General features: G+C 32.3%; 1 protein-coding gene and 1 pseudogene across 3 annotated transcripts; one reads left to right on the top strand and one right to left on the bottom strand.

Annotated features, from left to right (window-relative positions):
- The first annotated feature begins 6,194 nt into the window (after nt 1–6,194).
- LOC143049968 (furin-like protease kpc-1) lies at nt 6,195–53,840 on the top strand. 3 transcript variants are annotated; one of them, XM_076223749.1, is made up of 15 exons: nt 6,195–6,283; nt 7,076–7,301; nt 12,328–12,459; nt 14,533–14,625; nt 14,809–14,934; nt 16,190–16,257; nt 18,682–18,770; nt 42,660–42,841; nt 43,782–43,985; nt 45,660–45,760; nt 48,455–48,573; nt 50,217–50,334; nt 51,408–51,721; nt 52,394–52,471; nt 53,714–53,840. In XM_076223749.1, exons 2-14 carry the CDS (start codon nt 7,077–7,079, stop codon nt 52,453–52,455), a joined length of 1,833 nt encoding a protein of 610 aa, XP_076079864.1. In that variant the 5' UTR covers nt 6,195–6,283; nt 7,076; the 3' UTR covers nt 52,456–52,471; nt 53,714–53,840. The 3 variants fall into 3 exon arrangements, with proteins under 3 accessions (XP_076079864.1, XP_076079865.1, XP_076079863.1); XM_076223750.1 differs by lacking the exons at nt 16,190–16,257; nt 18,682–18,770 and adding exons at nt 36,502–36,569; nt 37,350–37,438; XM_076223748.1 differs by lacking the exons at nt 42,660–42,841; nt 43,782–43,985; nt 45,660–45,760; ... (3 more) ...; nt 52,394–52,471; nt 53,714–53,840 and adding exons at nt 20,169–20,350; nt 21,336–21,539; nt 23,558–23,658; ... (3 more) ...; nt 29,231–29,308; nt 30,551–30,677.
- A 14,498-nt stretch (nt 53,841–68,338) lies between these two features.
- LOC143048886 (uncharacterized) lies at nt 68,339–71,091 on the bottom strand (annotated as a pseudogene).
- Nucleotides 71,092–72,089: the final 998 nt, after the last annotated feature.

The raw sequence follows: 72,089 nt of genomic DNA on the forward strand, positions 1-72,089 counted from the left end.
ATCAACTTGGATTTTCATCAAACTATGCAGCTATCTTACATATATATCAAGCATACTGAATCCCATTTCATTTAGTTTTTTGTTGTATTGCTGTAAAATTTAAGAATTAAAGTAATCTTGGTAAAAAAGCTAGGATTTGCAATTCGGACAAAATAGAGATAGTACACTTTAATTTTTTTTATAACTTTTTGAAATCAACTTGGATTTTATTAAAACTATATAGCTACCTTGGTGATCTTACTAAATCCCAGGTTGTTATGAAGTTTTAAAATATTATTTTGTCAAATTTAATGACATGGCACTATACATGATTTAATTACATCAATACACGTGAGTTTTACAGGTAAAAAGAAAGCCCTACTTTTCTTAAACTCGTGTATTACTTATCTAGTGAATTAAAAGCCCTGCGATTTAGATTTAACAGGATGTTGCAACTTTGAATAAATGTTATTTAGAATTTAAAACTCTCTGGTAGATGTGATCTTTTTTAATAAGTTTGCCCCAAGCAGAAGGTATTGCTTTATAAATCACCACAAATCAGAAGAACTATTTTAATAATTTCTAATGTTTCATCACTTTTTGATATATTTATATAGTGTATATCAAAAGGAATAAAACATTAAAGGAATTATAAAACTATTTTATATATAATTTTTACCAAATTATGAGAAAAGATATATTTCTAATATCGTAGCTTTTTGACCTAGGTTAATTAAATTCTTAAATTTGACAGAAATACACCAAACAAAATAACAACCTATGATTCAGTAAGATCAATATATTGCAAAGATATTTGTAGAGTTTGATGAAAAAAGTTGATTTGAAAAAGTTATGAAAAAATTAAAGTGTACCATCTTTATTTTGTCAAAACTGCAAATCTTAGCTTTTTTTTACCTAGATTAAATTAATTCTTAAATTTGACAGCAATACAACAAACTTTATAACAACCTGGGATTCAGTAAGATGAATACATCACCAAGGTAGCTATATAGTTTCAATAAAATCCAAGTTAAATTTAAAAAATTATAAAAAAAATTAAAGTGTACTATATCTATTTTGTTCGAACTGCAAATTCTAGCTTTTTTGACCAAAATTACTTTAATTCTTAAATTTTACAGCAATACAACAAAAAACTAAATGAAATGGGATTCAGTAAGCTTGATATATATGTAAGATAGCTGCATAGTTTGATGAAAATCCAAGTTGATTTGAAAAAGTTATTAAACAAATTAAAGTGTACTATCTCTATTTTGTCCGAATTGCAAATCCCAGCCTTTTTTACCAAGATTACTTTATTTTTAAATTTTACAGCAATATAACGAAAAACTAAATGAAATGGGAATCTAGTAAGCTTGATATATATGTAAGATAGCTGCATAGTTTTATGCAAATCCAAGTTGATTTGAAAAAGTTATTAAAAAAATTAAAGTGTACTATCTCTATTTTGTCCGAATTGCAAATCCCAGCTTTTTTTACCAAGATTACTTAAATTCTTAAATTTTACAGCAATACAACAAAAAAACTAAATGAAATGGGATTCAGTAAGCTTGATATATATGTAAGATAGCTGCATAGTTTGATGAAAATCCAAGTTGATTTGAAAAAGTTATTAAACAAATTAAAGTGTACTATCTCTATTTTGTCCGAATTGCAAATCCCAGCTGTTTATACCAAGATTACTTTATTTTTAAATTTTACAGCAATATAACGAAAAACTAAATGAAATGGGAATCTAGTAAGCTTGATATATATGTAAGATAGCTGCATAGTTTTATGCAAATCCAAGTTGATTTGAAAAAGTTATTAAAAAAATTAAAGTGTACTATCTCTATTTTGTCCGAATTGCAAATCCCAGCTTTTTTTACCAAGATTACTTAAATTCTTAAATTTTACAGCAATACAACAAAAAACTAAATGAAATGGGATTCAGTAAGCTTGATATATATGTAAGATAGCTGCATAGTTTGATGAAAATCCAAGTTGATTTGAAAAAGTTATTAAACAAATTAAAGTGTACTATCTCTATTTTGTCCGAATTGCAATTCGCAGCTGTTTATACCAAGATACCTTTATTTTTAAATTTTACAGCAATATAACAAAAAACTAAATGAAATGGGAATCTAGTAAGCTTGATATATATGTAAGATAGCTGCATAGTTTTATGCAAATCCAAGTTGATTTGAAAAAGTTATTAAAAAAATTAAAGTGTACTATCTCTATTTTGTCCGAATTGCAAATCCTAGCTTTTTTTTACCAAGATTACTTTAATTCTTAAACATTGTTAAATTTTACAGCAATACAACAAAAAACTAAATGAAATTGGATTCAGTAAGCTTGATATATATGTAAGATAGCTGCATAGTTTGATGAAAATCCAAGTTGATTTGAAAAAGTTATTAAACAAATTAAAGTGTACTATCTCTATTTTGTCCGAATTGCAAATCCCAGCTGTTTATACCAAGATTACTTTATTTTTAAATTTTACAGCAATATAACAAAAAACTAAATGAAATGGGAATCTAGTAAGCTTGATATATATGTAAGATAGCTGCATAGTTTTATGCAAATCCAAGTTGATTTGAAAAAGTTATTAAAAAAATTAAAGTGTACTATCTCTATTTTGTCCGAATTGCAAATCCTAGCTTTTTTTTACCAAGATTACTTTAATTCTTAAACATTGTTAAATTTTACAGCAATACAACAAAAAACTAAATGAAATGGGATTCAGTAAGCTTGATATATATGTAAGATAGCTGCATAGTTTGATGAAAATCCAAGTTGATTTGAAAAAGTTATTAAAAAAATTAAAGATGCCTATCTGAATTTTTATATAATAATTTTTATTTTACATATTGTAAAATTAAATTCTTTCATTTCACAGCAATAAATCAAACTACCTAATAAGCTTGAATTTTGTAAGATCAATATTTAATTTAGTTAGACGGGCTGATTTACACCAGTCAAAACTAAATTTGAAGGTCAAGACTAGTCGAGACAGGTCGAGACTGGTTGAGACTGAGTCGAGACTAGTCGAGACAGGTCGAGACAGGTCGAGCCTTGGTCAAGACCATTTCAGACTACACAAAGATCATCAAGTACTGAATCAAACTAATTAAGTAAAGTCGAGACCTAGTCGAGTACATTTAAGTACAGTTAAGTACAGTCGAGACAATGTCGAGACTAGTCGAGTAAAATGTGTGCTCGATTTTACTGGTCGAGCACAAAAACTGGTCAATTCAGACTCTGAGGAGTTTGTAGTGTTAGGGATCCTGACCCAGATAAGACAGGTAAATACAATTCCGAAAAATACTACAAATTGTTTGACCATATTTAACATTAGTCTAAAATAAGGACAACAACATATTGACAAAACGTCAAAAATGTGCGTGTCAGACGTAACAGACTATACGAATTTTAACTTTAGCAAGAGTGTTTGTGTTCTTAAAAACAGTGTTATATCCGCGAAAATTCGAATGAATGATATGCTTTATATATAAAGTATTAAAATATTACTGAATATGCATTCCTGTAACTATTAACGCTATTGTTTGGCCAAAACAAATAGTGTTCATTATGGTCAGATTGAAGAAAAAGTTGAGTTATAAAAATTTATAGGTTTAAAAATATAAGATTATATGAAATTTCGCGTTCGTATAAATTATGTTCATAAAAGTACAACGATAGACCATATCAAAATCGAATTTTTGCAGCACTCACAACACATATAAAAATGTAACGGCTTCTGGCAAATGTCTTGCAAAATGTCCAATGTCGGATTTCGCCACTTTTTACATATAAACTGTCATTTGCGATATTATTTATTAAAAATTTAGATTTGTTGAATGCTAAATAGTGCTTTCCGTAAATGTACTTTAACTCTACAAAACAGCCACATACTTTTTGATAATTTGCGTAGTCAAAACGACTTCGTTTTCAAAGAAATGAAATGTCTTGCAAGTTTGTCCACTGGACGATTTTCATACGTTTTCAACGTTGTCGATTCGGGACGCTATTAATGGTGGATCATTTGTATATATTTCCTCAGATAGAATTTTCTTAATAGTCAGATACTATCAACAAGACCACAAAGAATAATGAGAATTCCGATCACTGGGGTTGTTCGTTGAGATGAGATTCTTAAGATGTGAAAAAGTTTTGTATTACGCGAGGATTAAAAAATCATCTTTTTCAAATTTTCAAATTTTTGAAGCGTAAAACTGCGATTTTTTTTTATTTCTCTGCAATAATATTCATATGTATAGAACTTTAAAGTGAAAATGAAATTGGGCCGGAAACGTGGCTATATAACTCTCTATATCATACAAAGCTTGTAAACATATGAGATGAATATAATTATCCTTTTTTCTGACAATCGTTTGATTTCTTAATCTATAATCGTTTCGTCATTAAAGAAAGATTTAGTAAAGTGAAATTTATAAGCAAGACCGGTTTAACTTGTAAGTCCCGACAAACTTTTTTAATTAAAGAAAAATATATATCTTCTTCCTTTTCGAAACTAAATGGGGAAACGTTGCATTTTATTTCGTTTTATGTCAATTGGTCTCTGGTAGACAGTTGTCGCATATACCGTATATATCTTCGCATTTCATATTGACATATGCATTACCCAAATACGATAAAAAAAACTTTGTTTGTTGCTTACGTTACTTTCAGTGGGGAATATTTCATGCATATTCAGTACAACCAAACATTAAGAAGTATCCATATTGATGTGCAAAACAAAAACTGCAAGCGAAATAAATAAAATATCCCCACTAATCATTAATAGCCGTAAAACGTAAAAATTTGACGTTACCATTTAAGACGCAATATTGTGCGTAACGTCTAAGCCGATCAAATTAAAACAGATTATTGTATCACTTTTTCGTATCACAATCCGTACAGTGTGATATGTGAAATTTTTATTCTTGCAAGAAATAGAAAACAGGTCACAATCATGAGAGAATTATAGATTATCTTTGATCATCTCAACGAGATTGATCTTCTTGCTTGAGTCGGAACGGCGAAAGCGAGAAAGGCAATCGAGTTGAGATGACCAATGATAATCTGTTTACCTGTATTTTACCTATGACGACGTTGTCAATTTCATGTCAATTTCGTTAGCAACGTCACGTGTCTGCTTAGTTTCTAGCGATAATTTTTCCATCTCAAGCGATATATGAAAATTATCACAAAAAAAGATCAAACAAACAATGCACAAAATAGCGATAATAATTACTATCATGTTCTCGTTCGCTATCTCATCCGAACATAAATCTTTTCTGATTACTTCAAAGACAACTAAAGACTGTTGTGAATTGATAGATGCACCAAAGCAGTTTTAAGAAAAGTTTTCAACAATATGTTTTATTCATATTCATTATATTAAAGTCCAAATTATATTAAAGTCCAAATTATCGGCACAATCCTAAATTCACACAATCTACAAATACAAATGATATGAATTAGAACAACCAGAAACTTCCATACAAAAGCATTATTATAAATAATATCTAAATATAACTGTAGAACCCGCTTTGGTGTTTTCTTGATAATTAGAAAAAGGCACCGAAAGAATTAGAAAAAGGTCTTGAACCGAACTACAAATGTACTTCTTATTACACAAAAAAAGTAAATACAAATATTTCACAACGATAATCATCCTTATCACACACATCTTCTATTTGGCTGTCCGTGTGTAGTGAAATTATTGATAGATTAATGTTGTCCGTATTAACTATGTAAAGGATGTATTTAAGTGAGGTTTTGGAATTTGTGTCAAATTTTCGGACTCCTTGGTCTTTTCAATACAATACAATGTAAAATATTTTGCCCAATAACACCCATATATTTTTTCATATAAGACTGAATAGCTCATGAAAGGTTATTTACCAAAATTTTAGAAGATTCTTGATTTTCTTTCTTTTGTTTTGAGATCCATTAATACCAATGCAAAAAAAAGTAAAAGCCCGAGTCAGCCTTTTCCCGCCATATTTTAGATCTCAAATATCTCGAAAAGGAGGTCGATGACCCATCAATATTTGTAGCTTATTTTTATCAATAGTTGATGCTCTACCAGCTTAAAGTATCAATTCTAACTTCTTAATTTATTAATTTTCACCTAACCTGACCTTAATACATCCTTAAGGATATATGTATCCGTATACTACTTAAATATGCTATTATATAATCAAACAGATTATACATGTTTTCCTGGTGTTTAAATAAGAAATTTATTGTATAGTTAGAAAAGTTCATTGTGACCTGATGCTTGAAACAAAATGTAAGTACATTCGAAAACTCATGTTATTCTAGTATAGAATTAATAAAAACAGTACGATCTACCTTTGGAATTTAAGTGCAGTTTTGAAAACAATTAAGATATCCTATACGTTTCCCTTTTATTCATATATACATTGGAAGATATGGTATGATTGACAATGAGGCAACTATTCACAAGATGTCAAATGATTTAAATGGACTATCTATATTATATATAGCTTAAAATTTTATGCAATAAAAACTTAGATCAACGCACAGCCTTTAACAATGATCAAAACCCATACCATTGATATAGAATAACTGTCAGGTGAAACAGTTCAATACAGAGAACCAACAAAATGTACAGGCACCTGTTTATTTTTTAAGACTTCTACAAGTATATGGATTTGTCATTTTTGTCGTTGGGTTGCTGTTTCAGTGATTTCATATCCAGGACTCCCGTTATACATAATTGACTTATTACTTTGACAGTATGGCACCATCACTGCTTATTGTCCTGATAATTCTTGTCGTTGGGTTGCTGTTTCAGTATTATATACCCCGTTATACACAATTGACTTATTATTTTGACAGCATGGCATCATCACTGCTGGCACCATCACTGATTATTGTCCTGGTATTCTAGTTTTTGGGTTGCTGCTTCAGTGATATATATCCTGTTATACATAATTGACTTATTACTTGACATCATGGCATCATTACTGCTTATTGTCCTGATAATTCTAGTCGTTGGGTTGCTGTTTCAGTGATATATATATCCCGTTATACATAATTGACTTTTTTACTTTGACAGCATGACATCATTACTGCTTATTGTCCTGATAATTCTTGTCAACGGATTACAAAGCAACCAATTTGAGCTCAATAACGAAGACGATGTAACAAAACCAGAAAGTAGCTTGAATCTCGATCAGAACTCTGAATCAACAGACATAATAATCAAACTTCAACCAGACGGCACTGAAGAAGATATCAAAGATATTTTATCTAGATATCCTAAGTTCAAACTGTCAAAACAGGTAAGGCAAAATGAGTATGTGTTAATTAGAAGAATTGATTTATAAATTCATAAAGTAGTTTTTTTTTCACGGGTTGAATCTATTTAACTTCTTCTACCGCATTCAAATGTTGGTCGAATTTGCTAATTAATTATTATTTACATCATTATTAACATCAATAGTAACAAAAGATATTTTCATTTGACTGTATTAATTGAAAAAATAAGTTTTAGATTTCCTACAATTACTTTACCTCGGTCAGACTAACAGTTTCGTTGAAAAGTAGCACTTTATAACTCTTAGCTAAACATGAGACACATTTAAAAAAAATAATGTCTCAAGTGTCCGTTTTATCTTTTTGTTACTTCTCTGTTTTAGACGGAACGAATTATGATATACCGTTGTCTGACTATCTGTCTGTCGTTTTAAATCTCTGATTTCGTTACGATACATTATACCAGATTCAAGCTAGTGAACAATAAGCCAGCGAACAATAAGCAAGCGAACAATAATAAATACGTGCCAAACTGATCATGCCTAAAAACTGAAGACTTGTATTAACCTTAAACTTTCTTTGAAATCTATCAATCGACACTCATTTTCAGGAGGAAGACGAAATGCTATTTATTCTCTTAAATACAAAGTTGATTAGTTATTCATATATCTAAAACATTTTTTTGACAGCCGGTTATCTCTTATATGATTTTAAAAGTTCTCTTTAGCTAATCCCTTTTCTTTTAAGTGTTATTTTATTAAAGATGGGTTTGCAGTTTTTATAATAATGAAACAATTAATATACATAGTTCATACTGTATACAATTAAATTATCAAGCTTAATATATTTGTTTAAAAATAAAATAAAATAAAACAGATTGGTTAAGGAACGTCACATACAGCACTTTGTTGTCATATGATTTATCAAGTTGAATCAAAAGTTATAACTACACGCAGCTGTCTTACTATTAACTGTTTTTTAATTTTTTGTATTTAGAATTATGTCAAGAAAACCGGTAAATCTTTTAATTTGTTTCGATAGGAATAGGTTTTTTTGTAAGAGTGACACACACATAGAACGAGATATGCTTTTTGTTAATCGTAAGCCTATGGTTGCCTGGATCCACAGGCCCAGGTGGGTAAGGTTACGGAAATTGAAGTCCAAAGTTGGGACAGGGTGACCCAAACACCTCCCAACTTTAATTCATAAAAAAAGTCCCCACAGCAAAGTCTATGTCTACACTAGGTACAATTGATAGGCAGTTATCTAAGTTTGTCTGGACCCAAAGACCCAGATGGGTAAAGTTACGAAATTGTTTTAATTGAAGCATACAGTTGGGGTAAAGTGAAACAACAACCTCCAAAATTTGATTCATTATAAAAGTCCCTACGGCAAAGTTTATGTTCACACAAGAAACACATGATAGGCAATAGCTTTATGTTGCCTGGACCCAGGTGGTTAGAATTACGGATTTTTTTTTTTGAAATCCAAAGTTGGGTAGGGTGACCTCCATTACCTCCAAACTTCAATTCATACAATGTAAAAATAATCCCTACGGCAAAACTGTTGTCCACACTAGGTACAAATGATAGGCAATTGCCTAAGGTTGTTTGGACCCAAAGAACTAGGTGGGTAATTTTTTTTTAGGTCCAAAGTTTGGGTAGGGTGACCCAAACATCCCCCTTCTTTAACTTATTAAAAATTCCCAACGGCACAGCTTTTAATCAAATCAGGTACAAATGATAGACAAATTGTTATGATGGCTTGGCCCACAGACCCATGTGTGAAAGGTTAAGGATTTTTTTTTATTGAGGTCCATGAATTAGTGGTGTACTTCCTTAAGGTAGATTCATGGTATACCGCCTTCTTGGATTGTATTATCGGAGTACACAATCAGTCTAGTTATTTTGCCAAATCTGCAAATTTGTAGACAGATGTGCAATTTTATTGGTTAAACTGTTTATGTATATGAAGAAATCATTTAACATGTTTAATTATGCCTTTATCATATACTTTCTAATTCAAATACACCTACTCTGCTATGATGATAAATTACAAACTGAAGGTATATCATTTGGCACATATTTAAGTCCTTTAAGTAGAGTTCATGTTTAATGTTAAAAGTTAAAGAAAAAGCCTCAAAGTAAACAAATAATATGTTATTTTGTTTTGTTGTATACGTTTAAAGCACACAACTGTTTAATAAGACATGTATGAAAGCAAAAGGGTGTACCCGATTTATTTTATTTAAGATTATTAATTTTTTTTAAATAAAGTTGCACAGGAAAGAAATTCTGGGAACCGATTATACTTAACATAACCATAGGAATGATTTATGACATTTCAATATGCGCACTGTAATATTTTTCTGTCCGTTTGTTTGTTTTAATCGCACATTGTTAGCAATATAATGTGATCTATTATACTTTTAAACAGGGGAGTGGTAAAGCAAGGTTTAAATCACCATTTCTACATAAGAAAATGCCTGTACCAAGTCAGGAATATAATAGTTGTTTACAATTTGTTTTATATGTTTGGGCTTTTGATTTTGCTATTTGAATCTGGACTTTCCGTTTTGAATTTTCCTCGGAGTTTTGTAATTTTACGTTCTATTCATTACTACGCTGGCTTTTTAAAGATTTGATTGACTGCAAACATAGTTAGACATATTCAAATTATCAAGGATTCTCTACCCGAGATAAAGATTGCCTCAGTCGTATTTGGTGTATCCTTTTTGAATATTGTTTATTAATGCTTTAATCTTCATTTTTGCATTGATAGCTCTTTTAAAAAATGTAAATTTAGTTTCAAACTTATAATCATCCCTTAAGCCTCGGTCACACCTTACCGGATAGCTCGAACGGACGCCTAACGGATAACTTTTTTTCAATCCGTTAATGTCCGTTAGACGTCCGTTCTTATCCGTTAGACGTCCGTCCATATCCGTTGCATTCCGTTAAGCGTACGTTTTATCCGTCGACGTCCGTTCTATCCGGTGGAAAATTTTGAGCATGTTCAAAACTTTGAACGGACGCCCAACGGATAAAATGTCCGTTGAACGTCCGTTAGGCGTCCGTTTTGTACGGTACTCGTCCGTTTCGTTTCCGTTTGTATCCGTTACGTGTCCGTTATACATCCGTTGGAGGTCTGGAAGATAAATTCACCAACGGACTTCTACCGGACGTTTAACGGATAAAAAAGATGTTGAACGGATGAGAAACGGACTTCTACCGGACGTATAACGGATAAAACGGATGATGAACGGATCAGAAACGGATAAATGCCAATCGAAAATTTCGCGTCAGAAATACCAATTATTGGTATGTCAGATTTCTTAAGGTTCATGAATTCTTATTATTCATAATCGATCTTAGAGTATAGGCACGTCAACACAATCAAGCAGTTCTTATTCAGGCCAGACACTGCCCTTTGGCGGAATTTTGAAGAACAAACCAAAACCAGTTACACAGAAACATTTTGAATATTTATGAGATTTACATGTATTATTATTGTCACCTTAGATTTTTCCGTATATCTTGTTCATCCGTTTTATCCGGTACGCTTCCGTTATGTGTCCGTTTTATAAATGCGGTACTCGTCCGTTGGATGTACGTTCGACATCCGTTCTGTCCGGTACGTGTCCGTTTCTCGTACGTTACATATCCGGTGTGTGTCCGTTATGCATCCGTTACACGTCCGTTTTATTCGGTCAGTACATCGACTGACTCCCAACGGATAACAATTTTGTCAACGGACAACTTTATTTTCATCCGTTAGGCGTCCGTTCGTGCTATCCGGTAAGGTATGACCGAGGCTTTAATAAACTTCTGATTGTAGAAAAAGTGATCCATGATGAAATTGGCATTGCACATTACCGGAAACAGTAGTATATCGCGGTTCGAAAGTCAAAATTCGATTAAGAAAAAAACTAATCCGGGAAACAAACTAAAACTGAGGGAAACACATCAAATTAAAGAGGAAAACAACAAAACAATAGAAACATCAACGTGCAACAAAAAACCAAACGACAATGCTTCACATATAAAAACGAACCATAAGATAACAATTCTCATTTTCCTGACTTGTTATGGTATGAACAGAAAGTCAAAAACATAAGGGTTTAGTGTAATACGACCAATGACGATCGTTATGTACATGTATAACATAGGCGCAATTGACATCGGTATGTGTATTTAAGAATTGAATGCTTCTTTTAGTAACTTCATCGGGGCGTAAAAGCATCGACCGAAATACATTTTGTATCAAGCCGAAGCGCCTCAATCTAAAAATGTGCACACGGTCAACGCTTTTACAACCCTATGAAGTTAAAAATGGAAGCATTTTTTAAAATACTTGTAATTACATTTTTTGTTTTGAAAACACGATTTTTAAAGTCAAAATTTAATTTGCCTTTGGACTTTATTGTGGGGCCTCGTTTCATCATGAATGATAAATTTTATTGTCCAATGAAGTTGATTAAGGAATAACGCGATATTGCAGTTAGCCAATTAGATAACTTATAATGAAACATACATTCAATGTAATTATAATTATTACGACTAATGGCCACTGTTCAGTATGAGCCATGTGCGTTGACATCGGGTTTGTAAAATACAGATGTATATAAGATTCATCAGATTATTTTTAAAGGGTATGCATTTGTTGTCCACCGATTTGTCTCAAATTCATGTCACCGATTTGACTCAAATTCTCATAATTGATTTATAACATACTAAAACGTATATTCAAATTACAATAAGTCTGCATGAAATAAAGTCGATAGTATGAAAAATGTCTTTTGGCAATTGACATCTTATTGGAGTTCTTTTCCTTTAAAAGTTAATTTCTGCAATTTATTGGTAGTTTTTGTAAATCTTTTTAAAATTTTAGTTTAATTACTGTGTCAAATTAAACCAAACTTGGCCTTAATCCTTATTAAGGTACATGTATCTTTATGATTTTACATGATTTCTAAAACCCGAGTATATACAGTTGAGCAAAACAGACTCTTGAGAGCCTCTAGTGATACAATGTACATGTTGAATATTACAGTTTAAATTTCTCGGAGATACGTACTATAAGTTGTCATTGGACGAGTCCAAGATTCCAAAGCAGTTAGTAGATGGTACAGTAGGACTGAATGAGGATGACAATGATATACTGCGCATGACAAATGAAACAAAGGTATTAACACACATTATACTTTATTTTTTATAGGTACTTTTAATTTAATGAACATCAGCTCATTCAACTGGTCAGTATTTTAGAACCGGGACTGCTTAAAATCATGAAAAGGGGAGTTTAAGTAGATACATGTAGAGTCTATTTGCCTTAAGTTGTAATAACGACGTCTTTTTTTTCCCTTCAAGACTATTATCACTAGTGTTCGTTAAAATGATGCTTATAACCAAGTCTGCATGTAACAACGAAAGGGTAGAACTTAATTTACAGAATTAGACATAGTACATATATAATGTTATCAATTGCAGTCGCATGAACAGAACACGATTTGGAACATGATACGTAGACAATCGCATACACGTGACCTGAAACAACGAGACATCATGGTTTACAGACAATATCGCATTAAGTTGATAGAACGAGACATGGTGCATAGGCAATCAGATTCATTTAAAATTATAGACATGTATATGCGCAAACAATTGGAGTGTCATAATCTGACAGAATGAAACATAGTGCTAGAATATGTCAGTTTTTGAAATGACGAAACGAAACATTAAACGTAGTTTCATGGACTGACAGACAGGGACATGGTGCATAAACAATCGCAGTCTCATGAACTGACAAAACGTGACACTATACGTCGTTTCATGGACTGACAGGCAGAGACATTGTGCATAAACAATTGCAGTCTCATGAACTGACAAAACATGACACTATACGTCGTTTCATGGACTGATAGACAGGGACATTGTGCATAAACAATCGCAGTCTCATGAACTGACAAAACGTGACACTATACGTCGTTTTATGGACTGACAGGCAGGGACATTGTGCATAAACAATCACAGTCTCATGAACTGACAAAACGTGACACTATACGTCGTTTCATGGACTGACAGGCAGGGACATTGTGCATAAACAATCGCAGTCTCATGAACCGACAAAACGTGACACTATACGTCGTTTCAAGGACTGACAGGCAGGGACATTGTGCATAAATAATCGCAGTCTCATGAACTGACAAAACGTGACATTATACGTAGTTCCATGCACTGACATTCAAGGACATTGTGCATAAATAATTGCAGTGTCATAAACTAACAAAACGTTACACTATACGTAATTCAATGCTCTGACATTCAAGGACATGGTGCATAAATAATTGCAGTCTCGTTAACTGACAAAACGTGACACTGTACGAAGTTTCATGCACTGACATTCAAAGACATTGGGCATAAATAATCGCAGTTTCATTAACTGACAAAACGGGACACTATACTAGTTTCGTCGACTGACAGACAATGACATGGTACATAAACAATTGCAGTCTCATGAACTGACAAAACATGACACTATACGTAGTTCAATGCACTGACATTCAAGGACATGGTGCATAAATAATCGCAGTCTCATTAACTGACAAAACGTGACACTATACATAGTTCCATGCACTGACATTCAAGGACATGGTGCATAAAAAATCGCAGTCTCATTAACTGACAAAACGTGACATTATTCGTCTCATTGACTGACAGAGAAGGACATGTTGCATATAAAATCGCAGACTCATTAACTGACAAAACGTGACATTATACGTAGGCCGATATATAACAACAGGTCAGTATATTCCAACAATTCAGTATAGTCCAACAGACCGATATATTCCAACAGGTCAGTATATTCCAATAGTTCAGTATATTCCAACAGCTCAGTATAGTCAAACAGGCCGATATATTCCAACAGTTCAGTATATTCCAACAGTTCAGTATATTCCAACAGTTCAGTATATTCCAACAGACCGATGTATCCCAACAGGTCAGTTTATTCCAAGAGGTTGATATATTCCAGCAGGTTGATTTATCACAACAGGTCAATATATTCCAACATGTTTATTTATCACAACAGGTAGATATATTCCAACAGGTCGGTATATTCCAACAGGCCGATTTAACACAACAGGTCAGCTTATTCCAACTGGCCGATATTTAACAAGTCGATTTACCACAACCTATATGTAGTCAGTTCGTGTGATAAAGATGATTCTATTAAACTTATTTTTGTGTTGCATTTTAGATCGAGTTTCTGGAGATAGACAAGAAGGAATTGAATATGCCTTATGCTGACACCGCAAGTACAGACCCTGAGTTGACTGATTTGTGGCATTTAGTACGTAGTTAATGTTAAAATAGGTTGTCATAATTCTTATGAAGTCTTTTTGTACTTGAAAGACTTGTATATTAATAAACTGCTTTGTGTATAGAATTATTTAATGATAAAAGAATAATAATAATATCTCCTTACGATGTTCATGGATGACTGTACTAGACAGATAATTTTGTTATTTTATAGAACGGTGTAATGAAATACCCCCACAACATTGAAGAGGCTTGGGCCTTAGGTTATACAGGAAAAGGTATTACTGTTGGGGTTATAGATACATTGATGCAAACGGACCATACCGATCTTACTAATATGGTAAGTTAATTCGTTACAAAGCAACAGTAAAATTTGTCTGAATATACATAACGATCTGTCAAATATGGTGAATTAGTTTGTTACCAAGAAACAGTTAGATTTGTCTTAAGATACATATCGATCTGACATATGTGGTGAGTTAGTTCGTTACCAAGGAACATTTATATCTCTCTTAGGGTACTTATCTTTTTGTTTTTTTAATTTCAATTTTTTTGTGTATGTAAATTACGTCAAACTTTATAAAATAGATGTTTTTTTTCTGGTTTTAATTGAAAATTTACGAAAATGGTGTTAATAGAAAAATTAAAACGTTTGTAGTTTTGGGGATAGGCAACAATTTTCAATTTCACTTCTTCTCAACTTAGAAATAAGAAAGTATCAAAAGAAGCAACATAGGTAGAAGTTAGGATAGTTTGTTAAACAAAATAGTAGAGCCCTTATCACGTTACAACCATTAACCTGTATTTAATTTTTTTTTAAAGTATTGCTATTGTAACAACTGTACTGATTATGACCATCAGGTGTCCTCTGATTGGATCTTATCTTATCTTATCTTATCTTATCTTATCCTATCTTAATTTATCTTTATTTATTTGATCTTATCTTATCGTTACTTATTGTATCTATTATTATCTTATCTTATCTAATCTTGTTTTGTCTAATCTTGTCTTGTTTTGTCTTGTCTTGTCTTGTCTTGTCTTGTCTTATCTTATCGTACCTTACTGTATCGTATCCTATATTATGTCATCTTACCTCGTCTTATCTTGTCTTATCTTATCTTATCGTATCTTGTCGTATCATATCTTATGTCATCTTACCTCGTCTTATCTTGTCTCATCTTATCTTATTGTATCTTATCGTATCTTATCTTATCTTATCTTATATTTTCATATCTTGTCTTGTCTTGTCTTGTCCTTTCTTATAGTTACTGTACTTATGGTATCTTATCTGATCTTATATTATCTTATGTCATTTTACCTCGTCTTATCTTGTCTTGTCTTATCTTATCGTAACTTACTGTATCGTATCCTATCTTATGTCATCTTACCTCGTCTTATCTTGTCTTACCTTATCTTACCGTATCTTAGCGTATCATATCTTATCTTATCTTATCTTATCTTATCTTATCTCATCTTATCTTATCTTATCTTATCTTATCTTATATTTTCATATCTTGTCTTGTCTTGTCTTGTCTTGTCTTGTCATATTTGTTTCTAATCTTTTTTTTTTAACATTTTGAAAATTTTTTTTGTAGAATGAATCAGGTTCATATGATTATTACAACGATGACGACGACCCTAACCCTTCGGATCCAACTATGTAGTAAGATGATAAATACATATACATAAGTCATGTCGAAGAAAGAAATCAGCTAAACAAAAACAAAAACAAGCCTTGTTTTAAAAAAAACTTTACAGTACCTCTTATGGTTAGGATCAAAGGGAGTTACTGCTTAAAGGATATAAAGGGCAACAAATAATTAATTTACAGAAAGACATAAGAATAAAATAAGATAATAATGATGACTCTTATCTGGACCCTCTTTAAGGGAAAAGTAAAAAAAGGGGGGACGATACTAATGTGAATTTAAGAAAAAAGAAACAAAAGTAACACAAGACTGACTAGTCCATAGGTAACACGACAAGGACAGACAACTCCAGGGGTAATATAACAGGGCCAGACAACTCTATGGTTAAAACGACAGCTAATAGATAGTAAAACAAAATATTCAGTATTATAAATTAAATCATACAGAGCTGAGAGTGTGATAGTCCAGATTATTAACCTTCAAAAAACATTGTCAATCTTGGCTACGACTCCAGTTGACAAGTTTTCCCGGGGTAACAATCTGTTTCTCCCCCTTTCAGTTATGTGCTATGTAAGAGCGATCTACAGATTAGCATCAAGAAAAAAATAAAAATAAGGAGACGATGTATGAATGCCAATGGCACAACTATTCGTCAAAGTTCAAATGAAACGGGTGTAGGCAAATATTGGCAACCATACGTTCTTCAACAATGAGAAAACCCGTACCGTATAGTGGCTATAAAAGGCCTCGACATGAAAAAAATGAAGCAAAAAAATTGAGAAAACTAACAGCTAAATTTATAACAAAACAATTCACGAGAAACAAATATGACAGCCAGGAACCAACGACAACCTCTGAACTGCAGGCTCCTGAATTGGGACAGACATATAAATAATGTGACTTTAGTAATCTTTTTAAAGCCAAATTTGAACCAATATAGTCATAAAGAATAAGCTAGGAGTTTCATGCTTACAAACATGTTATGTGGAGTTGCTTATGAAGTACAAATTCTTGTTGTAATAAAAAGTAAATAAACAAATACACTTTAATGGTAATTTCTAATTAGATTAGATAAGGTAAAAGTTTAAAGTTCGACAATTACAGTTCAACTGAATAAATAAAATAAATAAATAATCTTTATTTCAAGAGGATGATCCCATTAGTTAAAACTAATCTTCCTGAGAGTCCTCAAAATTATAATAACATATTTATAAGTACATTTAAGGAATGACTGTAATTTTTTTTCTGTCTATGAAGAAACAACACAAAAAACCTGGTGCACAATAAATAACGCGCGTAGCGGATTATTTAACAGTGTGCACCACATTTTCTATGTTAGTTCGAATAGACAGAAAAAATATTACAGTCATTTTTTATAATTTAATTCTAAATTTTATTTTAAACCGTAGAAAACCATGAAAAAACGTTGATGACGTCACGGTCACATGACTAAATTATGTCTATGGGCTCATAACAAAATAGCGTCAGCCAATCAGAAGACTGACAACCCCATAATAAAAAGAAATACTGTGAAAGTACTTTAATTCGTGGGTATCAATTTTCGTGGTTTGAGCAATATTTACATGTTCGTGGGTTTTTAAATTCGTGGATTTTAGTTTTCTGAAAAATAATTAAAAATCAAAGCCTTTAGAAACGAAGGTTACAAATAGTTTGGATTGAAGAAAATTGCAAAGTAAACATTGACTGTGTAAATCGTAGTGATAACACTAATTAACCCATAAAGTGATTAACAGATTAAAGACCATCAAAGGTGTTAATTAATAAACATGTCACCCAAAGAAAACAGTAACATAAACAAATGCTATAAACGTATCTTGAATTGTCAAATACTTCTTATCAAAATCAAGCCCAGCATGAAATTATTGTTTCCCTTATGTACGAGAACTATAAGAATATATAATGAACACTTTATCATACTGGCATATCAATACCGGAAATCTGACTTTATCGATCAAAAATATTTTTTATGAGAATTAAAAGATCAAAAGTTGTACAGTTTAGGTTATTAAAGATTAAATAGGTATAATCCTGCATGCGGTTGTAGTTCTGTGACTTCTATTAAAGTATTATCAGATTTGGCGTTATTCAATATATTCTCTAGATCATATCAGTAGTGAAACCTACCGATGGGGATCGTTCCATGTCTTTATTTGGTTGTTTTATTTCGTTGGGCACTTAAATTCGTGGATAAAGTCATCCACGAAAACCACGAAAATTGGTACCCCACGAATAAAAGTACTTTCACAGTACATAGAAAACTAAAGATTGAACAGGATCTCTGTAGATTCTGAACTGCGATGCTGCACCTCATTTAATACAAGTTGTTCATGTTATTACATAATACAACTTCGATGCTTCATTCAATTCTAACTCTAGATTGGTGACGCATGACTAAATGATGTTGTGTATTTTTTCAGTCACGGAACATCGGTTGCGGGTGTAATAGGTGCAACGAAGGGGAATGACTTTTGTGCTGTTGGTGTTGCATATAATGCCACACTAATAGGTAAGCATACTTGAGATTTATTTTGACTATCATCTATCTAAATTACTTTTCGTAATAGTTACTTAGTAACATTAAAATATATTCTCAATGAAAGTCATGTATAATTTGTCATTGAGCGTTGATCGTATATCTATCCATCATTGCGGTGTAAATTTTAAATCTATTAAATTTTAGTAGTTCGTTTGTAATTGTAAATGATAAAAAAAAACATTTTGTGGTAGAGCGTCACATGTTGACCGGCCATGCATTAAATACACAGTTTATACAAGGGTAATCGTTCTTGACATCACAATAGTAGTTTGAGATTTTGCAAGTACCTTAACTCTTATGTGCAGGCTCTTTAATCAGTTTTTTTTTTATTTGCTAAAGTTTTTGTCCAAAATATAAAAAATATAAAATATATAAAGGGAAAACATTGTTTATTTTTTATGCACGCTTAAGTTGTTTTTGTTGTCAATTTCGAAAAAAAAACAAGTCACCAACCTTGTTCCTCCAGAACTGTACTGACTCACAATTTGTTATTAAATAGGTTTTTACTTATCATGATTTATATTATATTATAACAAGTTTGGACACATATCAGTGTGGATAATATGTTTGAATGTTTGACATTGTTTTCTGACAAAAAGAGTTCTCTGGTAGTATATGTCAGTATGATATTGTTCTATTTTATGTCATTATGATATATTTCTATTATGAATTACAAAATACGTTGAACCATAAACGTCAAAATCATTTAATCGCGTATTGGAATTAACTATTTGTGGATTCTTATAAATTCTATATATAACTTTTGGACTGTTTTCAATCTCGGTCTATTTCTGACAGATATTCTTACATATTTTTGATTTTTTAACCCTATATGCTAACATTGCCTATGTAAAATTTAAAATTGTTTGTATGCACATTGAACGACAAAATAAAATTGTCTGACGTCAGACACACAAATCAATGAATGTGTTTGTAAATAGATGTTTTAGTGTTGTGTTAAATTGTTCCTTTTAAAATTGTTATACGATGATGACTGATGTACCCATATTTTGACTATTTTATTTATTGTGTCTGTTTAGTTAACGCATCAATGTAAATGTAACGGAATTTGATGAGACTGTCATCAAAGTGAGAGGGTTAGCGCTATAAAACCAGATTTGATCCACCATTTTCTACATTTCAAAATGCCTCTACCACGTCAGGAATATGACAGTTCTTGTCCTTTCGTTTTTGATGCGTTTTGTTATTTGATTTTGCCATGTGATTATGGACTTTCCGAATTGATTTTCCTCTTAGTTCAGTATTTTTGTGATTTTACTTCTTATAACTAAGAAATAAGGGCTATGGTGATGTCTTTTTTATTGATTTTATTTAGTTTCAAATTTACATTCTTTAAATATTTTTCAGCTATTGGATTACTAGGCTTGAATAGCGGTAATCGTTTAACAGAGTCGCAACAAGCCCAGGCAATATCTCATATGTCCGATACAATTGATATTTACTGCAATAGCTACGGCCCAACTGGAAAATATAGTTACTCAACATTAGGTTCATTGCGCCGAACAGCCTATGAAAACAATGCAAAATATGTAAGTTAATTCATATCTTTTATGTTTGATACAGGGGCGGATCCAGAAACTTTCATAAATGGAGGTCCACTGACTGGCTAAGAGGGGACCCCCATTTATGAAAGTTTCTCCAACAAAAGGGGGCAGGCCTCCTAAAAAACCCTCTAAATCCGCCTGTCTGATACAATTGACATTTACTGTATTAATTTCAGGGACTAATTTTCGGTTCTCCCGTTATATTATTTTCGAGAATGGTCTTGAGAAACTATGATACTCCGACGGAAGGGGACGGTAAATGGCTGGTCCGTGTTAAGATAGAGCAATTACTTTTGCACGTAAAAGACACCCTTGTTGATTATGAAAAAGAGCAGGCTAATGCCGCTACAATGCATCTCTCGCACCCGCAAAGTGGAAAGGAATTGTTATAAATTGTAATAACTTGTTTCCAAATTCATTATAAATAGATATGTTTGAATTAAACTAAGGTAAATTAAATGCATAATACTGATTACACGCGTTTAGAATAACACCTAACATCAGAATAAAGAAGCGACTGCTTAAAAGGACCAAAGCATACTAAAATTTGTTATTTTCGTTATTATCGTATTCTAGAATGGTCATGTTGGAAGTGTAAAATTTTAAAACGGAAAATAAAAAAATTGTTTTGCTTTCATGATCGATGGTCTTGATTTTACATCGATACAGATAAGACATAATTAGTACAAACAAAACACAACACATACCGGAGTAAACTCAATTCCTACTGAACTAGTGATACAGTAAGGACAATTGAAGAACTAACTTAGAAATTCAATTTCAAAGGCAAAAACTAAAAGTTAGTTACTAGTAATTGAATTGAGTGTTGAAGATCGTCAACGATATCGTACCTGGTGATCCGTGTGATAACATCATACACCTTTATCGTTCTATGATAAACACAGTATTTTCTTTTCTTATTCCAGGGGAGCAAGCAATATTTGATATATAAGTATTTTTCTTATTCCAGGGCAGACAAGGCAAAGGTAACATATATGTTTTTTCAGCAGGAAATGGTGGCTCCATTGCAACACCCAATACCAAGTCCCATCATAACACGATTTATACTATCGGTATACAAAGCGTTGGATACGACTCCGTTGCTAGGTATGGAGAAATAGGATCCTCGATAATGGCCAGTGCTTATGGAGGAAGCGTTTTTGACAGATTAATGGTAAATATAAAATACAAAGGCAGTACTAGTTTTCTGTGTAAAACATTGTTTAATTTGATATTTTTCAATAGAAATAATATAAACTTTGAAACATGCTACGCGTACGATAGTCGATGTTGTATTTCTCACTGTCAGGAATACGATTACTTTTGTCTTATCACACGCTCAATCTTTTTTTTCCAATAGAAATAATATAAACTTTGGAACATGCTACGCGTACGATAGTCGATGTTGTATTTCTCACTGTCAGGAATACGATTATTTTTGTCTTATCACACGCTCAATTTAAAAAAAAAATCAAAAGTGACGATATCAAAAAAAGAAACAGACAGGTAATGAGCTATTTGAACGAAATGAAAATATAAAAAAAAATACCAAATTCATCATAGGTAACTTTGCATGAGGGAGTAAAAATTTTAGTTTCTGAATAGCTCTTTATTTGTCAAAAGTTAACTTAAGAAGTATAACTATAAAACATGTCATTGCCTAAGAAGTATAATTATAAAACATGTCATTGCCTAAGAAGTATAATTATAAAACATGTCATTGCCTAAGAAGTATAATTATAAAACAAGTCATTGCCTAAGAAGTATAATTATAAAACATGTCATTGCCTAAGAAGTATAATTATAAAACATGTCATTGCCTAAGAAGTATAATTATAAAACATGTCATTGCCTAAGAAGTATAATTATAAAACATGTCATTGCCTAAGAAGTATAATTATAAAACAAGTCATTGCCTAAGAAGTATAATTATAAAACATGTCATTGCCTAAGAAGTATAATTATAAAACATGTCATTGCCTAAGAAGTATAATTATAAAACATGTCATTGCCTAAGAAGTATAATTATAAAACATGTCATTGCCTAAGAAGTATAATTATAAAACATGTCATTGCCTAAGAAGTATAATTATAAAACATGTCATTGCCTACAAAAGAGAGGCGAAAGATAACAATGGGACATTTAAGGAGGTAGACCTAGGTTAAGGGAAATAACTCTTAAAATCATCAGTACGTTTATGTCAACCATTTTCAAAAACATATTCTAAGCTTCTAGGTTACATAGACTATTTTCAATCTGTTTCAGGTAAATGCTTAAAATACATTGATGAAACTTGACTTTTACAAACGCATAACTGATTTAAAGAGTTATCTCCCTGAACCAAGGTCTACCCCCTTAAACTCAATAGTCTAAAACAAGGTCAAAATGTCATGACAAAAAAAACCGGGAAACGATCATAAGACAAACTACAGTATACAAAACACAACCCAGAAAACTGAAGACTGAGCAACATGAACCCTACCAGAAATCGAGGTTTATATCAAATGTATGAATCTACTTATCTAATATAGTTTGGAAAGGTAGCACACACTACAGAACAGATTTTTTTAAACGGGAAAAACCGTTAACTGCAAAATTTTAACCTCTGTGCAAAACTCATAAAGCATCTCTGATACTCAAAATAAAATATGATGTTTAGTTTAAATACATTTATCTATAGTGGATTGGGAAACAAGTTATTGCAACTTATATTAATTCCTTTCCACTTTGCGGGTGCGGGTGCTGGATTGTAGCGGCATTAGCTTGCTCTTTTTCGAAATCTGCAAGGGTGTCTTTTACGTGCAAGAGATATGGCTCACTCATAACACGGATCAGCCATTTTTTGTCCTCTTCCGATGGACTATCATCGTTTCACAAAGACCATACTCGCAAATGGTGTCAAGGGAGAGCCGAAAATTCTGTCCCTGCAATTTTCATCCCGGAACAGGAATTAAAGCGTAACATGATGTAATGTATGAAAACCAGAATGAGACTGATGCAGTGACAGGCCATCTTCTCCTGCGTTCAGTCCATCAGAATTTAAACTCAGTCAGATATTTCAAGAGAAGGAATATGTTAAAATTAATAGGAATATCTTAAAATTGATGAATTTACCGATCAGATAATCATACACGCCGTACCATTCAAAAGTTAAACCTTATTTTTAACGAGATGTATTTTAACTTTTACAGACTTCAACTACTACAAACTCGGGATGTAGAGGTGGTTTATCAGGCACTTCTTTTTCTGCTCCAATTGCAGTAGGAATCATCGCACTGGCTTTAGAGGCAAAGTAAGTTAAAAGACAATTTTAAGAACTTTTAAGAGAAAAAAATCAAAATATGATATGGATCCGGAATATGGCAGTTGTTATCTTCAGTCCGTTCTATGTATGTTAGCGTTTCCTTTTGTTGAACTTTAGGTTTCTGCTGTCCTGTTTTTATTTATTATAGCTGATGTGTTTTCTTCGATTTTAGTTTATTACCGGATTTGTTTTTGTTAATCGAATTATGACTATTAGACAGTGGTGCACTACCGTTTCCCTTTTTTGTTGTGATAATTTTGACTGCACTACCACCGGTCAAATCAATGGGTTTAATGCAGCGAGAAACTCCCGCTTTCGGAGGCGTTCTTCAGCTGGCCCCTACAAAAATATGTTATTCTAGTTCAATAAAATTGGACGTCAAACTAAACTCCGAATTATACACAAGAAATTAAAATTAGAAATCATACAAAACTAACAGAAGCCACAGGCTCCTGACTTTGGACAGGCGCAAAAATGCGGTGGAGTTAAAAAATGTTTTTATACCTCCTGTCAATGTAGAAAAAACACACGACAAAACGCACAGTAAAAACTTAGTTTAAGAGAAGTCCGAGTCCGATCTCAGAAGAGGTAACAAGAGAAAATAAACAAAATGACAATAACGCATAAATAACAACAGACTACTAGCAGTTACTGACAAGCAAGCTCAACTTAACTGATTGAAAATTATGACTTCAATCATAATCATATCATGACTATGAATATCAGCCTCAATCCCTCCCGTTGGGGGTTAAGTATTATACCATCATAAAATATATGAGAAGAACATAACCCATGCCAACAACTGGTTTTAAAATAAATGTGTTTAATTCTGATGCAAAGACCCTATAAATGAGTCATGTTAAATCCTGATTCATTAAATCTTCCACTTTCTAGCAATGCACTGACCTGGAGAGATGTTCAGCATTTAATAGTTAGAACTTCTAAACCATACGGATTCAAGGATACCTTTGATATTGAGAACAAATGGCAACGTAATGGAGCAGGCTTGAGGGGTTTGTAGCTCTTATAAATAGTTATCAAAGGTACCAGGTTTTTATAGCCAATAGATATAGGAAGATGTGGTGTGAGTGCCAATGAGACAACTCTCCATCCAAATAACAATTTAAAAAAGTAAACCATTATAGGTCACTGTACGGCCTTCAACACGGAGCCTTGGCTCACATTGAACAACAAGCTATAAGGGGCCATAAAATTACTAGTGTAAAACAATTCAAACGGGAAAACCAACGGTTTAATCTATATAAAAAAATAGAGAAACGAGAAACGAGAAACACGTATAAATTACATAAACAAACGACAACTACTGTACATCAGATTCCTGGATTAGGATAGGTGCAAACATTTGCAGCGGGATTAAACGTTTTAATGGATCCAAACGTTCTCCCTTTTTCTGAAACAATAGCATAACATCACAACATAGAAAAAAATAACTGTTTAGTGTCTATAGATATCAGCTGTATTTCGAAGAGGCTAAGAGACAGGTGTAATGCGAGCTTTAAAGCGATATCTGTATAGTATACAGGTACATCATAGAGATATCCGTATAGTATACAGGTACATCATAGAGATATCTGTATAGTATACAGGTACATCATTGAGATATCTGTATAGTATACAGGTACATCATTGAGATATCTGTATAGTATACAGGTACATCATAGAGATATCTGTATAGTATACAGGTACATCATAGAGATATCCGTATAGTATACAGGTACATCATTGAGATATCTGTATAGTATGCAGGTACATCATTGAGATATCTGTATAGTATACAGGTACATCATAGAGATATCTGTATAGTAAACAGGTACATCGTACAGATATTCGTATAGTATACAGGTACATCGTAGAGATATCCGTATAGTATACAGGTACATCGTACAGATATCCGTATAGTATACAGGTACATCATAGAGATATCTGTATAGTAAACAGGTACATCGTACAGATATTCGTATAGTATACAGGTACATCATAGAGATATCCGTATAGTATACAGGTACATCGTACAGATATTCGTATAGTATACAGGTACATCGTAGAGATATCCGTATAGTATACAGGTACATCGTACAGATATCCGTATAGTATACAGGTACATCATAGAGATATCTGTATAGTATACAGATACATCATAGAGATATCTGTATAGTATACAGGTACATCGTAGAGATATCCGTATAGTATACAGGTACATCATAGAGATATCTGTATAGTATACAGGTACATCATAGAGATATCTGTATAGTATACAGGTACATCATAGAGATATCTGTATAGTATACAGGTACATCATAGAGATATCTGTATAGTATACAGGTACATCATAGAGATATCTGTAGGACTGTATCTATACAGTAAAACACACAATTGCAGGATAAAATTTGAAACGTCAGACGCGCGTTTCGTCTACATAAGACTCATCAGTGACGCTCAAAGTCTTTTTCTTTCTTATTGTATCACTTAATGCATGCATAACATTTTTATATCATGTTATGTTTACTAAAATGTAGTGGTGAAATAGGTAATATGTAATGAAATAATTAGTCATATGTGATGATAGATTCATTATTTTATCGTTAAATTATTCTTGTTGATTACTGGTTAGCTCACTGTTTCGTGGAATAAAAATCTGAATGTCGCAGTACTATCACTTTTATGACATAGTATGTGCGTTATATGTAGTTGAATATTTTATGCTATACAACTTTGTTCTTTATTTTGTTTTATAACAATTTTTGATTCGAGCGTCACTGAGGAGTCTTTTGAAGACGAAATGCGCGTCTGGCGTTAATAAAAAAATGTCAATCCTGGTATCTATGATGAGTTTATTTACTTATACAGTATACTAATAAAGTTTTTTTTTGATTGACTCAATTCGGTCGTACTTTATTTGGCCTTTTTAACTTTTTTGGATTAGAGCGTCACTGATGAGTCTTTTGTAGACGAAACGCGCGTCTGGCATATATATTAAATTGAGTCCTGGTATCTATGATGAGTTTATTTTCTCTAAAACTGAATTAGGTCTGAAGAACTTGTTAGTAAGTTTGAGAGTTAAAGAGTGTTTAATAGTTTAAAATAATTCTATAAACTATAATGAGAAAAGCAAATACTAGTATAATATACCACAATAAACGGCATCCGCTCAATTACGGATTCCTGACTTAGGATAGACACATATAGAATGTAATGAACGACGTATTTATGTTGTTTTTTCTAGTATCAAACCATCCCCCAAACCTGACATGTCAATGTGTCAACGCTTGCACCAAGTCATGAATATCGCCGTTGTTTTCATTTGTTCAATTGATTGATAGTGTTTGATTTAGTCAGTTTTTGTGGACTTTCCCTGTTTTTGTGTTGCAATGACTACATCAATAATAGATGAATTTAAAATTGTATTTATCATGATTAAACTTTTTTTAATTAGTTCATCACAAAATGGGCTTCGGTTTAATGAATGCTGAGGCTATGGTTAAGGGGGCAATAAAGTGGAAAACTGTTCCAGAACAACTAACTTGGCAATCACAAGTCAGCAGCCCAAACATGTAAGTAAAAGTTACAGGAGTTTAAACTAGCGTCGTGTAAGTAAAAGTTTCAGGACTATAGGTTGCATTTCTGTAAATATTGACAATGCAATTTCTCATAGGAACTCCTTTACGGCTAAAACTGTACCACTTTTAATATGAAGTTTTGAAAAAAATCAAAATATAGGGCTGTGCGGCATATTTTCAACGTTTATATGCCCTGAACTTCTCAGAGTTTAAACTAACACTAATTTTCTTAACTATCCCTACCTTGAATGAAAGGTTACCACAGATTTAAATGTAAACAATATGCACATGTATATTTATTGGTAACATTCCCAAGTTATTTCTTTGTGTGATGGAACACAAAGAGCATAACTGGAAACCAGTATGTAAACAAAATTAATTTTCTATGAATATTCAAGATCTCCCTAAAAGAGGCGTGTTTTGAGAAACAGCTGTATTTTACAAAGTGAAACCTTTAAACTTAACATCGTGTGATTACTATCACATTATATAATGTGCCCCACTCCCAAATTTCTTATTGTTGGTAAATTGAATATAAAGATGTAAGCTCGATTCCCGTAGTTTTTTTTACTTATATTTAGAAAGTTATGATTGCATACAATGTGTGGGCTTGTAGAGCAATTCGATGTGCAATTTTATTATTGAAAAGAAAAAAAAAAACTATACCTAAAATAAAAAGTATTTGCATAGAAAACTAAACAATGAGCAACACGAACCCCACCAAAACTGGAGGTGGTCTCGAGTGCTCTAAATGCTTCGTACATGTGGCATCCGTTGTACTGCTGTTGTTTGTAAAAAACCCGATCATAAGTTTACCTCAATAGGTCACATTCGGTTAAAAGGGGACAGAATTGTTGTTACGACAAATGGAACATATTCGTTGTAATCTGAAACAGATATTCCAAATTTATCAATTGCCAATTTGTGATATTGGTACAGCGAAATTATACTTGTAATGATTTGTTTGAATTGATATGAAAATCACAGTATATGATAAATGTTCACTCTACTTGTAGGACACTAGAGGAAAGATCAAAAGCCAAAAATAAAATTGACGTCTCCCGTGACGATTGTCCAATCCGTCATTTAGAACATGTAATGGCTACAGTGAGCTTTGATTACTCACGCTGTAGAGGAGCAGTTGAAGTATACCTAATTTCTCCCAGTGGGACCAAAGTAGTTTTGCTTCCTAAACGATACACCGACGCGTTCTATACACACTCAACACCAGGCACCTTTACTTGGACTTACAAAGTTGTTCATTTATGGGGAGAAAATCCTATAGGAAAGTGGAAAGTTTTACTTAAAGTAGACAGCATGATTGTCAGTGGTATGTATCATTTGATTATTAAAACAATATCATAGGCGACATCTGTTGTTAGAAATTAAAATATCATACAAACGTTTAGATTCACAAACTTGATTAATTGCTAAATAGAATCGTTCATTTGAGCTTTTGAATTGTTATTATCAAGAACTTTCAAGAAGTAAAATAATGAATATACCGACTCCTTGGAAAATCCATATCGGAAAGTCCGTTATCAAATGACAAAATGAAAAGCTTAAACACATCAAACGAATGGACAACAACTGTCATATTACTGACTTGATATAGACATTTGTTTGTGTTAAAACGGTGCCTTAAACCTATTTTTATAGCTAATTTAACCTCTCACTTTCCATATTATTGACAACCCTGTGTGAACAAAACCAAATGCTCGACAATTTCAACTAATGGAACGTTCGTAAATATCTGGTTAAATGCTGATTGTGTATCGCCATTTGTGAAGAAAATGGTGTGGTAAACTTAGAATTACAACTTCCAACAAAAGTATTTTTATTTGTTTAAGATACACTTAAATGATAATCATTCCTTAGATGCAGGAACAACACACATTCACTCTGTACAGCGATATGTAAAAGTCATGATCCATCTAATTACCAACTTACAAACTTGTATTTAACATATTAGTCTTTTTCAGTGGAACTAAAGGAGTGGTATCTTACTCTCTATGGAACATCATCAAATCCGATAAAAGGATAAAAACCTCTCAGTCAAGGTAAAACTATTTTACTTTCTATATGGAAAATCATCAATTCCAATCAAAGTATAAACACATGTTTATCAAGGTAAAACTATCGTCGCAAGTATTAGTCTACTTAACATGTACCTTACATGTGTGGTGTTAGTAAAAGACATAGTATGCTTCAGAGATATTTTGTTATCTATAAATAAATTCAATCACAATGGTGAAGGCTTAAGGAATTAAGGGACAGATCCATAAAAAAACATTTTGTAACTTTAATCATTTGGATACGAACCGAGAATTATACACTCGTAAAAACACACGCATCATGATTTTTTGACACGACGTTGTCGGTTTCACTTCTAATTATGAGGGTTTTTTTTGTACCTTGATATATGCCGCCTCTTTTAATACTGTCTACAAACCTAATCGCATCTGTTTGTTTGGAGTTACTGCCTGCAATTTCTTCAGTTCCATTTTTATTTAAGTTTTTGTTATTCTCAAGTGTCTTGTTCAATATATCTGCCGAGAAATAATAGAAATAAAGTTATGATGCTACTAACATATCTAGAACCTGAATACTTCTCTCGTTATTGCGGATCATAATCACACTACATAAGACCTAAAGCGTATTGTATTGCGGAGGGTTGTTTGTCCTTTTTGATTTTGGTCGTAGTTTTGTCTGTAGGTCCTTTCGTTTGTGATTTTGTTTCCTTCTTGTGGTAACTTTTTACTTTCTCTTCATGATTTGTTAACGCAAATCTCGTTGTATTTGAGAGTAAAGGCTTCTAGGATAAACTATGATTGTTGTTCATAAGAGGAATAATCCCCTTTTCCCCAAATGTGACCAAACGAACTATACTTTTCAACGGGTTTATATTTTAACAACAAGACAACGGGTGTCATATATGGTGCAGGATCTGCTTACAATCCCGGAGCACCATAAATTACCCCAAATTTTAGAGGGGTTCGTGTTGCTCAGTCTTGACTTTTCTATGTGTTTTGTGTACTGTTTTTTTTGTCTGTCATTCTTTTTCTTTAAAGCCATGTCGTTTTATTTTCGATTTATGAGTTTGCATGTCCCTTTGGTATCTTTTCCATCTCCTAAAAATCTAAAGATTTGTTTTTTAAATGATAAGCAATTAAGCGCAGCTGGTATTTTGCTATTGTTTTGCATCGTCTCAAATCAGTCTTGAGTCTTAGGCAAATCATCCTGTAATACATTTCATATAATTGGATTATGTATACCTAAATTTCTTCTTTGTTTCATTTCAGGTGTATTTGTCAACTGAATTTCACAGTGGTTCAATCGTCAAATGATTAGACATTACTTAAATATTCATAAAAAAAAACATATTTGTTATAGGATTTCCAGATTAATAAAATTTTGTTATTTATTATGTATGACATGTATGCAATTAACAACCTTGCGGAGTAATATCAGTCAGGTATATTTTCCTGCGTTTGATGCACCACTTTTTGAAGACATATATGGGAAAAAATCTCTTTTTCTGCAATTAACTTCTGAAAATATGTTGACCTCTTGTCGAAGAAGATTTGAAATAAGACGTGTCTATGCACGATGTATATAATTATGCTTAAGTGTCTTAATATGACGTGAAAAAGGTCAAACTTTGATTGGTTATATATTTGTCATTAGAGGTATTGTGGTTAGTTGTCTCACTGATACTCATAAAAAATCTCTTTTTTTTCCCTACTACTTCAAAACTAGATAACGATAACGAATACGAGAAAAGTGAGGGTGTGGATGAGGCTGCAACATGTTATGAATCTGTACAAAACATTACATTCATATTTCTGTCTCTGTTCCTGATCGTAGGTTCTGTGACAGCAAATTAGTTCTACTTCACATCTATATTTGTGGTGAAAACGTTTATATATATATATATAATTTTACTGAGAATAAACATAGGGTTCCCCATTATAATCACGTAGAAATAATTATGTATTGTCTACAATCTGTTTTCTTTTGTAAATAAGGTTACAAAATCGCTTGAATGAAATGAAATCATGGTTTATGTTAATAAAGGTGTCAGACCACCAATTCAAATCCCCTCTATAATCAAACGTTTTGTTTTCAATTTGAACAGCTTTCTGAATATTTAACCTGTCTTATGGTTGTGGCCTGTTATCTCTTTCTTACATGAAAAGATATTGCTCGTATCACACTGCACGACTGCATGGAGTGTGATACGAAAATATGGGTTTATATCTGATAGGCTTATTTTGTACAGCATCATAAGACGATATTACCGCATTTCCATTTGTTATTCAATATGACATTGATGATTATCAAGATTACGACGATGACCTCTTTGTCCAAAGCAACGGACATATTTGATTTCTTCAATAATATTCAAACCACAAACACTTTACAACTGACAATCTTCTTTTTTTTTTTTTTCTTTGTCAAATTTTTCTGAAGTATACAAAAAGTCTTCAAATGTCAGATTTTAATGTTTGTCATCGGTAAAGAACATCGGTAAAACGTGCAAAAGACTTGATACCAACTCTCGTTATTTAATTCAAGTAGTGATAATAAACTTCGTTTCTTATTATATTAATATTAAATAACTCCAGTTGATATCAAGCGATATGCCATTTTCGCTCGTTATGTACCGAATTGTATATGTGTCATCTGTCTATTTGTCAATTTACAACCAATGTTGAAAGTCTTCGGAAGTCATATGGGACTAGAATCAACTCTTGTTTTTCTGGAATTTTTATATAAGTACCAATAGAAAACAAAGGATATTGGTTTTCCTACCCATGACACAAAATCAGTATTTACATTTACTACCATATCTAACGCCTGTACCCTGTCAGATTATCTTGACTGTAAATTGTTCATTACAGTTTAACTTGAATTTAACGACTGTTTCAGGGTGTTGGTTTTGATGGATATTGATGTACTAAACTATTAGATGTAAACTCACCGTCGAAATCGGTTAGTGTATATGTATCTTCCATTTCCTTTTTATGTTCTGGCCAATGTCTTGCTTTAATCCCGATATAATTTGTTTATATTTCAAATAAAAACGAATAAATGGAAATCAGGAGGTTGTCGTTGAAATAAGCTTTGATTATGAATATACACTCAAAATGAAGGCTGCTTGCATTGTCTTGCTACACATTTCATAAAGGTACAGCATTTTACAATAGATCAGTTTACTTTTAATTGAAAAATATTATAACGATATAAACAATTGACAGATAAACTCATCATAGATACCAGGATAAAAATTTATATTTACGCCAGACGCGCGTTTCGTCTACAAAAGACTCATCAGTCACGATCGAATCAAAAAATGTTTTAACGGCCAAATAGAGTACGAAGTTGCAGAGCATTGATCGAGGACCAAAAATTCATAAAAGTTTTGCCAAATACAGCCAAGGTAATCTATGCCTGAGGTAGAAAAGTCTTAGTTTTTTTCAAGTTTTGTTAACAGTTAATTTATAAATATGAACATATCAATGATGACTCAAGTCAACACAGAAGTGCTGACTACTAGGCTGGTGATACCCTGATAACTCAAGTCAACACAGAAGTGCTGACTACTGGGCTGGTGATACCCTCGGTGAAATAAATCTCCACCAGCAGTGGCATCGACTCAGTGGTTGCAAATAAACTCATCATAGTTTGAACATCAATTGTCAACTCTATTTAATCTTCTATATATGCTCTCTTAGTGATTAGTCCGATTTATTATAAAGAATTCTAGTACCTGGTATTACACAAATTAATGGAACTCGATACTTTTGAGAATCCTGTATCGGACTCTAACCCGAATTAGTTTTTTCTCAATCGGTTTGTGACTTTTGAACAGTGGTATACTACTGTTGCCTTTATCAATTGGAAATATCAGAGACAATATTTTTATATTCATTCGATTAGACATTTGTAATAACCATTTAAACATATTGGGTTTCTTGGCTCACTGCTAGAAATTGATGCAGGTACCAAGCAGCGATGCAGACATTTATTATCATTGCGTGCTTGTCTTTTTTTTTGGACAACATCTCAACGTCGTTTAGTATTTTGTTCAGTTTTATTCGAGTTTTTTTACCCTGCGTTCAGATCATGACTTTTGTAAGTAGACAGCTTACAAATAAGTTATAGGGTTAAGCATTCGTAATGGAAAAGTTGAAGTAATTCTTTAGGGAATGTTTTTGGATTTAATCGCTGAATTCCTGGCTATTTTGGATTTTTGTTTCATTTCAGAATAAACACTACCCTTTATTAAGGTGTGTACGAAGAGTTTTATCAAATAACTCTCATAAGAAACTATTGGCAAAGAATTGAAGAGACAAAATGATTGAGCAAAAAATCGTAATTAGCCCAGGATGTATATATGCTTAAAAAGGGATTCTTTACAAATCCAAAGTCAAGAGTCATCATCACCGAATATGCATAAGGTCAACTTTGCCTAAGGGGGCTTACTACATATATGATTTAGAATATGTTGCACATTTTCCTTAGTCCATGTCATCATCGATTACATATGTTTGTGTTCCTCATTTTTTTTTTTAGCAATAAATATTGTGTTTGGTGGTAAATGTGTTATTTGTTTGGGTTTTGTTGTTGTTGTTGGTTTTTTTAACCTTGGTGTTGCTTTTTCAATGCATCGTCAATATATTTTTTTAAATGATTAATACATGCATGTTATTTTATACATTTTATTAAATAAACATTTATGCATATAAATATAAAAAAGAAGACATGGTATGATTGTCAATGAGACAACTCTCTACAAGAGACTAGCAGTTCTTTTGACTTTTCGTCAGCAAATACGCAAATCAACTACACAGAAACACGTTATAAAGCTGTAGTTTTTCTTCAATTTGAATTTCAATTGATTCTTTCATATCTCAATCTGTGTTCACGTCTGCTAAAACCTGCCAAACATAGTTCACAACGCTCAACCTGAAAGAAAACGATATCTTTTATAGCACAGAATTTTATTTTTTTTATTTTATCGATTCTTTACATTTGGGTTTTTACAATTGAACCGAGACAGCAAACGGATAATATAAATAAAATGGAAAAGATAGAAACCGTTTGTAAGCGGAACAACTAGAGGCAGAAAACAAAAACCAATCTACAATTACAAAAAAACACGTTACATGATTTATATAATCTTTGAATGATCTTCATAATGATCTACGAGTCACATTAACGAACTGTACCTGACTATATGTACATATATACATACAACTCGTCTAATCATCAACCCAACAATGTTAGATCTATAGATTTGCTTTCGCAATGCTAACGAGATATCGTGACACCAAATCGCCTGCACTGTAACATGTGCGCTAGACCACACGACCACCTGGGCTTCTATGCAACTCTAAATTAAAAACTGCGTCCAAATTTCTCATGTCACTGCAATACTTGTATTGCAGTTTGTTAGATGTGTAAATGATTTTTATGGCAAACGAATTCGAATGAAGATTTAATAGTTCCCTCTTTTATTGTCTATTCGTGTATCAATTGCATACGTACATGTGACCTCTAAAACAACAAACTTATTTACCTTCTTTTGTAAATAAGAACAATTCCTCACCACTTGTTGACCACATATTACCAGGTCAATGGCATTAATATGGCAATCTAAAAACGAAATCATAACTTTGCACATGTTAAATTTAGATGTAACTTGTGAATGATAAAAATAACTTTTTTTAGCTAAACATCTCACCTACATGACAGCCGCATTCAATTTCATTATATTGACAACGATGTGTGAACAAAACAAATATAAAGTAAAGTGAATTATGAATGATGAAATTATTTTGTTTTCAAAAATGTGCCTTCAAATTTATAAATCGTTCACCAATATATTTTATCTCCGTCACCATCAATTGAATACTACTAGTGACGCGAAACAGCGATACTCTGTATAACTCGTCTTTTCTCATAATAAAAGTTTATTAACTATCGTTTAGTCGTTTATTTCAAAATTTGGTAAACACCCTTCAATGTTATTTAGTTGTATTTAATTATATTTGTTTAGAAGGTAACACATGAGTAAATTATGTTACTTTTACGTATATTTATACATCTTGTGAAGACCGTGCTTTGGTCTATAACTTTTTTCTTTTAAAAAGTGTAATTTGGATGGAGAGATGTCTTATTGGCACTCACACCACATCTCATTATATCTATTTCGTCGCAGTTTTTGATATATTGTCTATTATTTCGTTGCCTTCCAAATGATTTCTTAATTCATTTGGAATTGTTTATATGATTCCTTTCTCTATCTGTTTGTATAAGGATATCTTATCCTTTACTACTATAATGAGTTGGTAATTTTTATATCTTTATTGTTGTTTTTATTATTAGTAGTGTTACTATTCAATTTATAATATTTTGATATTAGTCAAACACTAACTCACCACATTTGCCGTTGCTTCTACAGACAAGAATAAGCATTATAAATACCACTATTCCAGATTGTAACAACTTCATATTTGCAAATAAATTGGACTGTTAAATTCATTTTGCAGCATCTGATTTTTATACTGTTCAAACAACCTACACATTTATTTAACCCTGTTTGGAACTTCAAATTTTGAAGCCTCAAAAATGTACATGTTATCTAAAAAAAGTCTTTGAACGGACATATGGTAAGGTATGCGATCCATGACTGTTTCAGATTTGTAAATATACAATTGTTTTCCAAACCACTAATGTAGTAGGTGCTGGAATAGCCGGAATAACAACACGTGTTAATTTACTAAATGAAATTATGGTTATTCAATTGCAAATAAAACCAAATCTGGGTCAAGTACTTTACAATAGATTATGAAATTACTCTCATAACCACACTACTTCCGAAAATAACGTTTTAGAAAATCTTTATTACACAAATAAACATTAATCAAATTGACGAAAAGGACCGCATATTAAAGGAACCAAATATTAAATGATTAATACCGATCAGTGGTATTTATTTTAAACTATAAATAGTTTTTTTGAAATAGATTTTTTATGATTATGAAGTGGTGGCAATACGAATACGAATGCAAAACCATATATAATTTTTAAAGGATAGCCTTATATGTTGCAATGTGTAATAAAAGTATCTTATTGGTACTTATCGTTACTTATGGTATTTTATCGTATCTTACTTTGTCCTGTCTTGTCTTGTCATATTTGTTTCTAATCTTTTTTTTTTTACATTTTGAAATTATTTTTGTAGGATGAATCAAGTTCATATGATTATTACAACGATGACGACGACCCTAATCCTTCGGATTCAGCTATGTAGTAAGATGATAAATACATATACATAAGTCATGTCGAAGAAAGAAATCAGCTAAACAAAAACAAAAACAAGCCTTGTTTTAAAAAAAACTTTACAGTACCTCTTATGGTTAGGATCAAAGGGAGTTACTGCTTAAAAGATATAAAGGACAACAAATAATTAATTTACAGAAAGACATAAGAATAAAATAAGATAATAATGATGACTCTTATCTGGACCCTCTTTAAGGGAAAAGTAAAAAAAGGGGGACGTTACTAATGTGAATTTAAGAAAAAAGAAACAGAAGTAACACAAGACTGACTAGTCCATAGGTAACACGACAAGGACAGACAACTCCAGGGGTAATACGACAGGGCCAGACAACTCTATGGTTAAAACGACAGCTAATGGATAGTAAAACAAAATATTCAGTATAATAAATTAAATGATACAGAGCTGAGAGTGTGATAGTCCAGATTATTAACCTTCAAAAAAACATTGTCAATCTTGGCTTCGACTCCAGTTGACAAGTTTTCCCGGGGTAACAATCTGTTTCTCCCCCTTTCAGTTATGTGCTATGTAAGAGCGATCTACAGATTAGCATCAAGAAAAAAAATAAAAATAAGGAGATGATGTATGAATATCAATGAGACAACTATTCTGAAGCTTCGGAACTGCGATGCAGCACCTCATTTAATACTAGTTGTTCATGTTATTAAATAATACAAATTCGATGCTTCATTCAATTCTAAGTCTTACTAGTTTGGTGACGCATGACTAAATGATGTTATGTATTCTTTCAGTCACGGAACATCGGTTGCGGGTATTATAGGTGCAACAAAGGGGAATGACTATTGTGCTGTTGGTGTTGCATATAATGCGACACTAATAGGTAAGCATACTTAAGATTTATTTTGACTATCATCTATCTAAATTACTTTTCGTAATAGTTACTTAGTAACATTAAAATACATTCTCAATGAAAGTCATGTATAATTTGTCATTGAGCGTTGATCGTATATCTATCCATCATTGCGGTGTAAATTTTAAATCTATTAAATTTTAGTAGTTCGTTTGTAATTGTAAATGATAAAAAAAATCATTTTGTGGTAGAGCGTCACATGTTGACCGGCCATTCATTAAATACACAGCTTATACAAGGGTAATCGTTCTTGACATCACAATAGTAGTTTTAGATTTTGCAAGTACCTTAACTCTTATATGCAGGCTCTTTAATCAGTTTCTTTTTTATTTACTAAAGCTTTTGTCCAAAATATAAAAAATATAGAATATATAAAGGGAAAACATTGTTTATTTTTTATGCACGCTTAAGTTGTTTTTGTTGTCAATTTCGGAAAAAAAACAAGTCACAAACCTTGTTCCTCCAGAACTGTACTGACTCACAATTTGTTATTAAATAGGTTTTCACTTATCACGATTTATATTATATTATAACAAGTTTGGACACATATCAGTGTGGATAATATATTTGAATGTTTGACAGTGTTTTCTGACAAAAAGAGTTCTCTGGTAGTATATGTCAGTATGATATTGTTCTATTTTATGTCATTATGATATATTTCTATTATGAATTACAAAATACGTTGAACCATTAAGGTCAAAATCATTCAATCGCGTATTGGAATTAACTATTTCACTGTGTCTAAACCACACCGGCAAAATTTGTTCGGACTCGATGGTATCTAACATCCGGCACAATGACGGAACATTAATAGACAGAAGAAAGCTAGGTTTCTCCTTATTTTCTTATTTTTTTTTTATGATATCGAAGAATATATATACATATACAATTATTTTCTATTGTGATATGCAATATTTTCTACAACCGTTCTATATTAACGAAGAAATAAGTCAAAATGCATGTCAAAATGACGAATTGAGTGAACCTTGCCTCGAAATTGTTTAATTTCTCGTTAAATTGTTCACATTGTACGGAAAGAAAGGTACGGGAAGATAGATATTGACACGGAGATTGCAAATTTAGTTATTATGAGCATCTCCATAATTGTATCTCTGTGTATGGAACGAAAGAAATGGGTCATGTCAAAATGGAACTGGCCGGTTTTGTCAATGTATACAACCCGGTTTCGTCATAGATTTCAAAATGCATAACCCGGTTTGGTCAAATAAAAAAAATCATAATCGCATTACATTATAATTGATTATTTAACTTCAGCGTTCAAAAGGAGTTTTGTGGGTCGTTGGAAAACAAGTTCGTTCACCGGACAACGGCTTATTATTTATATGAGTCTCAGATTCAAATAAATAATAAGCAAAAATTGAATTCCTACTCTTATAGAACACAAATATTTTAATTTACTTTGCATTCCGAAATTTTTTAACAGCATATTGAGATTAAAGCTCTCTAAATATGCGTTTTCTATATGAGTTATGGGAAAATATGTTGAACATGTTTAAACTTGAAATTAAAGTTTACGGTCTTAAAAATCGAAATACACAATTGATATGTGATTTTCTCGCACAAAAGGATGGACACCTTTATAGTAATCTAATCATTCTATGTATGTAATCTTTTCTACAATCGTTAAAAATAAATCTTCTTAAGGATAAACGTTGATAATAAGACAACTGTATATGCATGCTTAATCGACATAGAAAATGAATGTAGGATTACAACTACCATGCATTAAAATAATTTTTTTTATCCCTTATTGTAACTATACTGCTATGTCCAAATTAGTATAATAGTCTCAGGTCATCGACAAAATTCAATAATAATTATTTTGTTAACATTACTAAAAAAAAACGAGTCTGTACTGTCGCCGTTGTGTTATGATGATCGTACACTGACGTTGGTCAATATATTTTGACAATATATACGGACAGACGGATTCAGTTTATTTCAAAGTGGACGTAATTCGAACAACTTTTACATACCGCCGAGCGTAGCGAGTCGAACAATATTTTGATTATTTTTTGCTTTACAAAATCGTTAAATACAGGAATCAATATAGTTTTGGCAACCAAAGGTGGGGTCGGGGCGTGCAACCTATACGTCATCTAGATTCGCCACTTATCTTATAAAGTGTATACCGAATTAAAATATTGTAAGAAATGAGAAAACAGGGACACCCGGGAAATCGGATTATGTGAGTTGGATTATGTTTATTATAATAAATGCCGAATATCAAGTTCTTTTTATCGATTTCTATACATTTTTTTTCAAATATATATAAAAGTTATATAGCAAAAATGATAAGGCAGACAAATATACAAATAAATCGACTTGTCCGATATCCTAATAAAACTTATTGACCTTTAATTACGAGTTTTTTTTTCTTCATTTCTTTGCGTTTTTACACGCCCGTCCCAATTTTGACAGGACGTATAATTGTATACACCCGTCTGTCCGTCCGTCCGTCCTCCCAACCGTCCGTTCCTCCATCTATCAGTCATTCGGTCCGTCCGTCTGTCCGTCTATCTATCCGTCTGTCCAGCATAAACATGTCGCACCGTAACTTCAGGACAGCTTATCTTAATAAAAAAAACAACAGATTATTTAAAAATGTCTATCAACATGAAAAGTTCATACAAATTCCAAGCGACAACAACCCGACCATAGAGCAGAAAACAGCCGAAGGCCACAATGGGTCTTCAATGAAGCGAGAAACTCCTGCATCCGGTGGCGTCCTTTTAGCTGGCCCCTTAATAAATATTTATACTAGTTCAGTGATAGTGGACTTCATAGTAAACTGCGAATACATGTATATTTATTATATTTAAGGGATAATTTTAACTATGATACAAGTTTTGGCACACATCGCGCATTTACTATACAGGCTCTGTCATCGGACGAGTTAAGGTTTTTTCATCATTTTTTATTATTTGTACTTTTGTTGTACTGTTTGTGTTAGCGACAACACTTTGACTCAGTCCATTCCCGAATCACACGCTTGTAATTCCATGGTTGTCTTTGGTTGCTTTATACCATATGCGTTTTGAACATAAAATAGGCAGGTAGTTTTCTTGTTTGAATTGTTTTACATTTATAATTTAGGGCCCTGTTATAGCTTGCTTTCATGCAGTTTGTGTGTTTTTCTCATTGTTTAAGGCATACGCTGACCTAAACTTGATTAATTCAACATAATGTTTGTGTCTAAAAGAAAGTTGTCTCATTGTCAATATTTATGGGATCAGTGGCTACCGTCACTTCTTCTTAATAAGACCTAGATATAAATGACGGTCATGTTTTGCAAACCAACTTTTATTCACATTGAAAATACAAAACTGTCAGATATTGTTTTCGAAAGTTATCTTGAAGTTTCAATTGAATTTGAACTGTACAAAAAATGAATTTGAACTGTAAAAATAATGTGAAAAGCATGCCTATGAAAATAAATGTGCCTACCAGAAACGGGGAGAAAGTTACAAATCTCACTGCTATGTTATGGATGCTTAAGTGTGAAAACTCTCTTTAGTGCGCAAGTAACACAGTATATATAGTACCAGAAAATCTGGCAGGACTGCATGCATGATTAATTTGTGCAGTACAGTATAGACTATAGTCGGTTTGGGACTGTTCGTCAATAATTGAATGCATAAATGTATTAATAATTGATAGTAAATATTGTAAACTAAGTGTATATAATATAGTATAGTAAATTAAAATTATGGCACAATCAAAACACATCCTTTTATTTTTCATCTTTACATACTAATATTATAAACAAAGAAAATATAATAATGTTACAAAATAATTAGATACCAGTGTTTGCTATTCTGTATTTATATTCCATTTAAAATTAGTTTGAAGTTAAGTGAAATAAGGGATACGCCTTTCATTAGGAAAATGTGTATTATCATAATTATGTCCAAAAGTGCCCGTTTAAAATAGATTTTAACACGCCAAGTTTACTTTACAATAAATATATATTTAAATTCCCGAAAGACAATGTTCAGATCCGTGCCAAAGTTTCTTTTCGTAAATTGTTTGTTCAAAAAAAAACAAAAAAACCGGGTTATATAAATAGACGAAACCGGGTGATTGTGTAGTAACAACATTGACGAAACCGGTTTATTTTAATTTGACATGACCCTTTTCTTTCGTTGCATACAGAGAAATACAATTATTGAGATGCTCATAATAACTAAATTTGCAATCTCCGTGTCAATATCTATCTTTCCGTACCTTTCTTTCCGTACAATGTGAACAATTTAACGAGAAATTAAACATTATCGAGGCAAGGTTCACTCAATTCGTCATTTTGACATGCATTTTGACTTATTTCTTCGTTAATATAGAACGGTTGTAGAAAATATTGCATATCACAATAGAAAATAGTTGTATATGTATATATATTCTTCGATATCATAAAAAAAATAAGAAAATAAGGAGAAACCTAGCTTTCTTCTGTCTAATAATGTTCCGTCATTGTGCCGGATGTTATATACCATCGAGTCCGAACAAATTTTGCCGGTGTGGTTTAGACACAGTGTATTTGTGGATTCTTATAAATTCTATATATAACTTTTGGACTGTTTTCAATCTCGGTCTATTTCTGAAATTTATTCTTACATACTTTTGATTTTTTAACCCTATATGCTAACATTGCCTATGTAAAATTTAAAATTGTTTGTATGCACATTGAACGACAAAATAAAATTGTCTGACGTCAGACACACAAATCAATGAATGTGTTTGTAGATGTTTTAGTGTTGTGTTAAATTGTTCCTTTTAAAATTGTTATACGATGATGACTGATGTACATATATTTTGACTATTTTATTTATTGTGTCTGTTTAGTTAACGCATCAATGAGAATGTAACGGAATTTGATGAGACTGTCATCAAAGTGAGAGGGTTAGCGCTATAAAACCAGATTTGATCCACCATTTTCTACATTTGAAAATGCCTGTACCACGTCAGGAATATGACAGTTCTTGTCCTTTCGTTTTTGATGCGTTTAGTTATTTGATTTTGCCATGTGATTATGGACTTTCCGAATTGATTTTCCTCTTAGTTCAGTATTTTTGTGATTTTACTTCTTATAACTAAGAAATAAGGGCTATGGAGATGTCTTTTTTATTGATTTTATTTAGTTTCAAATTTACATTCTTTAAATATTTTTCAGCTATTGGTTTACTAGGCTTGAATAGCGGTAATCGTTTAACAGAGTCGCAACAAGCCCAGGCAATATCTCATATGTCCGATACAATTGATATTTACTGTAATAGCTACGGCCCAACTGGAAAATATAGTTACTCAACATTAGGTTTATTGTGCCGAACAGCCTATGAAAACAATGCAAAATATGTAAGTTAATTCATATCTTTTATGTTTGATACAGGGGCGGATCCAGAAACTTTCATAAATGGAGGTCCACTGACTGGCTAAGAGGGGACCCCCATTTATGAAAGTTTCTCCAACAAAAGGGGGCGGGCCTCCTAAAAAACCCTCTAAATCCGACTGTCTGATACAATTGACATTTACTGTATTAATTTCAGGGACTAATTTTCGGCTCTCCCGTTATATTATTTTCGAGAATGGTCTTGAGAAACTATGATAGTCCGACGGAAGGGGACGGTAAATGGCTGGCCCGTGTTAAGATAGAGCAATTACTTTTGCACGTAAAAGACACCCTTGTTGATTATGAAAAAGAGCAGGCTAATGCCGCTACAATGCAGCTCTCGCACCCGCAAAGTGGAAAAAAATTGTTATAAATTGTAATAACTTGTTTCCAAATTCATTATAAATAGATATGTTTGAATTAAACTAAGGTAAATTAAATGCATAATACTGATTACACGCGTTTAAAATAACACCTAACATCAGAATAAAGAAGCGACTGCTTAAAAGGACCAAAGCATACTAAAATTTGTTATTTTCGTTATTATCGTATTCTAGAATGGTCAAGTTGGAAGTGTAAAATTTTAAAACGGAAAATAAAAAATTGTTTTGCTTTCATGATCGATGGTCTTGATTTTACATCGATACAGATAAGACATAATTAGTACAAACACAACACAACACATACCGGAGTAAACTCAATTCCTACTGAACTAGTGATACAGAAAGGACAATTGAAGAACCAACTTAGAAATTCAATTTCAAAGGCAAAAAATAAAAGTTAGTTACTAGTAATTGAATTGAGTGTTGAAGATCGTCAACGATATCGTACCTGGTGATCCGTGTGATAACATCATACACCTTTATCTTTCTATGATAAACACAGTATTTTCTTTTCTTATTCCAGGGCAGACAAGGCAAAGGTAACATATATGTTTTTTCAGCAGGAAATGGTGGCTCCATTGCAACACCCAATACCAAGTCCCATCATAACACGATTTATACTATCGGTATACAAAGCGTTGGATACGACTCCGTTGCTAGGTATGGAGAAATAGGATCCTCGATAATGGCCAGTGCTTATGGAGGAAGCGTTTTTGACAGATTAATGGTAAATATAAAATACAAAGGCAGTACTAGTTTTCTGTGTAAAACATTGTTTAATTTGGTATTTTTCAATAGAAATAATATAAACTTTGAAACATGCTACACGTACGATAGTCGATGTTGTATTTCTCACTGTCAGGAATACGATTATTTTTGTCTTATCACTCGCTCAATCTTAAAAAAAATCAAAAGTGGCGATATCAAAAGAAGAAACAGACAGGTAATGAGCTATTTGAACGAAATGAAAATATAAAAAAAATACCAAATTCATCATAAGTAACTTTGCATGAGGGAGTAAGTTACCTTAAGAAGTATAATTATAAAACATGTCATTGCCTAAGAAGTATAATTATAAAACATGTCATTGCCTAAGAAGTATAATTATAAAACATGTCATTGCCTAAGAAGTATAATTATAAAACAAGTCATTGCCTAAGAAGTATAATTATAAAACATGTCATTGCCTAAGAAGTATAATTATAAAACATGTCATTGCCTAAGAAGTATAATTATAAAACAAGTCATTGCCTAAGAAGTATAATTATAAAACAAGTCATTGCCTAAGAAGTATAATTATAAAACAAGTCATTGCCTACAAAAGAGAGGCGAAAGATAACAATGGGACATTTAAGGAGGTAGACCTAGGTTAAGGGAAATAACTCTTAAAATCATCAGTACGTTTATGTCAACCATTTTCAAAAACATATTCTAATCTTCTAGGTTACATAGACTATTTTCAATCTGTTTCAGGTAAATGCTTAAAATACATTGATGAAACTTGACTTTTACAAACGCATAACTGATTTAAAGAGTTATCTCCCTGAACCAAGGTCTACCCCCTTAAACTCAATAGTCTAAAACAAGGTAAAAATGTCATGACAAAAAAAAAACCGGGAAACGATCATAAGACAAACTACAGTATACAAAACACAACCCAGAAAACTGAAGACTGAGCAACATGAACCCTACCATAAATCGAGGTTTATATCAAATGTAAGAATCTACTTATCTAATATAGTTTGGAAAGGTAGCACACACTACAGAACAGATTTTTTAAAACGGGAAAAACCGTTAACTGCAAAATTTTAACCTCTGTGCAAAACTCATAAAGCATCTCTGATACTCAAAATAAAATATGATGTTTAGTTTAAATATATTTATCTATAGTGGATTGGGAAACAAGTTATTGCAACTTATATTAATTCCTTTCCACTTTGCGGGTGCGAGTGCTGGATTGTAGCGGCATTAGCTTGCTCTTTTTCGAAATCTACAAGGGTGTCTTTTACGTGCAAGAGATATGGCTCACTCTTAACAGAGATCACCCATTTATTGTCCTCTTCCGATGGACTATTATCGTTTCACAAAGACCATACTCGCAAATGGTGTCAAGGGAGAGCCGAAAATTCTGTCCCTGCAATTTTTATCCCGGAAGAGGAATCAAAGCGTAACATGATGTAATGTATGAAAACCAGAATGAGACTGATGCAGTGACAGGTCATCTTCTCCTGCATTCAGTCCATCAGAATTTAAACTCAGTCAGATATTTCACGAGAAGGAATATGTTAAAATTAATAGGAATATCTTAAAATTGATGAATTTACCGATCAGATAATCATACACGCCGAACCATTCAAAAGTTAAACCTTATTTTTAACGAGATGTATTTTAACTTTTACAGACTTCAACTACTATAAACTCGAGGTGTAGAGGTGGTTTACAAGGCACTTCTTTTTCTGGTCCAATTGCAGTAGGAATCATCGCACTGGCTTTAGAGGCAAAGTAAGTTAAAAGACAATTTTAAGAATGTGACGATGGCAGGGATCGCTCGATTTTGTTGTTGGAGTTTCGACGTTTGCTTTTATTTTAATTGTTTCTTCTTCCAGAAAAGGAGGAGGTATAATCCTAGCTACTTGTCAATCGTCTCTCCGCTGAGATTGCAGGGGTTGTTTTTTTTTGGACGGGTTGAACAAAACCAATTCCTACTGTAAGAATGAGGGTACTCCTTGGAAAGGGGGTACCTAAATTGTGAGATTAACTTGACTGTCATATATTTTTCCTCCACAAATTTCGACACTTCACAGCAAGATTTAAATAATGCGCTTGCTATGAAAGTAATTTTTAAGAACATTTTTTCATGATTTATCAATACTTGAACATTATAGTTATCAACGATTATAAAGATATTTATTTTGTATAATGATCCTCCAGGATGTTAAAACCATATTATTAAATGTCACTGAAAGATTGCACACGTTTAAGTTTTGCATCAGGTTCGTGGAATGATATCGTTTAGGAATTTTTCCTCCACTTTTCCAAACTTGGAAATTTCATACTTTTAAGAGAAAAAAATCAAAATATGATAAGGATCCGGAATATGGCAGTTGTTATCTTCAGTCCGTTCTATGTATGTTACTGTTTCCTTTTGTTGAACTTCAGGTTTCTGCTGTCCTGTTTTTAGCTCACCTGGCCCGAAGGGCCAAGTGAGTTTTTCCCATCACTTTGCGTCCGTCGTCCGTCGTCGTTGTTAACTTTTACAAAAATCTTCTCCTCTGAAACTACTGGTCCAAATTTAACCAAACTTGGCCACAATCATCATTGGGGTATCTAGTTTAAAAAATGTGTCCAGTGAACCGGCCAACCAACCAAGATGGCCGCCATAGCGCAAAATACAACATAGGGGTAAAATGCAGTTTTTGGCTTACAACTCAAAAACCAAAGCATTTAGAGCAAATCTGACAGGGTAAAATTGTTAATCAGATCAAGATCTATCTGTCCTGAAATTTTCAGATGAATTGGGCAACCCGTTGTTGGGTTGCTGCCCCTGAATTGTTAATTTTAAGGAAATTTTGCTGTTTTTGGTTATTATCTTGAATATTATTATAGATAGAGATAAACTGTATGCAGCAATAATGTTCAGCAAAGTAAGATTTACAAATAAGTCAACATGACCGAAATGGTCAGTTGACCCCTTTAGGAGTTATTGCCCTTTATAGTCAATCTTTAACCATTTTTCGTAAATCTTGATAATCTTTTAGAAAAATCTTCCCCTCTGAAACTACTGGGCCAAATTAAACCAAACTTGGCCATAATAATCATTGTGATATCTAGTTTTAAAAATGTGTCCGTTAAATCGGCCAACCAACAAAGATGGCCACCATGGCTAAAAATAGAACATAGGGGGTAAAATGCAGTTTTTGGCTTATAACTCAAAAACCAAAGCATTTAGAGCAAATCTGATCGGAGAAAATTGTTTATCAGGTCAAGATCTATCAGCCCTGAAATTTTCAGATGAATCGGACAACCTGTTGTTAGGTTCCTGCCCCTGAATTGGTAATTTTAAGGAAATTTTGCTGTTTTTGGTTATTACCTTGAATACTATAATAGATTGAGATAAACTGGAAACAGCAATAATGTTCAGCAAAGTAAGACCTAAAAATAAGTCAACACGACCAAAATGCTCCTGACTAAGGAGTTATTGCCCTTCATAGTCAATTTTTAACAATTTTCATAAAATTTGTAGATTTTCACAAACATTTTCCACTGAAACTACTGAGCCAAGTTCATTATAGATAGAGATAATTGTAAGCAGCAAGAATGTTAAGTAAAGTAAAATCTAAAAACACATCACCTTTACCAAAACATAATTTTGTCATGAATCCATCTGTGTCCTTTGTTGACCAAGGTGAGCGACACAGGCTCTTTAGAGCCTCTAGTTTTTTTATTAAAGCTGATGTGTTTTCTTCGATTTTAGTTTATTACCGGATTTATTTTTGTTAATCGAATTATGACTATTAGACAGTGGTGCACTATCGTTTCCTTTTTATGTTGTGATAATTTTGACTGCACTACCACCGGTCAAATCAATGGGTTTAATGCAGCGAGAAACTCCCGCTTTCGGAGGCGTTCTTCAGCTGGCCCCTACAAAAATATGTAATTCTAGTTCAGTAAAAGTGGACGTCAAACTAAACTCCGAATTATACACAAGAAATTAAAATTAGAAATCATACAAAACTAACAGAGGCCACAGGCTCCTGACTTTGGACAGGCGCAAAAATGCGGTGGAGTTAAAAATGTTTTTATACCTCCTGCCAATGTAGAAAAAACGCACGACAAAGCGCACAGTAAAAACTTAGTTTAAGAGAAGTCCGAGTCCGATCTCAGAAGAGGTAACAAGAGAAAATAAACAAAATGACAATAACGCATAAATAACAACAGACTACTAGCAGTTACTGACAAGCAAGCTCAACTGAACTGATTGAAAATTATGACTTCCATCATAATCATATCATGACTATGGATATCAGCCTCAATCCCTCCCGTTGGGGGTTAAGTATTATACCATCATAAAATATATGAGAAGAACATAACCCATGCCAACAACTGGTTTTAAAATAAATGTGTTTAATTCTGATGCAAAGACCCTATAAGTGAGTCAATGTTAAATCCTGATTCATTAAATCTTCCACTTTCTAGCAATGCACTGACCTGGAGAGATGTTCAGCATTTAATAGTTAGAACTTCTAAACCATACGGATTCAAGGATACCTTTGATATTGAGAACAAATGGCAACGTACTGGAGCAGGCTTGAGGGGTTTGTAGCTCTTATAAATAGTTATCAAAGGTACCAGGTTTTTATAGCCAATATATATAGGAAGATGTGGTGTGAGTGCCAATAAGACAACTCTCCATCCAAATAACAATTTAAAAAAAGTCAACCATTATAGGTCAATGTTTGGCCTTCAACACGGAGCCTTGGCTCACATTGAAGAACAAGCTATAAGGGGCCCCAAAATTACTAGTGTAAAACAATTCAAACGGGAAAACCAACGGTTTAATCTATATATAAAAAAATAGAGAAACGAGAAACGAGAAACACGTATAAATTACATAAACAAACGACAACTACTGTACATCAGATTCCTGGCTTAGGATAGGTGCAAACATTTGTAGCGGGATTAAACGTTTTAATGGATCCAAACGTTCTCCCTTTTTCTGAAACAATAGCATAACATCACAACATAGAAAAAAATAACTGTTTAGTGTCTAGAGATATCAGCTGTATTTCTAAGACGCTAAGAGACAGGTGTAATGCGAGCTTTAAAGCGATATCTGTATAGTATACAGGTACATCATAGAGATATCTGTAGGACTGTATCTATACAGTAAAACACACAATTGCAGGATAAAATTTGAAACGTCAGACGCGCGTTTCGTCTACATAAGACTCATCAGTGACGCTCAAAGTCTTTTTCTTTCTTATTGTATCATTTAATGCATGCATAACATTTTTATATCATGTTATGTTTACTAAAATGTAGTGGCGAAATAGGTAATATGTAATGAAATAATTAGTCATATGTGATGATAGATTCATTATTTTATCGTTAAATTATTCTTGTTGATTACTGGTTAGCTCACTGTTTCGTGGAATAAAAATCTGAATGTCGCAGTACTATCACTTTTATGACATAGTATGTGCGTTATATGTAGTTGAATATTTTATGCTATACAACTTCGTTCTTTATTTTGTTTTATAACAATTTTTGATTCGATCGTCACTGAGGAGTCTTTTGAAGACGAAACGCGCGTCTGGCGTTAATAAAAAATGTCAATCCTGGTATCTATGATGAGTTTATTTACTTATACAGTATACTAATAAAGTTTTTTTTGATTGACTCAATTCGGTCGTACTTTATTTGGCCTTTTTAACTTTTTTGGATTAGAGCGTCACTGATGAGTCTTTTGTAGACGAAACGCGCGTCTGGCGTATATATTAAATTGAGTCCTGGTATCTATGATGAGTTTATTTTCTCTAAAACTGAATTAGGTCTAAAGAACTTGTAAGTAATTTTGAGAGTTAAAGAGTGTTTAATAGTTTAAAATAATTCTATAAACTATAATGAGAAAAGCAAATACTAGTATAATATACCACAATAAACGGCATCCGCTCAATTACGGATTCCTGACTTAGGATAGACACATATAGAATGTAGTGAACGACGTATTTATGTTGTTTTTTCTAGTATCAAACCATCCCCCAAACCTGACATGTCAATGTGTCAATGCTTGCACCAAGTCATGAATATCGCCGTTGTTTTCATTTGTTCCATTGATTGATAGTGTTTGATTTAGTCAGTTTTTGTGGACTTTCCCTGTTTTTATGTTGCAATGACTACATCAATAATAGATGAATTTAAAATTGTATTTATCATGATTAAACTTTTTTTTAATTAGTTCATCACAAAATGGGCTTCGGTTTAATGAATGCTGAGGCTATGGTTAAGGGGGCAATAAAGTGGAAAACTGTTCCAGAACAACTAACTTGGCAATCACAAGTCAGCAGCCCAAACATGTAAGTAAAAGTTACAGGAGTTTAAACTAGCGTCGTGTAAGTAAAAGTTTCAGGACTATAGGTTGCATTTCTGTAAATATTGACAATGCAATTTCTCATAGGAACTCCTTTTACGGCTAAAACTGTACCACTTTTACTATGAAGTTTTGAAAAAAATCTTATCCTAGAATTGAAAGTTCATTGCACCACAATTTTTTTTCAAAGGTCAAAATATAGGGCTGTGCGGCATATTTTCAACGTTTATATGCCCTGAACTTCTCAGAGTTTAAACTAACACTAATTTTCTTAACTATCCCTACCTTGAATGAAAGGTTACCACAGATTTAAATGTAAACAATATGCACATGTATATTTATTGGTAACATTCCCAAGTTATTTCTTTTTGAGATGGAACACAGAGAGCATAACTGGGAACCAGTATGTAAACAAAATTAATTTTCTATGAATATTCAAGATCTCCCCAAAAGAGGCGTGTTTTGAGAAACAGCTGTATTTTACAAAGTGAAACCTTTAAACTTAACATCGTGTGATTACTATCACATTATATAATGTGCCCCACTCCCAAATTTCTTATTGTTGGTAAATTGAATATAAAGATGTAAGCTCGATTCCCGTAGTTTTTTTTACTTATATTTAGAAAGTTATGATTGCATACAATGTGTGGGCTTGTAGAGCAATTCGATGTGCAATTTTATTATTGAATAGAAAAAAAATAAACTATACCTAAAATAAAAAGTATTTGCATAGAAAACTAAACAATGAGCAACACGAACCCCACCAAAACTGGAGGTGGTCTCGAGTGCTCTAAATGCTTCGTACATGTGGCATCCGTTGTACTGCTGTTGTTTGTAAAAAACCCGATCATAAGTTTACCTCAATAGGTCACATTCGGTTAAAAGGGGACAGAATTGTTGTTACGACAAATGGAACATATTCGTTGTAATCTGAAACAGATATTCCAAATTTATCAATTGCCAATTTGTGATATTGGTACAGCGAAATTATACTTGTAATGATTTGTTTGAATTGATATGAAAATCACAGTATATGATAAATGTTCACTCTACTTGTAGGACACTAGAGGAAAGATCAAAAGCCAAAAATAAAATTGACGTCTCCCGTGACGATTGTCCAATCCGTCATTTAGAACATGTAATGGCTACAGTGAGCTTTGATTACTCACGCTGTAGAGGAGCAGTTGAAGTATACCTAATTTCTCCCAGTGGGACCAAAGTAGTTTTGCTTCCTAAACGATACACCGACGCGTTCTATACACACTCAACACCAGGCACCTTTACTTGGACTTACAAAGTTGTTCATTTATGGGGAGAAAATCCTATAGGAAAGTGGAAAGTTTTACTTAAAGTAGACAGCATGATTGTCAGTGGTATGTATCATTTGATTATTAAAACAATATCATAGGCGACATCTGTTGTTAGAAATTAAAATATCATACAAACGTTTAGATTCACAAACTTGATTAATTGTTAAATAGAATCGTTCATTTGAGCTTTTGAATTGTTATTATCAAGAACTTTCAAGAAGTAAAATAATGAATATACCGACTCCTTGGAAAATCCATATCGGAAAGTCCGTTATCAAATGACAAAATGAAAAGCTTAAACACATCAAACGAATGGACAAAAACTGTCATATTACTGACTTGATATAGGCATTTGTTTGTGTTAAAACGGTGCCTTAAACCTATTTTTATAGCTAATTTAACCTCTCACTTTTATGACAGCCGCATAAATTTCCATATTATTAACAACCCTGTGTGAACAAAACCAAATGCTCGACAATTTCAACTAATGGAACGTTCGTAAATATCTGGTTAAATGCTGATTGTGTATCGCCATTTGTGAAGAAAATGGTGTGGTAAACTTAGTTTTACAACTTCCAACAAAAGTATTTCTATTTGTTTAAGATACACTTAAATGCTAATCATTCCTTAGATGCAGGAACAACACACATTCACTCTGTACAGCGATATGTAAAAGTCATGATTCATCTAATTACCAACTTACAAACTTGTATTTAACATATTCGTCTTTTTCAGCGGAACTAAAGGAGTGGTATCTTACTCTCTATGGAACATCATCAAATCCGATAAAAGGATAAAAACCTCTCAGTCAAGGTAAAACTATTTTACTTTCTATATGGAAAATCATAAATTCCAATCAAAGTATAAACACATGTTTATCAAGGTAAAACTATCGTCGCAAGTATTAGTCTACTTAACATGTACCTTACATGTGTAGTGTTAGTAAAAGACATAGTATGCTTCAGAGATATTTTGTTATTTATAAATAAATTCAATCACAATGGTGAAGGCTTGAGGAATTAAGGGACAGATCCATAAAAAAACATTTTGTAACTTTAATCATTTGGATACGAACCGAGAATTATACACTCGTAAAAACACACGCATCATGATTTTTTGACACGACGTTGTCGGTTTCACTTCTAATTATGAGGGTTTTTTTGTACCTTGATATATGCCGCCTCTTTTAATACTGTCTACAAACCTAATCGCATCTGTTTGTTTGGAGTTACTGCCTGCAATTTCTTCAGTTCCATTTTTATTTAAGTTTTTTTTTTATTCTCAAGTGTCTTGTTCAATATATCTGCCGAGAAATAATAGAAATAAAGTTATGATGCTACTAACATATCTAGAACCTGAATACGTCTCTCGTTATTTCGGATCATAATCACACTACATAAGACCTAAAGCGTATTGTATTGCGGAGGGTTGTTTGTCCTTTTTGATTTTGGTCGTAGTTTTGTCTGTAGGTCCTTTCGTTTGTAATTTTGTTTCCGTCTTGTGGTAACTTTTTACTTTCTCTTTATGATTTGTTAAGGGTAATCTCGTTGTATTTGAGAGTAAAGGCTTCTAGGATAAACCATAAGTGTTGTTCATAAGAGGAATAATCCCCTTTTCCCCAAATGTGACCAAACGAACTATACTTTTCAACGGGTTTATAGTTTGACGAGCAAGACAACGGGTGTCACATATGGTGCAGGATCTGCTTACAATCCCGGAGCACCATAAGTTACCCCAAGTTTTAGAGGGGTTCGTGTTTCTCAGTCTTGACTTTTCTATGTGTTTTGTGTACTGTTTTTTGTCTGTCATTCTTTTTCTTTAAAGCCATGTCGTTTTATTTTCGATTTATGAGTTTGCATGTCCCTTTGGTATCTTTTCCATCTCCTAAAAATCCAAACATTTGTTTTTTAAATGATAAGCAATTAAGCGCAGCTGGTATTTTGCTATTGTTTTGCATCGTCTCAAATCAGTCTTGAGTCTTAAGCAAATCATCCTGTAATAAATTTCATATAATTGGATTATGTATACCTAACTTTCTTCTTTGTTTCATTTCAGGTGTATTTGTCAACTGAATTTCACAGTGGTTCAATCGTCAAATGATTAGACATTACTTAAATATTCATAAAAAAACATATTTGATATAGGATTTCCAGATTAATAAAATTTTGTTATTTATTATGTATGACATGTATGCAATTAACAACCTTGCGGAGTAATATCAGTCAGGTATATTTTCCTGCGTTTGATGCACCACTTTTTGAAGACATATATGGGAAAAAATCTCTTTTTCTGCAATTAACTTCTGAAAATATGTTGACCTCTTGTCGAAGAAGATTTGAAATAAGACGTGTCTATGCACGATGTATATAGTTATGCTTAAGTGTCTTAATATGACGTGAAAAAGGTCAAACTTTGATTGGTTATATATTTGTCATTAGAGGTATTGTGGTTAGTTGTCTCACTGATACTCATAAAAAATCTCTTTTTTTTTTCCTACTACTTCAAAACTAGATAACGATAACGAATACGAGAAAAGTGAGGGTGTGGATGAGGCTGCAACATGTTATGAATCTGTACAAAACATTACATTCATATTTCTGTCTCTGTTCCTGATCGTAGGTTCTGTGACAGCAAATTAGTTCTACTTCACATCTATATTTGTGGTGAAAACGTTGATATATATATATATATATATAATTTTACTGAGAATAAACATAGGGTTCCCCATTATAATCACGTAGAAATATTTATGTATTGTTTACAATCTGTTTTCTTTTGTAAATAAGGTTACAAAATCGCTTGATTGAAATGAAATCATGGTTTATGTTAATAAAGGTGTCAGACCACCAATTCAAATCCCCTCTATAATCAAACGTTTTGTTTTTAATTTGAACAGCTTTCTGAATATTTAACCTGTCTTATGGTTGTGGCCTGTTATCTCTTTCTTACATGAAAAGATATTGCTCGTATCACACTGCACGACTGCATGGAGTGTGATACGAAAATATGGGTTTATATCTGATAGGCTTATTTTGTACAGCATCATAAGACGATATTACCGCATTTCCATTTGTTATTCATTATGACATTGATGATTATCAAGATTACGACGATGACCTCTTTGTCCAAAGCAACGGACATATTTGATTTCTTCAATAATATTCAAACCACAAACACTTTACAACTGACAATCTTCTTTTTTTTTTCTTTGTCAAATTTTTCTGAAGTATACAAAAAGTCTTCAAATGTCAGACTTTAATGTTTGTCATCGGTAAAGAACATCGGTAAAACGTGCAAAAGACTTGATACCAACTCTCGTTATTTAATTCAAGTAGTGATAATAAACTTCGTTTCTTATTATATTAAGATTAACTAAATCCAGTTGATATCAAGCGATATGCCATTTTCGCTCGTTATGTACCGAATTGTGCATGTGTCATCTGTCTATTTGTCAATTTACAACCAATGTTGAAAGTCTTCGGAAGTCATGTGGGACTAGAATCAACCCTTGTTTTTCTGGAATTTTTATATAAGTACCAATAGAAAACAAAGGATATTGGTTTTCCATCCATGACACAAAATCAGTATTTACATTTACTACCATATCTAACGCCTGTACCCTGTCAGATTATCTTGACTGTAAATTGTTCATTACAGTTTAACTTGAATTTAACGACTGTTTCAGGGTGTTGGTTTTGATGGATATTGATGTACTAAATTATTAGATGTAAAATCACCGTCGAAATCGGTTAGTGTATATGTATCTTCCATTTCCTTTTTATGTTCTAGCCAATGTCTTGCTTTAATCCCGAGATAATTTGTTTATATTTCAAATAAAAACGAATAAATGGAAATCAGGAAGTCGTCGTTAAAATAAGCTTTGATTATGGATATACACTCAAAATGAAGGCTGCTTGCATTGTCTTGCTACGCATTTCATCAAGGTACAGCATTTTACAATAGATCAGTTTACTTTTAATTGAATAATATTATAACGATATAAACAATTGACAAATAAACTCATCATAGATACCAGGATAAAAATTTATATTTACGCCAGACGCGCGTTTCGTCTACAAAAGACTCATCAGTCACGATCGAATCAAAAAATGTTTTAACGGCTAAATAGAGTACGAAGTGGCAGAGCATTGAGGACCAAAAATTCATAAAAGTTTTGCCAAATACAGCCAAGGTAATCTATGCCTGAGGTAGAAAAGCCTTAGTTTTTTTCAAGTTTTGTTAACAGTTAATTTATAAATATGAACATATCAATGATAACTCAAGTCAACACAGAAGTGCTGACTACTAGGCTGGTGATACCCTGATAACTCAAGTCAACACAGAAGTGCTGACTACTGGGCTGGTGATACCCTCGGTGAAATAAATCTCCACCAGCAGTGGCATCGACCCAGTGGTTGCAAATAAACTCATCATAGTTTGAACATCAATTGTCAACTCTATCTAAACTTCTATATATGCTCTCTTAGTGATTAGTCCGATTTATTATAAAGAATTCTAGTACCTGGTATTACACAAATTAATGGTACTCAATACTTTTGAGAATCCCGTATCGTACTCTAACCCGAATTAGTTTTTTCTCAATCGGTTTGTGACTTTTGAACAATGGTATACTACTGTTGCCTTTATCAATTGGAAATATCAGAGACAACATCTTTATATTCATTCGATTAGACATTTGTAATAACCATTTAAACATATTCGGTTTCTTGGCTCACTGCTAGAAATTGATGCAGGTACCAAGCAGCGATGCAGACATTTATTATCATTGCGTGCTTGTCTTTTTATTTTGACAACATCTCAACGTCGTTTAGTATTTTGTTCAGTTTTATTCGACTTTTTTACCCTGCGTTCAGATCATGACTTTTGTAAGTAGACAGCTTACAAATACGTTATAGGGTTAAGCATTCGTAATGGAAAAGTTGAAGTAATTCTTTAGGGAATGTTTTGCGGATTTAATCGCTGAATTCCTGGCTATTTTGGATTTTTGTTTCATTTCAGAATAAACACTACCCTTTATTAAGGTGTGTACGAAGAGTTTTATCAAATAACTCTCATAACAAACTATTGGCAAAGAATTGAGACAAAATGATTGAGCAAAAAATCGTAATTAGCCCAGGATGTATATATGCTTCAAAAGGGATTCTTTATAAATCCAAAGTCAAGAGTCATCATCACCGAATATGCATAAGGTCAACATTGCCTTAGGGGGCTTACTACATATATGATTTAGAATATGTTGCACATTTTCCTTAGTCCATGTCATCATCGATTACATATGTTTGTGTTCCTCATTTTGTTTTTAGCAATAAATATTTTGTTTGGTGGTAAATGTGTTATTTGTTTGGGTTTTTTTTTGTTGTTTTGGGTTTTTTTTAACCTTGGTGTTGCTTTTTCAATGCATCGTCAATATATTTTTTTAAATGATTAATACATGCATGTTATGTTATACATTTTATTAAATAAACATTTATGCATATAAATATAAAAAAGAAGACATGGTATGATTGTCAATGTATTTTCGTTAGCAAATACGCCAATCAACTACACAGAAACACGTTTTAAAGCTGTAGTTTTTCTTCAATTTGAATTTCAATTGATTCTTTCATATCTCAATCTGTGTTCACGTCTTCTAAAACCTGCCAAACATAGTTCACAACGCTCAACCTGAAAGAAAACGATATCTTTTATAGAACAGAATTTTTTTTTATTTTATCGATTCTTTACATTTGGGTTTTTACAATTGAACCGAGACAGCAAACGGACAATATAAATAAAATGAAATAGATAGAAACCGTTTGTAAGCGGAACAACTAGAGGCAGGAAAACAAAAACCAATCTACAATCACAAAAAAACACGTTACATGATTTATATAATCTTTGACAAGCCTATTTACAATAGGTTTGTCGTTGAATGATCTTCATAATGATCTACGAGTCACATCAACGAACTGTACCTGACTATATATACATATATACACACAATTCGTCTAATCATCAACCCAACAATGTTAGATCTATATATCGTGACACCAAATCGCCTGCACTGTAACCTGTGCGCTAGACCACACGACCACCTGGGCTTCTATGCAACTCTGAATTAAAAACTACGTCCAAAGGACAAGGTATGATAAGGGGCATTTTTGGCCCCCTCTTCAAATGACTTCATATTCAATACATCACTAGTCTATGCAAAGTGACTTAAAAAAATGTTGAACATTTTGTGTTTATGTGATTATTTGGTTGCCTAGCAACGGGTTTTATAAAACGAACTATAATATCAATCTTTATTGCAATTGCCAAAGGAAAAGACTTCTGAATCTATTAAAATGAATGGTGATGTGTTACCAAACACTTGAATATTTACTATTGTTGGGTCTATCATTTTAAAAAGTTCTTAATAGTAACCTAGCAACCACAATGTTGCCTAGTGACCACACAAAAGTACTTTTTTATCCAATGCTATCCATAAAAAAAAATGAAAAATTCAAATGTTTTCATACAACTCATATTAAGTCGACTCCTATATTGATATATTTAGTAACAATGTTTGCATGAAAAAACAATTTGATTTTGTATCTGTATAATGCGTCAAATCAACCCGAGTTTTCCTTAGCAACGCATAGTTAGTTTTAAGTTAACAGTTGAAGAACATTTAAAAAGATGTTTAGTGTCACTGAGGGTACTAACTTTTAAGCTCTAAATGATATTTATGAGTACCTTTAGTGCAGATGTGCAATTCTAATATAATTCTTAATTCAGTGTTTCCATGGTTACACAGAAACGTATCCATGATATAATATCTTGCTTAGCAACCATCGCAAATCAGATAAAATAATTCTTATGCATATCTAAGTATGTATTTTCATATAAAAGAGAGACAGCAGATACATATTTTTTTAGTTTTGCATACTGTATAATAATCTAGGATTCTTTGCTGCTAACAACATCCTTATGACATTTTCCTCGCCCAAAGATTGAATAATTTAACTTAAATTAATGGAGAATGTGTCCATTGACATAGAGACTCAGTTGATTCCCCCGCTAACATATAAAGTTATACAGAGACATATCTCAAGAATTTTAAAAGTGACGCTACTAAAATTTGAACTGAAACTGAGTTTTGTGGCAATAATCATTATATATGCATTTCATAACATTGAATTGAGACAAACTCAAGATAGAGATCGGAAGAAAAAAAAATCAGCATTTTTTTTTCATTTGTAAAGGAGCATAACCCTAGAATAGAAAAAAGAAATCACAAAAATTCATACTGGGTCTGTGTTTTGTGGTAATAAGTATTGTTTATAAGTTTCATAACATTTGGTTGAAGCAAACTAAAGTTAGAGAACGGAAACGAACAATTCAGCAATTTTGCTTTTAGTACAGGGGCATAACTCTTGAACTGGAAAAGTGGCGCCATCAACATTCAAACTTTCTCTGTGTTTTGTGGTAATGAACAGTGTGTATAAGTCTTATATCATTTGGTAGAGACAAACTAAAGTTGGAAATCGGAAACGAAAAATTCAGCATTTTTTCCTTTTGTTAAGGAGCATAACTCAGTAAACTCTAGTATCAAGTGACGCCAGCAAAATCGAACTTGACCTGTGTTTTGTGGTGATAAGCATTGTGTATAAGTTTCTTAACATTTGGTTGAAGCAAACTAAAATTAGAGATCGGAAACCAATTTTGGAACGTACAGACGGACGGACCTATGTATGTATGTATGTATAGACGGACAAGGGAACAACTTAATGCTCGCTCTGGTACAGAGAGGACGTATGCATGCTCTTTACTACATACGTGGAGCACAAAAAAATAGTTGAGAATTATAAGAGTAGGAATTATTGATGTATAAACTTGGCTGCTGACTTTCAAAATTTACATAAACGTCCAATTTTTTCAACCTTTTAGTTGTAAAATAAATTTTATGCAGTAAAAAGTAGTACCATTCATATTATTATTTAAAACATTGAGTAAATTGGTGCATACTGTACACTGTGATTGTTAAATTGATCTACATATTGATATTTTTCCACTGGGGCCGAGATGATAGGGACGATGACTTTGGGTTCTTTTACAGTTTTATTTTTAATCTAAGACAAAAGATGAATATATGATGAAAAAGTATAATAATAACATATATATCTTCGGGCAATCCGGAAAATGATAGGAGTCTAGTGGTTTTAGTCATTTTGTTCAATGCATTTATTATAAATAAGAAGATGTGGTATGGTTGACAATGGGACAACTCTCTACTCAAAAGACCAAAATGACACAGAAATTAACAACCGTACGGCTTTCAACATGAGCAATGCCCATACCGCATTGTCAGTTATAAAAGGCCCCGAATTAATAATGTCAAACGATTCAAACGAGATAACCAACGGCCTAATCTATGTAGACAAAAATTAACCAAAAACAAATAAGTAACACATAAACAAACGATAACCACTAAATTACAGGAGTCGGTTTCACAAAAAAAAACTTACGACTAAGAATGATCGTAAGTATACTGAATTGTTCATGACTCACGATCAATCTTAATCGTAAGTTTTTTTTTGTGAAACTGACTCCATGCTCCTGACTTGGGACAGGCACATACATAGAGAATGCGGCAGGTTTAACATGTTAGCGGGATCTGAAACCTCACCCTAACCTTGGACAGTGGTGTAACAGTAAAACATAAGAACGAACTATAAAAAGGCTAAGATCAATAAAAATACAAATATTACAAATAAGTGGACGTGGCCGAGTACTTGTACTTTCCAAAAACAAAAAGACAGTCACACTGAATCTTTTTGTTCCTCAGTATCTAAAAGGTTCTTCTCTTGAGTAAGGAAATGTATTTTTTTTACATCCCTTGAGAAGATACAAAAAATACAAGTTTAATATACATTGTCTAAAATTGGAATGGACTGGATAGGGGATGTGTCAAAAAGTGAATTTATTTCTTTTACAAAAATTAGTTGTTATCCTTTTATCGATTAACAAGTCGCACACATAGCAGCTTCTCCTTTAAATTTATATATATTAGAGAAAAGATTCCAAAAAAAGAAACAGTAAAACAGAAATAAAATAAAATAGTCACAGAAAAGATAGTATTATATTTCTTTTAACTGAAGCTTTTATCATTTTATAATGTCAGCTTTTAGCAAGTAACAGCTGATGAGCTTATATACGAGAGTAGACGCATGGATTTTCGTTTTAAAAAATTAAGCATGCATGCATGCATCTGTAATGTATCTTCGGATTTTGAAAGTCGAATTTTGTTGAGATTATTATATAGTATCATATTTGACTTTGTATTTTTTCAAAGGTTTACAATATTTGCATACACTTAATTAAAGTTTCAAAATTATATCTAAACCTTGCAGTATTTCTTTTTAATACATGTTATATATTTAAAATATTTATAATAAATTTAATGAGTTAAGATTTTTGTTTCTTTAAAATTATTTAAAAAAAATAATTCAAATAATTTCCTGTATAATCCATTGACAGGGGAGGTAATCTTGGTTCTAATTTTGTTTCCACGTGAAATCGATTTAAATTTCCAGTTGCCATTTACGTACTATATGTACACCGATAAAAAGGGTTATAATTTGGTAGGGTCTTTATTCATTTAGTGTTGTTGAATGTACAGTTTGCTGGTTGTTCTTTGACAAAACTGCAACTGACATTTTTAAAAACTGATACAAAATCACATGTTCCTTTTCTTTGCCCAACTTAAAAAAAAACGTAAACATGATAAAGAACCAAAGAGCTTTTTTTCCTTCCCGGCATTGAAGTTTTGTAACTCAATCAAGATCACCTGAGTTAAAATAAGATACTCGAGCAGATTCGGAAATGCAAGTTCGTTCCGGTCCTTGGTTCACATATTATCGACGTTTCCGTAAAAACAAGGAATTTTCAGTGTAGAATTATTGAATTTTGAACATGAGCGGACGCGAGTACCACGAATATATTTAAAACAGTGAATCATTTCCTTACAACAAACAACACATTGAAATATCTTCGTGGTACTCGCGTCCGCTCATAGTTTAAAATTGCTCAAACGGACGGAAAAACTTCGGATATTCATAAAATTTACGTTTTTCATGAGAAAGAGAGAGGTATTTAATATTTTTTTCACACGGAAAAAGAAAAGTTATATTGATTTTTTGTTAGATGAGACATTATTCTCTTTAGAAATAGCCATGTTTCTTGGATACTATGCATTCTAATTTCAACGAAAATGGGGGCCAGTTGCAATAGCTTATCGTACCTTGTCCTTTCTCATGTCACTGCAATACTTGTATTACAGTTTGTTGGGTGTGTAAATGATTTTTATGGCAAACGAATTGAATGAAGATTTAATTGTTCCCTCTTTTATTGCCTATTCGTGTATTAATTGGATACGTATATGTGACCTCTAAAACAACTATCTTATTTACCTTCTTTTGTAAATAAGAACAATTTCTCACCACTTGTTGACCACATATTACCAGGTCAATGGCATTAATATGGCAATCTACAAAACGAAATCATAACTTTTCACATGTTAAATTTAGATGTCAATTGTGAATGATAAAAATAAGTTAAAGTAAAATTATAAAAATACCGAACTCCGAGGAACAATCAAACGGTAAGTTCGTAATCAAGTGGCACAACCAAAAGCTCAAACACATGTAAAGAATGGATAACAACTGTCATATTCATGATTTGGTATATGTATTTTCTTATGTAGAAAATTGCGTATTGAACCTGGCTAGCTAAACATCTCACCTACATGACAGTCGCATTCAATTTCATTATATGGACAACGATGTGTGAACAAAACAAATATAAAGTAAAGTGAATTATGAATGATGAAATTACTTTTTTTTTCAAAAATGTGCCTTCAAATTTATAAATTGTTCACCACTTTATTTTATTTCCGTCACCATCAATTGAATACTACTAGTGACGTGAAACAGCGATACTCTGTATATCTCGTCTTTTCTCATAATAAAAATTACGTGTATTAACTATCGTATTAGTCGTTTATTTCAAAATTCGGTAAACACCCTTTAATGTTATTTAGTTGTATTTGATTATATTTGTTTAGAAGGTTACACATGAGTAAATTATGTTACTTTTACGTATATTTATACATCTTGTGAAGACCGTGCTTTGGTCTATAATTTTTTTTTCTTTTAAAAAGTGTAATTTGGATGGAGAGATGTCTTATTGGCACTCACACCACATCTCATTATATCTATTTCGTCGCAGTTTTTGATATATTGTCTATTATTTTGTTGCCTTCCAAATGATTTCTTAATTCATTTGGAATTGTTTACATGATTCCTTTCTCTATCTGTTTGTATAAGGATATCTTATCCTTTACTACTATAATGAGTTGGTAATTTTTATATCTTTATTGTTGTTTTTATTATTACTAGTAATATTATTCAATCTATAATATTTTGATATTAGTCAAAAACTAACTCACCACATTGGCCGTTGCTTCTACAGACAAGAATAAGCATTATAAATACCACTATTCCAGATTGAAACAACTTCATATTTTCAAATAAATTGGACTGTTAAATTCATTTTGCAGCATCTGATTTTTATACTGTTCAAACAACCTACACATTTATTTAACCCTGTTTGGAACTTCAAATTGTGAAGCCTCAAAAATGTACATGTTATCTAAAATAAGTCTTTGAACGGACATATGGTAAGGTATGCGATCCATGACTGTTTCAGATTTGTAAATATACAATTGTTTTCCAAACCACTAATGTAGTAGGTTCTGGAATAGCCGGAATAAGAACACGTGTTCATTTACTAAGTGAAATTATGGTTATTCAATTGCAAATAAAACCAAATCTGGGTCAAGTACTTTACAATAGATTAATAAATATAAATTTTTACCACACTACTTCCGAAAATAACGTTTAAGAAAATCTTTAATACACAAATAAACTTTAATCAAATTGAAGAAAAGGACCTCAAATTAAAGGAACCAAATATTAAATGATTGATACCGATCAGTGATATTTCTTTTAAACTATGAATAGTTCTTTTTAAATAAACTATTTTTAAGTTTAAGAAAATGCGATAACAATGACGATTTCAAAAACGTATTTTGAATACTCTTCATTTTTTTCTAAATACATTATTCGTTGGGTATATTTAATTTTAATTCCTTGTGTCGATAGGTGATCTTTTTGTGTTCAAACTACATGCATATACTCATATTGTTACATGACATAAGTAAGTAAAATAAGTGACCTTTTAATAAAGTGACTAAGAAATATAAAAGATTAATAAGAAAATATATTAGTATTTGAACATTATACTTAGAAATTCATTAGATATACAGTCATTTACAAAATATATTGAATGGTACCCCCATCAAAATGATGACATATGACTTATGTTTGTGTATAGACAAATATAGATATACTAAAATTTTCAAACGTCTATTGAATATTTAAAGAAATCTTGCACAGGTATAAATAGTTTAAATGTTTATTTCTGTAAACTGTAAAAAAAAATATAACTGGAGAATTTTAGGAGAGGCATCAAAAGTCAAAGTTACTTTGAGACTGGGAACATTTGTTTTGCCCTCCCCCTTTTTTCCAAATACCAATTTTTATTCCTTCTTTTTTTTCTGTATACTATGAATATACATATATATTTCTCAAAAAGTCAGTCCGGTGATGGAAACAATATATCTGGACGCCTTTTTTTTCGTTTTTCTCCCAAAATAAGTTAATCCAAACTGAAATACTTTAAGTTCTCAAAAAGTCAGTCCGATGACGGAAACAATATATCTGGACGCCTTTAATTTCGTTTTTCTCCCAAAATAAGTTAACCCAAACTGAAATACTTTAAGCAAGGATGATAAATGCTAGAACACATCCGCGAAATGGCATTCAGAGCGTGGTTGAAAGTATGTAAACGGTGTTGTAGGACGAATAAAAGATTTAATGACTGGAGGATTTCAGGACATGTATCAAAAGATATAGGTACTTTGGGACATGACAATTGTTTTTCTAGCCCGGCTCCTCATTTTTTTCCCCTCTAAAATTCCCATTTTTTTCCCCTATTAATTTCAATAATGTAAGCGTTTATCTGTATAATATTATGAACATTCATTACTATAAATAAAGTGTTTTTGCTTTTTACTGTCAATTCTTAGTTTACTAATCGATCCACGGTGGTCATTGACATATTATATAGACCCTCTCTATTTAATAAACTCTGTGACCGCCGTGGATAGTAAACTTGAAAATGATAGCAGATAGCAAATACACTTTATTCATAGTCTTTGTATGTTCAAAGTATAGAAAAACGCACACCGTAAGTCTAATCTGACTTAAAATTTCGTCCAATGACGGAAAAATATCCGGACGTATTTTTTTTCGTTTTTCTCCCAAAACAACCCAATCTGAATAATCATAAGAATGGATGACAAATGCGACAATACATGGTACCTATAGGACACAGAGGCATGATGATTGATTTATTATGGAAGGAAGAGAAGCGACACACAAAATGAGGTCTTCTCTTTTAATAGTATAATACTTTGCCTGTAGAAAACAATACTTTAAAAGAACGTTATAAAAAATCACACTGTTTTTATTCAGAGACATTCTTACTCAATAAAACAAAATACCACCAATTAGAGAATTCTCTCCATTTTTTTTTTTTTTTTTTTTTATTTCATTGCTTTAAAAAATTATATACTCTATAATGTCTATCACTTTTCAACTGTTACATTCAAGAGTATCTGAAAATCTATCTTTTTAAGAACTTCAAGATACTTTGATTGAAGATGGAAATAGGGAATGTGTCCAAGAGACAACAACCCGAACAAAGAGCAAAAAACAGTAAAATGCTACCAATAAGTCTTCAACACAGCGTGAAAATCTCGCAGACGCTCCAACAAAAACATGTGTACTAGTTCAGTGAAAACTAACATCATGTGAATATCTGTTAAATAACTTTTTTTTATTGTTATTCATTTTAACACTGTGGAGGATATTCGTAGAAAATGCAATGTATTGTAAATAAATACGTCATTAATGCTTAAACGTACATGTTAGTTTAGTGTGCGACTTTTAATTTGTTTTTTTAATGTTTTTGTTTTCACAGTTAACTATTTAAAATACTAGGCGAAATTGGGATCAACATAAAGAAGTTCCCTTAAACAAAGGATCTGATGTCTTGATAACCTGCAGCTATTCTTAAAATCTAGTAGATATATATTTTCTTTGATATTCAATCGTTTCTATTTGATTTGTTCTATTCTCATTTTTGATTCGCATAATCTTACTTTAACTGAATAGTCCTAGTCAAATTTGTACGAATTTGCAGTATTTTCTTGTTTTTAATGATCTTCAACTCCTTTCAAATTTTAAGTTTCTACTCCAATGACAAGTTTTATGTTTGTATGTGTAACAGGAACACGTCTGATTGACTGAATATTAATCTTTGCGAATTCAATAGGTTCTGCCCTTGAACTGTCTCATCAACATTGTGACTTAGTCTAATCTAAACCTTGTGTATATCTGAAACTGGTTTTCCAGTAACGTTATACCTCACGTATCTGATTAAAAATTGCCATCAATTTCTCTTCTATATAGTCTGTGTAGAATGATGTGTATTCATTTAACAGATATAACTTTTATCTGTCTTTAACAGGACTCATTGATGGTAATTTTCTTCTTCAAACGACGTTTTTTCACAAACAAAAAATACTCCATCGCTTTCATTGGTCTTTAAAGAGGGACGAACGATACTAGAGGGACAGTCAAACTCATGAATCGAAAATAAACTGACAATGCCTGGCTAAAAATGAGAAAGAATACAGTAAAACACATGAAACAACATAGAAAACTTAAGAATAAGCAACACGAACCCCACCAAAAACTAGGGGTGATCTCAGGTACTCCGGAAGGGTAAGCGGATCATGCTCCACATTGTTGTGATGCTTATGTTATAACAAACCCGGTAAATAGTCTAATTCGGTAGGTAACATTCATAAAAGAGGAAGGGGATTATACTTCGGTACTGGCATGAAAATACGTATTTTTTGTGTTATTTGAATTTGCTGTTACAAAATGTTAGAAATTATTATAAATTAAGGAATGTATCTCCCTCATGCAAAGCTCTGATTCCTTTCACGGATTTGGCTATACGTTTTTGACCTTTTGGATTATAGCTCTTCATCTTTTATATAAGCTTTGGATTTCAAATATTTTGGCCACGAGCATCACTGAAGAGACATGTATTGTCGAAATGCGCATCTGGTGCAGGAACATTGGTACCGTTAAAGTTATTACATGTCAATTGAAGAAGTGGTTAAATTAATATCTAGATAAAAGCCATACTAAAAGGAATATGTTCCATAGTTTCGGAAGTGTAGTCCAATTAGGTAACATTTTAGGCAAGAATGTTCTGCATTGATTTAATGGTGGTTAATTACGCTTATACTTCAGCACTTCACCTATAAGTTTCATAAGTGAATGAAGTCCTAAAATGGGAAGTTCATATACACGATTTTTTTCTTTTAAAAGGTTTAAACATAGGGGAGGTTCTATATTTTTTAAACATTTATATTCTTTGAATTACTCACAGTTAAACCTATACTAAATTATTTACTCCCCTCCCTTAATTATCAGTCTTCAGCTACTTTACAGTGCTTAAATTAGTACAATATTTCAGAGTAAATAATGTTACTAGCGTGTGTGCCGTTTCTTACTATTAGTTTTCCATACCATCATACACACACACATATACACAAATTCTATGTTTTTATTTTTATTTTTTCTAATGTGTCTTCTTTGGTGCATGAACAGATCAATGGACGATTACTTTATTATATTGAAAAATGCGCTAAAAATTAAGTACACCAAACAATTTCCAACTCCAAGACATATACAAAAAGGGAAGGTCGATAAAAACTTACCAAATCAAACTCAATCAATCAACGGTACACGTGAATATCAACTGCCATATTCAGGACATTGTACAGGTTTTTTTCGAAGATAATATTTGGTTTAAATTGGTTTTATAGCGTGTAGCTTTCTTGAAGTATCTATGAAGTTTATATCATGTTGTGTTTAACATTGACTATGCGAAAATAGTAGCCAGGATGAGAGACAATAGTGCACGACCCGAAGGGGAGTGCACTATTGTCTCAAACCCTGGCTACTATTTTCCATAGTCAATGTTAAACACAACATTAATATCATTATTATACTGACTGTTTACCAGTTTGAATAGTGACAATAGTGTATTGCAATGTAAAAAAAAGCCTTTTATGTAACCTTATCAACATATATTTGCTGTCTGAAAGAGACTTTTACTTTGTCTTCATAGCTGTTAGAAAGATTAACAAAGGGATTGATTCAATGGTATGTTTTGAGGTGAAATGATTGATTTTAACTCTGTATCTGAATATAAATCATTACTGACATACAATAGAATACTGGTTGGCCTGGTGCTAGAAGTTGTGTTAAACTTGCTATAAGGTTCCAGCGGTTTGCTCATTGTTGAAAGCTTAAACCCAAGTTCACTTTAAGATGAAGAAGTACAATTAAAGCATTATGTCCTAGATTTGTCTCTGTATTATTTTGGATTTATCTTAAGTAAGTGTACTCCACACCTCTTCCATTTCATTTATTAACCTTCTCCACAATACTCTATAACTTAAAAAAAACAAGTAATATTTACAGTAAATGTCATTTATTACAATTTATCTGTAACAAATGACTGTTTTGGTTTCAATAGCAGTAAACATATGTAAACAAATATGAAATAAAGTTTGAACAGAAACTACGGTATTTTAAAGTCTCTTAAATGTCCGCATAATCCAAATAATATCTACTACAATGTATTTTCCATTATTGTTCAAATTCAATTATTGTAATAGTTGATATTAACAGTACAATTTGAAATATTCATCCATGGCATCATCTTCATTTGCTTTAGGGCACTTATTTGGTGGTCAAAATTCTCCACTGATTGGCAATAGTCCACCAAAACATCATCAGGTAGTCCCAGAAAGTCAATGATATCTGGATCATATGGTGCAGTTTCAACTGAAATAATTTAAACAAAATCAGCTTTTGTGTGTGAACAAAGTACCAATACTATTAGATAACAAATTATTCTAGTTGAACATAAAAAAAAGTTGCACAAATAGTTCTTGGCCATATTTACACATATAGCGGTACATCATTTGTACTATCAAAAACAAGTAAAAGTGTACCGTCATTTTGAATTGTATTGAAGAATGTTGAGACATAAATGTATAATTTACATTTGTTAAATATGCAATTAATTCACCTGAATGCCATTTTGTTCATGAACTCCATTATATGTAAAGTGACATGTAGGAGAGTGACTTTAAGGAAGATCTCATTGTTGAAGACTATGTCACAAACCTATTGTCATTTAATTCATGTTGTTGACCCAAAATATATGTTGAATAGTTAATACTATTTCAATAGTACCTTGTCTCTTACTACTTCTAAACGCAGAAACAGTCTCTATTACTGGTAGTGGTATTGGCTGTTCATTATCATCCGACGTGAAGGTAGAAACAGTCTTTTCCTGGGACAAACTTACTGTAATAAAAAGAATTAAGTTTAATTTTGCACTATCTTGCATGTTAGGAGAACTATTTATATATTATATACAGACTATATGTACAAAAGGAGCCATATGAACAGTTGTCTTATCTTGAAGCAGTACAACCCAAGTTTAGTGGCAAATATTAGAATACAATTATCGATGTGATTTTATTGTGCTATAATATTTGATGGGAGTCAATGCTACAATGTAGTGTGCTTTATTTCATGGTACCAACAAAACAAATAAATACATGCAATTCTCCTAGGTTATTTTTTCTTTGCATTTCTGTGATTATTTTGTTTAATTTGATAGTTTACATGATTATGCTTACTAGTTACACTCCTACTTTCTGTCTGTTGTAATGTTCCATAGGTATATTTACTTAATGCATCAGACATACTCCTTTTCTGTTTATCTGAAATATATTTATAAAAAAACAATGAAAGCATTTATATGAGTTCAGAAAATAATTGACAGACAGTAAAATTAATTTAGAAACATGCACAACAAAATAAAGAAATGTACAATATTCATTAGAATAAAGAATATATAAATATTGTACTCAGTCATTTCACACATTTAACCCAAAACCTTTTTGAGATTTTACAATATAATTTTGGATAAACTCAATTATGATATTGAAAGTAGAAATAATCTTACAATATTGTCGTAATTCAATATGTATTTTTGTTATTATATGTACAAATGATGTACTGCGCAAGATATATAGATATACCTTTTAACTGTATTAAAATTTAAGCAATTGCACAATGAATATTAAATATTTGTGTAGCATTTACCTGAAGTATCATAACAATAGCTTGATAAAGATGCCTCATTTCTGTGTCCACTGATAGTCTTGATGTGATGGGATTGGAAGCCACTATAGTCCAGCAAGGTTATGCATGTTGACCGGATACAGTGGTTTGTGTATTTTCTAGATAGTTTTGCTGACTTCGACAAATTCTTCATAAACACTTTTATGGTGTTTTGTCCAATGGGCTCGTTCCTGAACCACATATCATCTTGTTCACTGAATGAATTCTTTGGGTGCAAAAATAATCTGTTACTTGCATTATTGTGTCTCTTTAGATATTTAACAAAAGGCTTAACAGGACATCAATCTGTGCCAGGAGCGTACATCATTCCCCCTGAGCCCTCTGTCTCATTTGTAGTACCTTGGTGATTTTTTGTTAGTTCTGCTGTAAGTTTACGGACATACATCTGCCCTTTTTGATCCGAGTCAACTTTAAATTCATCAACCTTCAATTGTGAGAGATTTTCTTGACCCCTTCTGCAGAAATATAAGATTGTCTCGAATATTGTTTATTTAGTAGGCCCTGAGGAGTTGACATGTTAAAAACTAGTGGGTGTTCATAAAGCATTTTCAAATCCTCCAGTGAGATAGCCTCATGGTGGCTGACAGTTTCGTTCCCCTCTTCTCTCGTTTTCCTGAGTAGGGAAGTAAAATTGTCGTTCGCTCGGGTAAATTTAGGGTCGGTTATTATGTCAAAAAACCTGTCGATCTTCTTCAGATATCTATTTATGCTCTGTCGTATGGCTAGAAGAGTGTTTTTCTTGTAATATTCTTGACTTTTATTTCGGATGTTGGCATAAAAATCTTGCAATAAATTTGCAATTTCATCTTTTGTTGCTTCCAAAATGTCAATTTCCATACCTCTTTCAACAATGAAATCTGACAAAACTTTAACCGCAACATTTGTTTGTTGACCAGTTTTCTTTGACTTCAAGTTCTCTTTCCTAAATGTTGTAGGGTCGTCTTGACCAAACCGCGACATCTTGCTTGTTTTGTTTTTTTTTTGCAGACGACAGTATAGTCATTAAGCGACTTTAATTAGTGGTTTTGTAACATCATTATTTCAAGCGCACATATGATCAGGCTAATAAGTCCAGCCCACATGTCTGTCAATGCAACTAAGCTCCGCCTTTTCGCGTGAAATGAAACAATGATTGACGTTAAAATCAATAGTCTATTGCAACAGCAAGACATACTATTTTCGCATAGTGCAGTTAACGCTATATATTTCTTTTAAAAACTATGCAAAAATAGAGTAATTTAACTATAGAAGGACATTCTTACAGGAAGTATAATAATGAATATTTATATGTAATGTTTTGATACTTTCAGATGAACAGTTTGAGAAAAGGGACGAATTGGTGGATTTTTTTATCAGACACCGATGATATTTTACCGTCTGAGTAGCAGCTGCAAGTCTCTTATATCTTTTATACTGCACTTGTTCTAGTTGAGCAGTCGAAATGCATTGACTGTATACTTCTGTGTCAATTACAGTCACTGACTGACACGATATCTCTTTTTCCTCATGAATATTTAAACAATACTTGCAGGAACTATATTTATATATTCACGACGACGTCTTCAACTTCTTTTTGTTTCAAATGTAAACAACACAGCGTGAAACGACTTAAACTTATTTCATTTGCAAATTGCAAGTTTGTTGGATTTGCTTAGTCTATAGTTCCTATGTTGTGTCTTCTGTACTATTATTTGTCTGTTTGTCTTTTTACTTTTAACCATGGCGTTTCCAGTTTATTTTCGATCTCTGAGTTTGACTGTCCCTCTGTTATCTTTCGTCCCTCTTTTGGACAACAATAGTTTTGTTTAAAACCTTTAAATCATTTTGTTTTGTGCATATTGTTGTCATTTAAGTCCATACTCAAACGAATTCGTTCACTATCAGATAGGTTATCATATAACTCCGCCAGATACGTGGTCGTTTTAAAAGGTGATTTTTACAAACATAATTCAATAATA

The sequence above is a fragment of the Mytilus galloprovincialis genome, chromosome 10, assembly GCF_965363235.1.
Source record: "Mytilus galloprovincialis chromosome 10, xbMytGall1.hap1.1, whole genome shotgun sequence".
Lineage (NCBI taxonomy): Eukaryota > Metazoa > Mollusca > Bivalvia > Mytilida > Mytilidae > Mytilus > Mytilus galloprovincialis.

Excerpts from the sequence above, each read along its gene's own strand:
- LOC143049968 (XM_076223749.1), top strand. The coding sequence starts at position 7,077 with ATGACATCATTACTGCTTATTGTCCTGATAATTCTTGTCAACGGATTA. Across the intron at positions 42,842-43,781 it reads ATGAAAACAATGCAAAATAT|GGCAGACAAGGCAAAGGTAA; the intron begins GTAAGTTAATTC and ends TTCTTATTCCAG. Across the intron at positions 43,986-45,659 it reads GCGTTTTTGACAGATTAATG|ACTTCAACTACTATAAACTC; the intron begins GTAAATATAAAA and ends TAACTTTTACAG.